Source organism: Anomalospiza imberbis, chromosome 38 (genome assembly GCF_031753505.1).
Source record: "Anomalospiza imberbis isolate Cuckoo-Finch-1a 21T00152 chromosome 38, ASM3175350v1, whole genome shotgun sequence".
In the NCBI taxonomy this organism is placed as follows: domain Eukaryota; kingdom Metazoa; phylum Chordata; class Aves; order Passeriformes; family Viduidae; genus Anomalospiza; species Anomalospiza imberbis.
Genome location: NC_089718.1, coordinates 202055 through 273475, shown reverse-complemented (window position 1 = coordinate 273475; position 71421 = coordinate 202055). Strand labels below are relative to the sequence as shown.

The window sequence follows — 71421 nt, the reverse complement described above, 5'->3', positions numbered from 1 at the left end:
CTTGGTCATCACAGGACTGATAAAGGCAGAAGCCAGAGGCTGTTTCTGCAAAGATGATCCCAATTATTTTTGCTCTGAAAAAGCAGCATTTCTGACCTGGCAATGGTTGAACACACACCTTTCTTACCTAAAACGGCCTGTCATACAAGGAGGTGCTGCAGCTAAATATGTTCGCTATTTCATTCCTACTTTCTCACCTGAGTATTCAGCGAGTCCTCCTCCAACTCTGTAGCTAAATGGTTTTGGGAGAAAGACATTCCCTTCAGCACCTCTATCAAAGGCTTCCCAAAAATGAGGAGCTCAGGTTGGCTTTATCTTGCTCCCTATTTCTGCTTAGACACACCAGGAACACACTCAACTCTTGCTGTCACACACCCACACGATTCACTAAAGCAGCCCCAAGAAGCCGCCGGTGCGGTGCTGATCACAGCGTGTCCAGTGCAGAGATGATAACAACAACAGAGAGAAGCCCCAGCCTGGCTGCAGGTCTCACTCCTGCTGCTCTCCAGAGGAAACCCTGGGTCACAGCCTCTTCCCTACCAAGCACACGCTGCTCCCACCCGTGCACATCAGCAGCTCAGAGCAGGACTGCCAGACACGGCTCTGTGCCAGCCTGCTGACAGAAATGCTGTGGGCATGGAGGTAGGACATAAGAGGATGCTGGGCACTGCAGCATTTCCTGCTCAGGCTGGGAAAAGAGCTAGGGAAAACCAGAGCTGTGTCCTCCCTCCTGTTTAAAGAGAATTCTTTTAAGGCATAGAAAATATACCTTTCATGCAGTGTTTTCCAAGATTCTTTCAAACCTTTTTCCTTGCCCTCTTGTACTGGCCATCTCTTGATTTTAAGCCTGACAAGTCCAGGGTACTCCCTGATGAATCAGAGTCCCCTCCTCACACGTGGGATAGCCTGAATCAAAATGGGAGCCTAAATGCTGCTTAGGACAGAAAAACAAGTTTCCTACAAATGCCTCAGTACTGGAATTTGTCCTTATGCTAGACTTCCCTAAGATTTCTCTTCAAACAGTAGCACTGGCATTACCGTGCATGATTTAGGTACTAGAGCTGCCATATCGTCAAGAACCCTGCACAGACACAGCTAGGTACCAAAAACATGTCCACACCTTGTCCTTAGCAGAGTTTCCTATGCACCATAAGAAACAAGTCATGTGTGCAAGCTTGTGGCAGGCTTTGACATTGTAAGCATCTTGAAAAGTATACAGGAATCCCATTAGAAGTACACACTTCGGGTTTATATGATATAAAGACAACACTACTGCTTCATATCACAGCTTGGACCCCAAGAGCAAGTGGGATAAAACATCATCTAGGGTAAAGAATGTTTAAAAATTCACAAAATACCTGAGCCGTTCTTGGTGGAGTATTTCTTTCAGAAGGTCCCAGAGACGGTGACTGGCTGGTGCTGGTGGCATTTGGAGATGGAGCTGTTTTTCTGTAAGGATGGTCCAACATTTCCGGTTACAAGGCAAAAATATCAGCAGTCATCGCTCTTTCCTCACAGCGAAAACAGACCTTCATTTCCCAGAGGGTTTTTTTGAAATGGCTGTTGTCCTGACTGAACTTACTGAAAAAGGGTCACCTCCAATGTCTTTCTATCTCTTTCACTGTAGCCAGGCCAATCAACCTGAATGTCTTTGAAAAAATGTTCCTTCAGACTGAAAGAATTCTCATTTGCATCCAGGCTGGCTACCTACGGGCAGACATTTAAAACGTCAATATTCACTACACCTAAAGGCAGACTACAGATGTAAAACTGGTAGTGCAAAGCTAAAGCAAAGCTGAAAAGAAAATCATGCACCAGTTTTCCAGGACTTTTGTTTGATGTGAAGAAGAAAGCAGCTGTCATGTAAGAGGCAACAAGATTAAACAGGTGTGGTCCATTTGGGCTGTAGAATTTTGGATGTAAGTAAATGCCAAAGTGCTGCAAGCATGGAGGAAATGGACGCTATGAGAACCTCTCCCTGCACCAGAGATCCAGGTTTTTTGGTCTTTAACGCAGCTTTGAGAATCAAGGTACACTATGCCAGAACTCTCAGTCTTCACCATTTGAAATACATGGAGAGGCCAGGTTTTTCCTTTTCTTTTGAGTAGGACCTGGAGAACATCATCTCCATGAGCAAGTCCATATTTTTCCACCTTCAGAAGGACTCCTGCTGCCCTCTTGTTTCACCCAGCTACATTGCCATGGCAGAGCACAGCCTGGACCTGTAACGGGGCATGTTTTCATCATCCCATGAAGCACCACAGGATGCTGGCATTTGTCTCTGCAAACAGAACTGCTTTTCTTTCTCAGGTGTCTGCTCAGAGGAAACTACAGCTTCCTATGGAACTCTTACAGGAGATAACCTACCTAGAGCTACACTTCAACAGCTTAAAAGTAACAAAGATACCCAAAATCAGGAATTCACTTCTTAAAAGCAGAACTAAGGCTGTGTGGAAAGAGAAGGAAGGCAGTGAGTATAAGAGCTCAGCAAGTTCTCCCTACTGGTTTTTCATGTATAGCAAAAAATAACACCACCTCCCCATGAAGTTAAGAAAAATGTGAATAACCATTTTCAGGATGTAGTGCTGTTCACAAAGCCCTTTCAGAATGCAAACCAGTATCTTGAGGCAGTTCACACTGCAAAAAAGAAACTACTCCTTCAAAATCTCCTTAAACATTAATAAGAAGAAACAGAAAGGAGAATTTTCTTTCATCTCTTACCCTCTAAGGAGCTGAGCTTTGAAATCTTACCATCGCTTTTTTCCTAGCTAAAAACGAAATATTGCTACTTGATACGTTAATGCTTGCATAATTCAGCAACAGCCTACACTGATGGGGACTATTGAACAAGGAAGGAAACAGCCACTGCATCCTTCAGTCAATGTGAATCGGATGAATGGCTGTAATAAAGAAATACCAGTGGCACTAAAAGGACAACTGGAAAATTATGAGAAATAATAGGTGCCAAGGGAGTTGAAGACTCAATCTACACAAGAGCAAAGAAACTCTGTGCTCAAAGTTGGGCCACCACCTTTCTCATGTAGGATTTGCCTGGAACACCCTTCCCTGGAAGGTAACCCCCACAGACCCCAGTAGAAGCAAATACCATTGAGAGGCCACCAAGTCCGTTCAAATGAAATACTGCCCTGTGCAGCTACCAAAATTCTCTCCTCTGAAACTTGTCCCAGGGTATTTTAAGGACCTCAGCTAAGTGTTTCACCCACTTGAGAGTTTCACCCTGTGAAGTTACTTCATCAAGCAGTTCAACAGTGCAAGGAAAAGAGGGAGGGTTCAAATAAGACATGAGAAGCAACAACATTACAAAGAATTTATCACTGCCAGCTATTCTAGAAAAACAACAACAAGTTTTGAGGATTTCTTTCTTTTTGTCACATGGACTTGCAGTTGGGTGGAAACTGGGTAAAACTGATGGGAAAATGTAAACAAGGAGCATTTCCTAAGCCTCTCATTAGATTCTAATTGAAACCCGAAGTAAGACTGCTAAGAGTTAGCATTACAGGCAGCAGCTCCAGGATCTCACCTCCTGAAGGATCTTTCCAAGGGATTCCTTGTCCTTTTCCACAACTCCCTCTCTCTCTCTAAGCAGGCAAGTAGCTCTGACTTCTTGTAATTCTTCAGAGCCAGTAAATGAATCACCCTGTGTCTGATGGGTCGTTGAGAAACAGTACTGAAAGGTCTCTGGAAGAATTTTGCAGGGTTCGTGGGCATCGTTCTCTTTCTCTCGGGCACAAGATCTGGAGAGCTGTGTGGGGCTCTCCTGAGCTCTGGTATTTTCACTTCAGTAAAGAAAAAACAGAAAACGAATTGTCAAATGGGGAGTGGGAGGAAGCAAGGTAGTTGACGCAAAAGGATGTACCAAGACTGTTGAAACTCTATTTGTTCAGAATTTATGATCAGTACGAATCCAGACAGTAAAACATTAGGAAGGAACAGTCATTAAAAATACCATGTAAAGGAGTGATACTGGAGGGGAGGTATTTATGAAAAACTCTTTATATGCATGGTGGTTTTCATATGACTTCATATGATGTCCATAAGAATGATATGGACAGTGGGATTAAATGCACCTTTGGCAAGTTTGACAACACCAGAGGCCTGGGATGCCATCCAGAGGGACATGGAGAACCTTGGCAAGTAGGGCCCTGGGAACCTCATCAGATTCAACAAGGCCAAGTGCAAAGTGCTGCATCTTTGGGGTTGGGACATGGCCTGTCCCTGCTGGGCAGGGATGCTGCGATGGGATGGGGCGGCTGGGATGAAGGTGGGGAGGACTTGGGGGTGCTGGTGGATGAGAGGCTGGGCATGAGCTGGCAACGTGTGCTGGCAGCCCAGAAAGGCAACCGTGTCCTGGGCTGCATCAGGTGAAGCGTGGCCAGCAGGTCAAGGGAGGGGATATGACGCAGCAGGCACTGTTTTGAAACCAGGAACTCCTGCTTAGTGGCTGATGGAGACTTCATGCGTATTGGTGAGAAATCCGGGAGCTTTGTCCCTGCCATCACACACACGGAGACTGACCTTTCTTTACACGCTCCTTCAGTCTTTCAATGTAGGTCAAATTTTTAATGCCTTTCTCCACTTCCTGTTCCTTGGACCATGCCTCTCTGCTATTTGTCTGCAAACCTAATTGCACAAACATCACACACTTCAATTATTGAGAACACTGTAAACATGCCAGTTGTCGAGTGAAGACACTACTAATGTTTGAGAAGTTCAATCCAATGTGGATAGAGAAACTTTCCACAGCATTCAAACAAAACACCTCCTAAAACCATACCCCTGAATGACTTCTAAAGAAAATTACCTGAAACCATAACCAAGCATTAAGATGAAAATTAGGTAAGAGTTCTTCACCCAGAGGGTGATCAGGCATTGGGACAGGCTCCCCACAAGGCTGCTCAGGGTACCAAGTCCACCAGAGCTCAGAAAACATTTGGACAAGTTCCACAGGCACCTGGTGGGATTCTTGGGGACAGAGCTGCACTTGCATATCCTTGTGGATCCCTTCCAACTCTGATTCTGATTCTCTGATTCTGTGACAAAGCCCAGTCCCTAACTGGTACTGCATGGAGCAGGTTGCAAAGGCACCCTGTACCCTACCAACAACCAGACCTGTCTCACCTGAGTTTCTCTGTGCCAGCCTAAAGCCAAAGCGGCACCAAGTTCCACAATTGTCTCACTACTGCCAGTCCTCACACCCCAGTTACTGAATGTTAAATATTCCCTTAGGATCTGTGTAGACCACCACCAAGAATCACACAAATCATCATCCACATGTGAAACAGAACGTCCCCAGTGAAAAATCTGTCTCTCCGGAAAGCCACCATGATGCTAGTTTAAAATGCTCTGCACTAGGCTAAGGCAGAGCAAGAGCTGCACTTGCAGTGGCAGGGAAGTCCCTGCAGGCAGGTGACTGCAGCCACAGCCAGGTGAGAGCCTGCTTTTCTCAGGGCAGCTGGCTGTACCTGGCTCAGCTCACTGCTGCAGGCAGCACCACTGAGTGCCTGTACGGGGAATGTGCACCTCGAGTCTGCCTGGAGCCAGGCTCCTTGGGGAAACAGCACTGAGAGCAGATTAATAACAAATGACATCGCCCAAGCTCATTGTGTTTTGTGGGAAATGATGGAATCCGTGGGGAAGATGACATCAGTATCTTCCTTTCCATTTCCTTGAAAAGAATGCAACACAGTGTTGTGGCAACACTCGCTTATCAACGACCAAGACAAAAAATTAAATCAAGCAAAGTTTCCCATGCTGACTTTGTGAAATTCTCTACGCAACTTCCTCAAGGTCATTTTCTTTCAATTTCCCAATTAAATTTAAAGGATAACGACAGTGCCTAGATACTCCAAAACCAAAAGCTTAGCTACCAAGGCAGTGAATTTAGGTGCATGGAGTGGTCCAAACCTTGACCTCAATGCTCCAAATTGCATCCCATCAAGCAGTATGGGAACAAGGAAGGACCGGCAGGCTTTCTCAGGGGAAAACAAACCAGTGGCTACATGCAGTGACAAGAGACTGCAAGATTGACCTGAGGGCATACCACCTCCAGCCAAGATCTCTGAACAAAAGAGATCCCCTGTCCCGAGAATATGCTGCAAAACTGAATTACCAAGTTGAAAGTCTTACAGATATTGAGCAAAATGTGAAAGGCAACCATACCTCCAAGTGGGTTATACAATTGGACATTCTGCGCACTTCCATTGTGCAATGCCTCGCTGGCATTTGCTAAAAGGAAAAAGATATTTTCTGTAAAAACTTCAGCCTACTCTCCATCACTGCTGATTAACTAGGCCCTTCTCTTTAAACAAGAGCTGTATTTGAGAAGGCTTGCTGTCACATCACTAAAAAGGGCTGCTTTGACACAGTTCTCCCTCTGCAAGCAGCCGGCTACAAAACTGCCCTGAGAGAGCAACCCTCCCTTAGCCTCTAATGCAGCCAAGTGTTCAAGTAGCAAGTCATCCTTTCCCAATTTCTAGAATTTATAGGCACAGGCTTCCCTTGAAATCAAGTGCCTGAGTAACACTGAACTGGCCAGTGTTCAGCTAACTATCCAGGTGAGAGTGGTTGACAAAAATGTAAGAATTTTGGACACGACCTGATGCTGGGATTTATTTGGTACTAAGGAAGCACATCCTGCAGTCAGCTCCAAGAAGAATTTCACCTGCATAAGGTGAATTTTGACTCTCAACAGGCATGAGAGCCCTTTCTCTTGTCCTCAGCTCTAGATGCAATTCTTTGCAGGTGCGAAATGGAAGCAGTTTATCCTAGGTTAATCAGATATTACAAAATTTGGGTTGCTTGGCTGATCTCATCATTTAGTACAGAATGTATTGCATTCCGCTGGAGGTTAAAATGTTCATCAGCCTAAGTACATTTTTTAATGAAAACAACTACTGCCATCCAACTGCTTCATTCCGTAGGAAAAACTGCCTTAGAAAAAATCTGAAAAGCTATGATAAATGGACTGAAAGATGTGCACTAATTACCATGTGAAGGGAGACATCAATACCGAAGATAGAATATTACTTAATTGAAGAAATGATGTAATTTAGAACCAATGAAGATTCATGGCTTTGGCTGCTAAAAATGCTAAAATTTCTTTGTTTAGAAAAGCTTTGAAAATGGTGTGCATGTAGCTGGAGCTCTCCACTATGCATCACAGCTGAGAATAAAGAAATGGCTACTCCTAATACTAAAAAATACTGTTAGAGTGTTTCCTTTCTCCTGACATGTTCGGTGAGTGCAGGGCAAACACAGAACAATGAGAAATCCATGCATTTTGACCAAGAGCCATGCCCAGAGCATGAATTTCCTGAGTGTCCCAGCATGGAGAACATCTGACTTTCTCTGGCACTTCCTCAATGGCATCCCTGGGAACCACTTCCATCAGAGAACTTCCCACTTCCACTGGCACCTCCTCCGTGTCATCCCTGTGAGTCGTTTCCACCGGGGCAGCTGCCTCAAAGGGGCCCTTGGAGCACCAGTGGGGCCCCAGCCCTGCCCGACAGGTCCCGCGGGGTCAGCAGCACCTGACACCAGCACCACGGCCAAGCCCCCACCCGCTGGCAACCTGCAGAGCCCGACAGCTGCCCCTCACCTGTTGGTCCTGGGACCCCTGGGTCACCCTGACGGGCATCGCAGCGCTGTTGGGGGCCCTGCGGGACGCAGTGCAGGCTGGGGCCCTGCCGAACGCTCTGGATCGTGCCCAGGCCCACAGCTCCGCCATCCCGCTCTGCCTCGGGTGCTCTGGCTCCCACACAGGCACTGATCCTGCTGAAAAATCTGCAAAATGCAAAATATTTGTTAGGAAAATGTGTTCTTTGATGTTTCTCCTTTGTGGCTTTCAAGGCTCATCAACAAGGAGGGAGATTATTCCCATGAAACAAGAAGTAGCCAACAAGCTCTAAGTGATGGCCAGGCCTTTGAAAGGCAGGTTGCTTCTTGGCTGAATTGCCTTGTGGAGGTGTAGGGCTTGACAGGCTTCAGTTTCCTCAGACACAGGGGAGGTTAGCAAGGCTTGGGAAGAAGGATGTACCACTGATGGTGGACACAAAGAATGGAGAATTTATGGGCACAAGGACATTTGGCAGAATCCCCAAGGAAAGGAACAAACTGATAAAGCCAATGCGGAAACTGTGCTGAATCACCTCCTGCGAGGTAAAAGGCCATTCCAGCAGGGGCAGACCACGGCTATCCACTCAAGAAGCCTATCACTAAGAAGAAGGGATAGTCTGAGCATGCAGACTATTGAGCATGAGAAGTGAGAGGATCATTGCCCAGCAGCAGACAGAATACTAATTATGAAGACAACTAGGGAACTTGCAGTCAGTGAACACTAATTCCTTTCTTTGCTAAAATGTAGAAATACAAAGACACTCTGGTTCTTGTGGTGCTGGCTTTGTGAATTTGTCCCTGAGCCCCCCCATTTCTGCACTGAACTGTAAATAATTACCTCCACTCAGTGTGTGGATCGGCCTCTTGAACAGCGTGTGCTAGAACCAACCAAGCTGGAACAACACTCGCTATCGCTCCGACACCTCTGCTCTCGACGCAGCCACCGAAGGGTCTGACTGGTCCTGCTGTGTGCTGGTGACAATGGCCACGTGTCCTTGGAAACGGGGAGTTCCATGTTCCAGGCTGGGCGGGATGTCACTGAGGAGCGGGACGCAACACAGTCGGGGCACAGTGAATTCACAATGGGCACACGTGGGGAATGCCCTGCCTTGCCCCATGACTGACTCAGCTCATTTCCAAGTGCAGAAAGGGGTGCTCTGGCCACACCAGTTGCTGCAGCAGCTTTGCAAACCAGGGCTAATGAAGTGTTTCTGCACACAAGTGCTGCACTTGGCCCTCTCTGAGGCAAAGGAGCAACTTAACACCCCTAACCAGGGCAGCAAGGTGCAGCCCCCCTGCCCCAGCACTGGGTGATCCTGTCGTGGGCCAGTCAGTCTGTGAGGCGTCCAGCACATGCACGGTCACTCAAATATTATCTATTTGACAAAACCCCCCAGCCTTTCCTCATCCCAGTCTCCTAAAAGGAAACAAGCCAACAGCAAGCCCAGGCCCCCATGTGCTGTGCAGGAGGAGCTGACGTGGAAAGGCCCACGCTGGCCCTGAGCACAATTACAGGCTGATAATTGTGCTGACTGCAGCTGGCCGTTGGAGTTACTGACACATGCAGATAAACATTTTATACTCAGTTTATGATGGTTTCATTGTCTTTTTCCCCCTACCCAAGATTATTCCTGATTTAAGCCAGCTGGCACCAAAAATAAGTGTTGTCCAGTCATTACAGGGAGAGGGAATAAGAGCATGCAGTTGAGAATGTGTTGAATATTACCATCCAAAGCACATTTTCAATGACATCTTGTATTTGTTTTCAAGACCATGTCTATACCTACCCATGTCTGATTTCCTGGCTGTCCCACTCACAAGGACAGTGCAGTTTGGGGAAAGAAAGGGAGGAAGCAATTTGTCAAACACCAGAGCCCACACCTGTGTCCCTTTTTAGGAATGACTGGATGGTGTTGATTATGGATCCCCCGTTAGGAACTATTGGAAAAGCCTGTGTAGGAATCATTAAAGGAATCCATGGAGGTGTTACACTGGACTCCAGAATGTCCAACAGTCTTTCTGTATCTTTTAAAGGTTATTGGTGACAACCCCTGCTCTGCAGTTACCAGATTTGACTGACCCCTTTGCACTGCTCATACGGGAGTGCCTTTGCCTTGCACAGGAACTCCATATTTAGCTCCAAGAATGAAGGAATGAAGGAAGTAACCCTGTGGCATTTTGAGCCTATTTCTCAAAAAACATCTAAACAATGTACTAGAGGGATGGCCAATGCACCTCAGAGCAGGAGCCACCATGGTCCTGATTGAGAGAATGTACTTGAAAATAAATGGGGAAAAAAAGTGACAGTTTATGTGCCACACATGTTTTTTTCTGGTGTAGAGCAAAAAGGAGGTCACTGGTTATCCCTGAGCAGAATCTGAAAGTAACAGGTGGTACTCCTGGAACAAAAGACCTTAAGACCCAGGCCCCTCAAAAACTTTCTTTGTCCTTGCTGCCTAGAGTGTGCCTAGAGTGACATGTGGGTCACCTTCCTGCCAGTTCAGTATGTGCAGGGCAGAGGGGGGAATGTCAATAAGTGATCGGTTGTCCCAAAGTCCCTTTTGCCGGGGCAGATGCCATGGGGGTCTCTCACCCAGAGAAAGAGCCAGGACCCGCAGGGCAGATCCTGTGTCCTGGATCCGGCCAGGACAGGGGTAATTTTTGCAGCAGCCAGGAGGAGCACGGCCAGGACCTTGGGGTAACTGACTATCACCTGCCACGTGGCAGGGGGAAATGGAAGGGATTTGTTCTTGTCTTTCTTTTCTTTCTTTTCCTTTTTTTTTTTTTTTTAAACAAAGTCTTTTCCCATTCTTTCTATTAGAAACCATTAACATTTTGTAATAGCCTTTCCTTGCAACCATAACCATTCCAGTATTCTGCATTTCCTTACTTTTTAAAAGTTACTTTCTCCAAACAGAATCTTTGCAAGCTCACTTTGAACCCAAAACTGGTGGTACACCTCCTGCTCCAGCTCCTGTTCCTGCTGCTGAGGGTAAGTCTGCTTTTCAAGCAATTGCAGTCACTGGGATGTGGGTCCCCAGCCAGCGTCTCCCTTCATGCTGCACGGCTTCTGTAGGCAAACAATACTTAAATATAAACATCAGGTGTAGGAATGTGCCCCCTGTTGACGGAGTAAACAAGTTACCCCTTGTCTCCTCAAAAAGGAAAAAAGCCCAGAAGGTTCTCTCCTCAGTTTGGTTAAAAGACACCTCATAGGACCTTGGGGACTTCACCTCAAACTTAAGGATAGCTAATTGGACAGGAGCCAAAAAGTCCCACCTAAGCAATTCCCTAGAAAAAGAAGAGAACAAAAGAGTTCATCGCTTTTGTGAAGTGTTTTAGCAGGAGCAAGAACCTCTTGCCCTGGCTCAGGTTTTCTCGGTAAAGAGCTTTTTTATTTTGCCTTTTATTAAAACTTTTTGTTTCCAACACTGTCACAGAAGCCATCCTGCTTCTTTATGCCACCTGAGGTAGCTGAGCTACCAAGGGTATAATGCTTATCTCTGAGAGCTTAGGAGACCTGGCTTGAAGAGAAAAAGCATTAATAAGGGAACATTAAAACTAGTGCTAAGAGAAACGTTTTCTGAGACTTTTTTCAGAAGAGAAAGGGGATGGTGAAAGCTAGCACAGGGCTTAAAATTACTACAGTAATTTTTTTTCTATTAGTCCCTATTTCCTTGGATATATTTGGTTTTAGTTTGGGTTTGGTAGCTTGGTTGGTTGAATTCTTTTTGTTTTGGGGAGTGATGGTGGTGGATGGGTGCATGTTTGGTTTATGGCTGTTTTTTGTTTTTTTTTAATTTTACTATTTCATATATCTTTCTTTGTTTTTTTGGTTTTTTTTTTTAACCAAAGATTTTTCCGTCCTTTATGTTAAAAACAAATATTTGTAACAGCCTTTCCTTGCAACTACAACCATTTCAGTGTTGAGCAGTTCCTTGTTTCTTAAAATGAAAACATTTTTAGACTGAAAATTACTTTCTCGGGATAGAATCTTTTTGGGGTCGAATTGGACACCAAGTAGCCAGAGCACCTCCTGCACATGCTCGTGACAGTGATGGTAAGTCTCTTTTTCAAGCAATTGTGGTCACTTGGATGTGGTTCCAAGACAGCATCTCCCTCCATGCTGCACGGCTTCTGTAGGCAAATACAGCAGTACTTACATGTCAACATAATGGAGCAATACAGAAGCAAACAGAAGCATTCTGAGCCATTTTTCAGAAGAGAAAGGGGATGGTGAAAGCTAACACAGGGATTAAAACACAGTGATTTCTATGCAACAGGGTTGATAAAGGACTGACCCAAATTTGTAGAGAGCGTGGGTCTCCAGGACGGTTTGGAGGGATGAGAGATCTCTGAAGTCAGGTCTTAGAAGATGTGGTTTATTAAAAGGGGGGAAAGGCCCTGCTTGGAGTTGCCAGGCGCAACTCGTGGCAGGCCCAGGGAGAGAGGGAGAGGGAGAGAGAGGGAGCGAGGGTTCCAGGTGAGGGTCCCAGGGGAAGGTCCAAGAGAGCGTCCTCGGGCACACCTTATCAGGGGGCTTCAAGGTGGGCTGGAACAGGACTTGGGCCAATGGGGTCACAGATCTCTGATACTTCAGGGGAGGGTCACAGGTGTGGGATGAACCAGAAATTGGGGGTGAGACAGAGCATTCCATTTGACCTTTGGACCCATCTGCAGGTACAGGGCATTGTTTAATCAGAAGGGGGGATTGCTTTCAACCTGGCTATACTATTGTTTTCTAGTTATTCAGTAGTCAAGGTTTGCTATTTCAAATCTGGTTCTCATCTCAATGTCTGGATTTTCCAAATCTTTTGCCAGGCAATCATATTTATAAGGTTTTCCTGTTTCATCTTCCCCAGCACAAATTAACAAGAGGGATATTTGTTAGAGCTACCATTACTGATCACACACTTTAAGCAACCCGTACCATCAAGCCCAAAGCTAATATGGCTCCGTGTTAAATATTCCTGATGGATTACACATCCTTGCGTGAAGATGGAATTAGGATTTAAAGCCAGTATTTATGCATATACAAGCATTGTGCAAGAACATTGCAGATTCCAAATGGAAACTAAATATCACCTGCACAGGGTAAACGCTTCAATAACATGAGTACACTTTTCCCATCCGGTTCACAGGCAGCTCAACCAATTCTCTACTTGCAAATAATCTCTTCTGGCATCTTTTGGGGCCCTAAACCAGGAATGTCACACCTAAAGACTGTGGGACCATGAAAATTCCTCCAGATACAAACCAGTCTCCAGGTGACACAAGTGACTACGGCAGCCTCCAATAATGTAGCGGGACCCAGGTTTGCTGTGTTCTCTTTGTCATCGTGGGTTTGTAATTCAGACTCACAGAGGGGCTTGAGTTGGAAGGGACCTTAAAGACCCTCGAGATCCAGCCCCCTCTGCCACGGACAGGGACGCCTTCCACTGGAGCAGGTGACTCAGAGCCCCTCCAAGCTGTGGCAAATACCCAAGGACCCCTTTTTCTCTGTTTTGAAGGTCAGCTTTCCATGCTCACATTCACAGATGGCTCCAGTCTCACACAGAGCATTGCTGGCTGGTCACTCTTATCTCCACAGCCCAGTAGAGATCCTATTTTGGATGGCTCTCACTGCTCCCAAGGCCCCAGGGAGCAGCCACTGCCTCGCCTCTGTCACCCGAGGACACAAGGAAAAACATTGCACTCAGCTTTGGTCACAATGAAGAGACTAATTTATTTCTTCTGACTCCAATCATTTCTAGTTTTCAAAAGGTGCCAGTGGATTGGAAGGTGAACGTGCCACCTCTCCAATGACACTGGACAAACTACCAGTCTATCAAATTTCTCTGCCTCTATGAAGGAATGCAAAACAATAGGTTGTTTACAGAAAGTTGCGTGAGAAAATTCTCTACAAGAATGTAAACTCAGAAGGCTTTAGAAAATCCTGAGAAATCAAGGCAACACTCCTCCTTCTGCTTTCCCTTCCAGGACCAGTGATTTCCCGCTTCCTCCATGTCTGACACAACTGAAGAGATAAGGGGCTGAGGATGCAGCTTCTGGCAGAGAGTTGATAACACTCAGCTGAGTATTTTATTCTCCTGCCACTGAGCTGTCAGGCTGCTTACACACAAAAAAAAATCCTCCTGGTGTGGAAAGGGGCTGGTGTGAGCAGCAGGAATTGTTGCTGGCTGGAACATTTCAAAGAGCTGGACAAAAGAAGCATTTTGTGGAAGGCCACCAGCTGCCCTCTGTCAGCAGCACAAGGTGTGAGGTCCCCCTTGAAGGCCATCCCTGCACAAGGACAGCCTGGCCTCCTCCAGTACCCAGAACACCTTTCAGGCTTTCGGGCAGGCCTCGTCCCTCACTCTGGAGAAGCAGGTTGCTGTTGGAACTCTCATAGCCACAGCTCCCGGCTGGATTGCCGTGTCTTACCACAGACAGCCCTGGAGACAACAGTACAGACAGGCTCCATCTGCAATAAAAGGAGACTTGGTTCCAGCTTTTCCCTTGGACCAGCGTGCAGCAAGCACACCTGGGCCTCATTCAGGTCTGTGTGGGCTGGTAGTCAGCTTCTGCTGGGAATTTAAAGCTTTTACCCTACTTTCCACAATAAAGAATGGAGCAAACCCAGCTGCACCAAACCCCAAATTTCACTCTAACAATCACAATTTTCATTTTCCTCTATTCAAGCCTTGAAGAAAACAAACTTTACTTGAGTGAGCTGGAGGCACAGTGTCCTCCCAGATCATTCTTGAGTAGGACAACATTCCAGGGGAAGCCTGGCAAAGCCAGAGTTTACTGATGCTCAGGAAGCTTTGCAAAAGCTTCCACCTGCAGTGCTCTTGCACCCTCCTGAGCTCCTGGAGCCCTCAGTCACCCCAGGCACAGTTTGGACAGCAAGGGGATGGTTCCGTTTGGGACATGTGGGGACAGGAGGAGGGAAGACTTTGCAAACACTGTCACGAGGGCAGGGCTCTTTTCCTTTATGGTGCCAAGTGGTAGTACATAATCTTGGAGTTAATGTCAGGTGCTGAGGGGCACAAATTCTCAGTGAGAAGGACAGAGTGTCTCCACTCGCACAGCAAGGTAAGTGAAGGGGAAAGCGCAATCTATCTTTCACGGGAGGTGTTCAGTTTTTAACAAAATATTTTTGCAGGAGACCTGCCTAGGCAGCGGTGATTGAGAGCATTTTATCAGACTCACAGAGCATCCCCACATCTGCTTTGCCACATTTGCTCTCTTTTTTTCATGGTGAATGATTTCTGCTGCCAGGGTGGCTCCTGCTCGGAGTTCTACTCCCAGTGGAGTCCCGGAGTCTCCTCAGCAGGCCTTTGCAGCGAGTTCTGAGCCAATGCGTGGCTCTGCTGCCATCCCAAATCTGCCCTTCCCTTGCCCAGCCTGAGTGCAAGTGGGGCCTGTGCTGGGCATGGCTAGAGATTTTCACGGCCAAAATCCTCCAGCATCATCATCTTTACATCTGCTCCTGGCTTTGGGTGGCACAAATCACAAAACACCCACTGCAGTTGACAAATGGCATTTCCTGCAGATGGCTACAGCCGCGCTGCTGATCGACAAACACACGAGAATCCATTTCATCCATTGGAAAATGTCATTTATTACAAATTGCTACAACCACACTGACAATACAGAACTATAAAAATCTCAGTTTAGGTTAAAACCAGGAATTTATTAGATTATTACAACCAGTCTAGGTAAAAATATACAAATACCAACTTCAGTTAATAAAACTTCATTTATTGCCAACCTCTACAGCAACTCACTATACACAAAGATCAATTACGTGTTTAACAACTTAATTTATTACATATTTCTAGAAGTGTAGAGCCCATATAGCAATACAAAAATATGCATTCCCTCCCCAAGTAACCTTGTACCAAGAACTCAACCAATAGAATTACAGAATTATAGATCTCCGTACATGTTTAAATAGAACTAAATACATAGATACAGAAAAATGTATATAAATACATATATAACTATAAGAATCTACAGATGGAAATATAAATTAAATATTACATATTTTATACAATACAAAGAGATATATAACACAAACCTATCTATAAATATACAAATACCACCTCCAAGCTAAATATCCATACAAATGCACCAGTACAAATATACAGCTATACATCTGGATACATAGGTAAAAATAATTACACACACAAATGGATCAATATACATATAAAAATATAAAAATAGACGCATCTACTGAGACAAATAACAAAATACCTATTTAAAGAGCCATATATCTCTGGCTGCATCAACAGACATAGATAGCAACACAACTGTAGACATAGGAAACAGAACTAAACACAGATATAACAACTGACATATACACTAAGATACAAATATACACATAGAACATATATGTATATATACATAGCATACATCCATAAATACAACAGACATACAGAAATATTCCTATACAAATAGCAGCCTACATATGTACATATCTATATAATAATCCCTGTCTAGGTGCAAGTCCAAACATCTTTAAACAGAACTGCAAGCAGAGGGATCCCAGCTGCCCATCTTCAAAGCCTCTCCCTCGGGCTCTTCCTCCCGTGCAGAGCAGCTCTCCTGGACAGGGACGGCAGATGGCACAGCTGGGAAGCAAAGGGAGCACTGAGTCAGTATGGGGACGTTTTCCTTGGCAGCAGCTGCACTTCCATCAGGGAAGGGAAGAACTCAGAGCCTCCCCAGGAGGGTCAGAAAGAAAAAGCAGCCGAGCGGGCCAGGCTGTGGTGAGCGCAGCCGCGGCGGGACTGTCCCGCAGCCCCGGCAGCCCGGCACAGCCGGCACAGCTCCCGGGCCCTGCCGGCACAGCTGCCTTGCCCAAGGACAGCCCCTGTGCCGGCCGGGGCAGCTGCGCTGAGCAGCCCCAGCACGGGCAGGGCCCGCTGCTGCCCCGCCGGGCAGTGCCCACGGCCACAGCCCACGCCACCCTCAGCCCCACCCTGCCTCCCCGGCCCTGTGGCCTCACCCGGGCTCTCTCCAGCGGGGCAGCAGCAGGTCCCCGTTCCCTGCTCTTGCTGCTGGCCTTCAGCTTCTCCCTGCTGGTTCCCGTCAGTCTCCGGCTGTCCTCAAGGTCTCCACTGCAGCTGTGGCAAAAGCGGAGGCTCTGCAACTGGTTCCAAGGCCTGGCAGAGCTGCAGTCCCGGAGCCCTCTGTGCCCCCTGCCGGCCCCCTCCATCCCCTCAGCCCCGCCATGCTCTCGGCAAACCCCCAGCCCCCTTCAGTTTCTTCAGCCCCTCACAGTCCTCTCAGCCCCTCAGTCCCTTCTGACCCATCCCGTCCCCCTAGACCCGCCACCCCTCGGCCTGTGCCACTTCCCTGTCACCTCAGTGCCACCATCGCCCTCGCCTGCCCCACAGCCCTCAGCCCCAGCAGCACCTCAGGGTCACCATCCCTTCAGCGTCACCGTCCCCTCAGCCCCCTCAGTCTCACCGTCCTTCAGCAGCTCCTCAGGGGACAGTGCCTGGGGCCACCGGCAGCTCCCACCGCTCCAGGGACGCCCGGGGCTGGAACTGCTGCTCCGCCCGGCCCGGCCGCCAGCTCGGACCCAGCACAGGGAGAGGGGACACAGGGGGCACGGGGGAAAAGCAAGAGGTGAAAAAGGCAGCCAAGGGGGGAAAAAGGTAAAAATGCAGCCTAGACCTACACAGCTCCATCTATGCATCTAAACCTCCATGTAACTGTAACTAAATAGCAAAACATATTTACACATATATATAAATATTACTCTATAAATATATAAATGTAAATCTCAAAATGTATAAACATAACTACATATATAAAAATATAAATCTATCACATCTATAATGATATATATAGATTTAACTATATAAACACACCTCTATAAATCTATAAATGTATCTATTAGGTATAGAAATAGAACTGCAGAAATCTATAAATCTATGTATAAACAGAGGGATTCCACCTGCCCGATAGTCATAGGCTCTCCCTCTGATCCTCCTTCTTACGCAGGGCAGCCCTCCTGGCGAGGTAGATCAGGTGGATATCTGGGAAGCAAAGGGAATGCTGGGTCAGTATTGGCCTCTGTGCATCTTTCCCTTTGGAAGTAACTGTCCTTCCTCCAGGGACTGTCAGACATGGCCTGAAAGGCAGACTCTCACTTGGCAATTTGAAGCCTGCTCTTTAAAGAGCAGGCATTCTTCCAAGTTTTCAAAACTTATGAAGTATCCCAAAACTTTTACGTATCCCAATAAACTCACAGCACTCACAGTGCAAATAGCACCCACGAAAGCTTGAAACACAGTCCCAGCTGCCACAGAGAAGCCCGGGATTGTTCTTTCTCTGAGGACAGACAGACCTCAGTCCTCATTGAAATGGCTGAAGCTGAGGGGTGCTGGGGGCTGAGTTATGAACTGGCACCGTTCCCTGCCACCTATAAACTGCCCTCTGCAGTGAGCAACAGCTCCTCCAAAACAACCACCAGCTCTGGGATGAACAGCTGGGAGGGAAAGAGCTCCCTACCAGGCCTGCAGGCTGCACCAGCTTTGCACAAGAATGCCGATCCAAAGGGCTCTCTCTGTCCTTTAGTTCTCCCTAATTTGGGGTAATTTCAGTTTTTCCTTGAGCTACTGGATTTATGATTAATGATTTGTTTAGTCTCAGAGCTTCTGCTGCTTGCATTTTTAATGTATCTCACAACAGCTACCAGCAGACTGGTACTACATTGATTTAATGCTTGGAGACAAAAAGCTCAGACTTCTACACTGACTTTTTGCTGGGGTTTTCTTCTCTTGCTTCAAGAGTCACTCAGTGTTGCCTCCAGAGCACTGACACCCAGCAGCAAACTTATCCATGGACATCAGCACAAACCTGGGACACTGGAGCTGGTGACACAACTCCCACAGGGTCAGGTTTATTCCCTGCTCTCTTGCCACAGCAGAGGACTCGGTGTCAGAACCTCTGGCGAAGCGTGGAGGGCAGGGCTCGAGCAGGCTGTGCATGTGCCTTTGAACTAAAGGCACCAGGAAGCACCAACCCTGCAGACAAGAACTCAACTCTTCTCGTCTCCCTTCCTGCCAGAGGCAGGCTCAGAGCAGCCGTCTCACACCTCTCTAAACCAATGGGGCTCTGTCCTTACCAGGCTCCTCGGGCTCCTGGGAATTGTTCCCACAGCTCTTGGTGCCAGGCAAAGCTCCCTCCGCTGCAGCTCTGTCCACAGGCTCCCCTCCTGAAGACTCAGGCACAACATTAATATTGCCCTTGAAAGAGAAACAGAAAGAAAGAAACCCTTCTCACCAGTTACACAAAACATCTGGTCCAACAACTCTGTGGCTCACATTCTTAATCCCTTGCTCCTAACAAGAAGTCTGGGCCCCAAAGCCCTTCAAAAGTCAAAAAGATTTGACTTCTCAAACACCATCCAAAGGCTGTCAAAGGTGACAGTGTTGAGCGTGGGGGTGACACTGAACACATGGAATGGCTGCTAAGGAAGGACTCCTGCCAGCTCCTGGCACAGGGATGTGCTCCTCCCTGCACAGCCCTGAGCACAGCACTCTCATCCAGGCTGCAGCTTGGCAGGGACTGCGTGGGAACACACATCCCTTCCCGCAGAGACGCCCGAGAGCAAGGTGACTGAGCTCTGCAATGTGGACAGCAAGAGTGGCCAGTTTGCCCAGCTGAGGATTTCCCAGATGGAAACTGGACTGCAGGCCCCAGGTTACTGAGAGGACAAGAAAGCTGCAGCTGCAGCCCGGCCCAACCCAAGGCTCTGGGAGCGCCTACACGCACGGCAGGGCTCTCACAGCAGCTGCAGCTGCAGCCCAGCCCTGCTTTGCCTTGGCCTTGCCACCCAAAAGAGGCACAGCCCACATCTGCTGCTGGAACAGAGGCACCTCTCGCACACCCCTCCCTGCACGGGACACTCTGCCTTCAGTGGCAATTCTCCAAACACTCTTCTCTTCTCTCCCATCTAACAAAGCCTCTCGGAACCTACAAAGCTTCCACTTCCACACCACAAATGCCCCAGCACGAGGAATTCTTCCCAGGAAAATGAGCACCCAAACTTGGCCAACACAGGCTCACACCTTCTCATCCTTACTCAGGGGGGAGACTTTTTCATTCCCTCTTCTTTAGGAAATCTTGCTTTACCAAGAAAATCCTTCCCTGTCTGTTCACAGCTGAACTCAAGAAGCCTTTGCTTCTCAGCCCTGCAACAGCATTCAAAAGCTGTCAGTCCAGCCCCTTTCATCCCTGTCCAATGCAGTTACCTGAGCAGAGGGAGAAATCATCTCCTCCAGTGTCTCCAGCACCATGTCCAGATCCACTGGTGGCAATTCCTCTTCCCCAGGAGTATTCCACAGCCGGCCGGGCGCTGTCCATGCTGCATAACCAGCACTGCCAGCTGGACCACTGGGAGCTGAAGTGTCTGGGGTGGCTGCAAGAATCCAAACATATTGGTCAGGCTCCACAATGCGGCTTTGGGACGCAGAGCTCTAGTGCTGCCTTGGACCAAATATCACAGGAAGCACACAGCAACCTCAGTTCCAGAAATGTATTCAGACTTCCCAGGGGATTGCAAGAGCGAGTTCTTCCTCTACAGGAAGATGGTCTACAGGAACCAGCGGAAGGATGAGCTCAGGGAGGCATTTAAGCTCCAGGGGAACCAGCGGAATGATTAGCTCACAGTTGAGATTAAATCTGCCCTTCCTGGTTGCTCTGATGAAACCCCAAGAAGTCCAGATGAGACAAAGACTTTCTTGGGGAGATGCTAGGAAAACCTCAGACTCCTGAGCACCTGCACTTTGCCTGGAAGCGCCTGGAGGCAGCTCTAAACCCTGAGGTGAGGAGCGGCGAGGTCCTGGTAGGAGAGCACTGTGCAGGAGTGGGAAGAAGAAATGAAGCAAAGGGAAAGCTGGTCTTTGGGCGTGTTTCCCCTGGCAGCAACGGTACATCTGTCAGGGAAAACAAAAGCCCCCATCCTCCCAAGCAGGGTGAGAAAAAAGAAAAAAGAAACAACCAACACGTTCAAGGGCTATTCAACTAGCAGCTGCTGGTCTACTGAGCTCTCCCCTATTCGCTCAAGTGTCTGGGAAAACTCTCCCGCGTTGCCCTTCCCTGGTAGGAGGCAACTGCCAGAAAGCCAACTGCCAGCTCTCTTCCCCACTGCCCCGGAGGGACAGGAGACTCCCTCCAGCTGGGCCGGAGCAGGACCGAGCCCTCGGCTCACCCGCACTCACGGAGAGCTCCCCAAGCACCCCGGGGCCGCGCAAGGAGCAGCGGCAGCCAGGGCGCATGGCAGGGCCAGCTGCAGCCGAGCGGGCCAGGCTGTGGTGAGCGCAGCCGCGGCGGGACTGTCCCGCAGCCCCGGCAGCCCGGCACAGCCGGCACAGCTCCCGGGCCCTGCCGGCACAGCTGCCTTGCCCAAGGACAGCCCCTGTGCCGGCCGGGGCAGCTGCGCTGAGCAGCCCCGGCACGGGCAGGGCCCGCTGCTGCCCCGCCGGGCAGTGCCCACGGCCACAGCCCACGCCACCCTCCGCGCCCGGAGCTCCCACCCCGACTCACCGGCTCTGGGCGGCTGCCCGGCGGGGAAGAGGGCACCTCCCGCTCCGTGCGCAGCTGCTGGAAGCGGCTGGGCCGGTGGCTGCGCACCTCCCGCCCCGCCGCCAGCCGCTGCCTGTTGGCCCTGGTCAGGCGCTTGATGCGGAGCAGGAGGTCGGGGCGGTCGCGGCGAAAGTTGGGGTTCCTGAAGTGGAGCCAGCTGCCGGCATCGCCCGGCTCAGCTGAGCCAACCCCGCCCGGCACCTTGTGGAAGCCGTAGAGGTTGAGCTGCCGCACGAAGCTGCCGAACTGCGTGGCTTGGAAGGAGTCCGGGGCCGGCCCCGCCCCCTCACTGCCCGCCCCGTGGGCGTCGCCCGGGCTGAGCAGCTCCCGCTCGAAGAGGGAGCGGTGGATGAGCAGCCCCCGGGCCCGGCTGTCCCAGCGCACGGAGCGGACGCGGGGGCTGTTCGCCAGGCGCCACAGCTTGGCGGGGAAGGCGCTGGCTCTGAGCCCGGCGGGCAGCGGCAGCTCCGCCATGGCGCCGCTCGCCGGCTGTCGCCACAACGGCCCCGGCGCAACGGCCGCGGCTGCGCCGGCGGCGCGCGGCCTGAGGGGGGCGCTGCGCTCGGGCCCGCGCGCGCCCAGCCGCACTGGGCGGGGCCGAGCGCGGCAGAGCCGGGGCTGCGGGCACAGCGCGGGCGGGGCGGCTCCCGGGGCTGGCCGGGCTCCGCACGGCGGGGCCAGGTGCGAACCCTCTTTTTCCCTGGCTGCAGTCATCCTTCTGCCTTTGCTTTGCAGTACGGCCCCAAAGTGCCAAGGCAAGTGCAGGAGCTTTCAGAAAGGTCCAAACGGAGAAATCCCATCGGAAACTCTTGCTCTTTGTCCAGTGAAAACAAAACCACTCTCATTTCTGCACAGCTGAATTCAGGAAAAAGGTCTTAGTCTAAATAGCTTCCCTCTTTGGTACGGGTTGCAAACAGAGGTCCTCACTTCCAAGCAGACAGGTCAAATGGGAGAAGGGGAAATGATGAAGAGACTTGAAGACATTCTTTTGGACACACTCCAGCCCCTCAGTGTCCTTCCTGAATTGAGGGGCCCAGAACTGAACACAGCGCTCAAGGTGTGGTCTCTCCAGTGCCGAATGCAGGGGGGCAATCACTGCCCTGGCCCTGCTCCCACAGCCTGTCTGGCACGGGATGTTTTGCCCACATTCAGCATCTCCGACGCCCTTCCTGCCCCGTCCGGCCAAGACACGGCTCCAGCGGCGGACAGGGAGGCGGCTGCTGTGCTGGGGCCGCGTGTGGGTGAGGGCAGCTCTGCCCGCGCTGCCATCTTTGGTGGGAGTGCCGGTGCCGGCTTTGCCCCCGCTGACGGCTGAGGGTGGAAGGGCAGCCGGACGGGGTGGTGGTGGGTCTTGGGGCTGGGGTGGTGGGGCAGCCTGGGGCCGGGGAGAGCCGGGAGGTGGCCGTGTGGAGGACGGAGGGGTCGCTGGGGGCTGGAGGCAGCGCACACCTGCGGAGGGACGGGCCCGCGGCGTGTCCGGCTGGCGCTGTGGGAAGATGCCGGGGACAGGGGCAGGACCCCTGTGGGATGTGGGAGAGCGGAGGAGGTGTGGGAGCAGCCGGTGTGTGTGGGAAGCTGAATCACAAAATCGGTCGGGGTGAGATTGTAATAAATGGGCCAGGAGACCAGCTCCTTTTTAATGCCTTTATTCAGTGATCAGCTCTGGGTGGGGGCCTGAGGGGTCGCGCACACCGCTGCTGCTCCCTTTGGTGACGCAGAGGAGGAGGTGATCAGTTTTGCTTCACAGCAGAGCTGGGGCTTCCGTCCTCATGAGTGTGCCTAGGAAAATGCTTTCTGGCTCATTGGCTAGGGTCCTCATTCTAGTCCAGTCCTACTTAGGTGATGGTGACCTTTAAAACCTTGTTGGTGGAGTAGAGGGACTTCCCACCAGTAGGTCCAGTCACTTAGTTCTTCAAATTTTTGGTTGGCTCGTCGTTTCTAGGGTCTTTTGTTGGATTTTCTTGAGCTTTTCTTAATTTGCATATTCCCGGGAATGTTTCCGGCCGCCATTTCGAGAAGCAGAAGAGGCGATACCCAAAGGACTCAATGAGGGTACAGGTAAGGGGGGGTACAATCAGGGTGTATGTAAGGGAGTTAACAGTGGGGGTACAACAAGGGTTTAACAGTTATCAACATAATTAGCTTATTACAACTTGAAGTGCCCATTAATGTCTCTACCATTCAATTATTTGTAATCAATATCAACCATTCAGTTATTTGTAAGGATGTTAGCACACATCTTTCCTCTCAATCCCTCCTCTTCTTACTTCTCAATTGGTCTTCACAAACCCTAGCTATTATTAACCCTTTTTCACAACATGGACCATTTGAAACACCCCCTGTCGACTTTTCCATGTCTGGTCCCTGCACCAGATACGGCAAGTAGATACAGAGAATAAAGTAGATAATTACAGTTCATACTAACCCATTAATCACTGGAAGTCCTTGTCGATTGCTACTGATAGCCAAGGTCTCCCATGCTTTTGTTCCAGCTGAGATGTCCAAGTCTTTGGGGCTTTCGAGACCTTGACTCGAGTGTGATGGGTCCATCCGTGTCCAGGTCTCCTGGCTGCTCTCTCTGAAATCCTGGTTGGATGTTATGAACAGCAAAGTCCAAAGGCAGCGTCTGTGCTAACTGGGCTTCCTGTCAAAGAGATTTCACAAGACACGGCATACTGGCCACATACTGGTTTAAATATAGATCTTCTCCTCCCTGTCACCTTGAAAATGAACAAGGTAAGAATCTCAAACAATTCAAAGGGGAATAACTGGATATTCCCATGGCTTTGGCTCTCATTCTTGCCAAAGCTAATGGCAAAAGCTGTACCCATGGCATCTTAGTTTCTGTCACCAGCTTCAAAGGGTGTTTATTCCTCCAATCACCCTTTTTACTTGACCTGAATTCTCAGGGTGCCAGGGGGTATGGAGGTCCCACTGAAATCTCAAAGCAGCCATAATCCCTTGAAGAATCCCCCTGTAAAACAAGTTCCCCCATCCAAGTCCACTGCCTTCACAATCCCATATTCAGAAACCATTTGGTAACTGATTGTTATGAATTATTTATGTAATTATTGGCTTTCGCTATTATTGGCTTTAGTAAATTATTTTGATATAGTACAGTTTGTAATCTCTTTTTAACTGCTTTTGATACAGTATAATTTGTCAGCCTTTTATGGTTAATACCCTAATCCCTGTGTAGAGTGTATATCTTAGTGTGATATGTATATTATAGTTTAGGCTTTCACAAAATATTAAAATAGAGGCTATGGAATGTGTATTATAACATTAACTTTTGCAGAAGTAATTGTAGCTGTGAAATAAGAACTAATGCCTTTATTGTTGTAACTACCTGACAAGTAGTGAAATAGCTAATGTGGATTGGAAGTATTTCTAAAAATGGCTAGAACATCTGTATGATAAGATAATTTTGAAAAGAACCAAGCAAGTAACACCAAAAGAGCAAGGAGGAATCTACCCCTGACCCTTCGGCTATCAGTAATTCTAACCACAGACCAGGGGGCCTCGTGAGGAAATAAAAGACAAGACTCTCAAAATCACATCTGCATTGTGGCATGTAGTATAAGAAGGTGAGGTCAGGGGTTGAACTAAGATAAAGAATTCCCTGGAACATGTATACTCAAAGGAATGTTTAAATATGCATAATTTTCATGAATATGTATTTGACTAATGCAATGAAAAAGTATATAAGAGTTGTTATTGTTACCCGTGTGCATGTGTGTGGATATTCTCAGTTCAGTCAGAGAGAAAAGAGAGAGAATTCTCCCAGGCCTAGCCTGGGAAAGTTAGGAGAAGGAATGGAAACAATTATTACCTCTCTTTCTGTTCATGTTGTTTATAGATATGTTCTACCACAGTGGGCTAGTCAGAGTGCACCAATGGTGTGAAAGGTTTTCACTTTGAGACCAATCATATTTCACCTTAGCGATGCTGGTTATCAAAGAGGAATGCTACTTGTTAATAAAGATTATTCTTTGCCTTCTGAAGATGGAGTCCCTTCATTTCCATCCCTGCCTCGGCGGCGACACATGTGGCTATGCACCCAGTGCTGTTACTTTTGCTTTATCCCTTGTTACACCTTTAAAAAATTTTAAAGGGTGAGCCTCGTTTCTCACACTGACCAAATAGTTGCTGAGGCTGCTAGAAACTCCTCTGGCCACCCTGCCAGCCAGCGTACCTCTACCAGAGGATATCTAAGCCCTCTTGCCCAGGGCATTTCAGTGAAATACACCCAACATCCCGGGCAAGGACAGAGAGCCCAAGGTAATTTCCCTGCTTTGCAATCTCATTTGTAGTCAGGCTATTAATTTCAGCCAGGCACCCCTCATTAGCTCGTTTTTCTAAAACAAAAAGACCCATGGCAGTACATCTTGAAGAATGTCTCTGCCAATCCTCAAAAGTCCCAATGACCCACCCCATGGAGCTGTCCCAACACCCTTTGCCAGGGTCAAAGCTCTTGGCATCCACTGTTTACTGCCCTTTGTTAATCAGTTCTCCTTCTCTCTTGTGCCTCACTACCTTTAATAATCTCCCGCCCCTCTGGTGGAAAAGACAGCACCAGCACCACCACCTCCCCCTCCCCACCCCCGGCGACAGCTGAGTCACCTGGAGCAAAGGGAGGATCCCAGAGACCTCTGGCAGAAGCCTGCCTTCTGAACATCTCCATTGAGCAGTTGATTACCTGTTGTCTCTTCTGAAAACCCTGCCTGATGTCCCTTAACTGCTCTTATTTCTACCTCCTCAGGCAAATTCACCACCTCCAACAAGTGAGTAATTGAGCTTTGAGGAGGGAAGGTTTTTTCCTGCAAGTTAACTTAAACCCCACTCCCTCTCAGCTTTCCTCCCAGCTTTCCAAAAGCCTGTAAAACCCACGCGCATACTTGGAATCTGTAAACATTCTACCACCAAGCTAACTTGAGTTTGGAATTCCAGCTAAAGTCAGTGCTGCTGCTAAGAGAAGGAAAATGGTTCCATGACAGTTGTCTTTTTAAATTTGAGCTGTCATTTAATGTTTCTCTTAAAAGATACCTCACAGGATCCCCGTATGTGCTGTTCCAATAACTCACTTAGAAATAATCTTTATACTGTTTTGCATAGGATGAAGGGTACTGCCAAGCTGAGATGCCTGTGAAATGCCGAGATTTGGCAAAGCAGTGTACCAGCTTCATCTACAAAAGGCAATGGCCTTGTTGCTTTCAGTAGAACTGCTCCATTCAAGCAGGTAGGAACTGGAAGGTTCAGTGCATAACCCCTTAGTTTGACTGTCAATGCCATTATAGGCTGAAATGGAACGAGTCAGGTTTTACTGAGAGGGTCTGCACTTCATTCACTTCTGGTTTCATTCAGTCTAGAGGCTGGCACAGCACCAGTGGCTGTGGGAGGAGAATGCAGCTCACGTCTAGTGAAGATCTGATTGGTTCCATGTTTCATCTCCAGCCGCTCCATTTGCGTTGGAAACCTTTTGAGGATACGCTTGTAATTTTGCTCAAAATTACAACCGGAGATGCGCCGGTGCCAGGAAGAGGCACGCAGGGCCGGGCTGCTGCCTCCTGCAGCTACAAGGGCCTCCTGGCCGCCTGCCCGTGCCGAGGCTCAGGCTGCTCCGGGCTCTGCCGGGGCTCTGCTGCGGCTCCACCCCGGGCAAGGCCGGGCCCGCTCTCACCTCACAGTCTGCACCTGACAGCTCTGCACCGGAGGAGACCTTTCAGAGCACCCTCTCTGATCTTTCTGCTTTCTCAGCTGAGCACGGCTCTCCTCCAGCCCAAGACATTGCACTTAGGGATACAAGTCCAAGTGGCAGGCGCCCCAATGCTCTCGAGTCACAGCTGAAGGGCTGCATCAGCACAGAGTGTTTGGACTGCCCCACTCCCCCTCTGGTTTTTCCTGCAAATGTCATTGCCCTTTCTGCCTCAAACAGAAGTACCACAGCAGGGCAAAAACCGACCAGTGGGCCGTATTCCAAAGGCAGTGTGGTCTGAAGAGGATGAATGAAGAAGAGCCTTCCCCACTTTCACACCGTGCCAAAGACTCCCTAAGTGTCACTTTGAACCCTTAAGGAACAACAGGCAATTCAGAAGGAAATCTTGAGGTTATTCACGGAGTGAGAAAGAAGGGAATCTTCAAGGTGAGTTGTGGTTTCAAACTTTATTCATTTCCAGTCCTACTGTTCCCTGTCCTATTAGACAATCCTACCTTAACACTAACCCTAACCCTAACCTACAATCCTAGTCGAAGTACATGGTAATGGTCCTGATGTGATTATCACATTCTTGTCTCCTTCCTCTTCTTCACTGAAACAATCAGTGGCACCAGGCTGGACGCAGGCTCAGCAAATGTTACAAATGGATGCTGCCCAAAGGAAAAAAAAAATCAACAAAAACAAATGAACCATGAGTTTCCAAGCTCAGTATTTCACAGGATTCCTCTGGCTCCTAGAAAGATGCGGAAAGAGGAGCAATGGGACCATCTGTACCCCATCTTTATGTGCAGGACCTTGCCATCACAGGCAAACCTGGCCCAGAATCCCACTCATCCCTTTATTCTGGTTTCTCCATCTTGCTGGGATTTTTGCCCCGCCAGTGCTCTAGAAGTGGTGCTTTCTGTCCCTGGGGTTTCTTCCTTTCAGGAAACTCCAGAGACTCCCATAGGTCCCTGCCTTTGAAAGACAGGCACCGTGCTAATTTCCACAGGGAGACAGAGCAGTGTCTACCTTTCCATGCCCTGCCCCTCCTGTGCTGGATGGCACCTTCCTTCCCAGCAGGGCCAGCCCAGTGGCGCTGGCTCCTGCAGTTCCCTCTCTGCCACACAACCTGGCAGTAAGCCTGGGCCAGTTCCCCTCTGCCCGAGCGTGCCAGGCAGCAGATGGGGCTGGGACAAGTCCCTCTCAGCTGTCCCTGTTTGCGTGCCAGAAACCTCTAAGGGTGGGGTGGGGGGCACAAACCAGAGGCTCACAGTGAGCCCCTCACAGCCCCTCCTGCCCACAGCCAAATCTCTCCAGACTGCTCTGCCAGGACTGGCATCCTTGGGTTCCTCCACCACCATTTCATGGCTCTGTACCCTGCATTGCTCTACTTCAATTCTTTTGCCATTAGATAAAACTGAACACCCCACCAAATTACAAAACAGGGCGACAGAAACAGAGGACAGAGCGCCTCTCCTCTGAGGACAGGCTGAGAGACCTGGAGTTATTCAGCCTGGAGGAGAAGAGGCCCCAGGGAGACTTCATTGCTGAGTTCCAGTACTTCAAAGGGGATTCTCAGGAAGTAGGAAAGACCTTTTTTCACAGGCTCAGTTGCAATAGGACATGGGATAATATTTAGAATATATAATGGGGATTGAGTCAGATTAGGTCTAAGGAAGAACTTGTTCACTTGGAGCATGGTGCCACACTGGCAACTGGCACAGGTTGTCCCAAGAGCTGAGTTGCATTTAAAAAAGTGATTTTAATTGTTGCTGATCTCTTGCTCTTTGAGTCATGTTGCTTGCTCTGAGTATGGCTCTGGTAGTTAAGTACTGAAAACCAATAATGAGCTTGTGGTTTTCTTGCAGTGCATGCAGGTTTTAATGATTATTATCTCCTACATTTATTAAATACATAAAATATGTTAAGAAGACAGCACCTTGTGGAACAATTTCTGATCACGTATAGATGTTCTGATCTGACAGATGAAGTCTGTCTTCTTTTTAAATGGGAATACACTTAGTATTTATTCAATTATAAAATATTTATGGTCTGCAGCTAAAACCCTGAAACTTCATTCTTTAATAGTAGTAATGTCTTTAAAGACAAGATTTAATCTAAGTTACCGATCCCCTTGTTGATGGCATTTGTGTCTCTTTGGCCAGTCAAAAAAAAAAAAAAAAAAGCGTGAAAACATATGTCATCGGGCAATTTTTGGTCATGAAAAACGTGAACTGTGCCTAGACACAAATCCATAGGTAAAGTGGTCACTTTTTATTTAGAAAGAGCTATTAATTAAATGCCAGTACAGTGTTATTTCTGTACAAAATACTTCATGTAGACAAAGGTAAAGTATTTTAGTATTTCTATTTCTGTATTATAGGATACCAGTTTAGTGCTTCATTTAAACGTTTCTTTTATCAGTGTATTTCACATTTATTGCCCATAAACTCTTGCACTTTTGTCTGGTGAAAATAATTATTGCAGTCTTGCATGCTTAAAATAATGTGAAAACGACCATATCAAATAATGTAAACACTGATTTTCAAGAACTGAAATAAAAGTTTTCCAGTTTGATGTTATAATATATAATTTCACTTAAAATTACTCAACTGATTAATAAATACGTTTTCTTATATACCTATTTATATGTATACGTATACATACATATTTATGTGTGAGTGTATATATATAAATTTATATTTTTTTTTATACATTTTTCACTTTACGTATAGAAACTTGGTTTTGACTCTTATTGTTATTGTTTGCGGTGCTTGAGGGCTGATTCTGCTAATTGCCAAGTAGATTTTAACTGCAATGGTAGTGGAAAGTATGATAGAAGAGGGCAGTTTGGAGGACTAAACCTTCAATTTGTGTTGTGTTTGTGATCAGTTGCATGTCTGTAGTTTGAATGTATGTATCTCTGAAGACAAAGCATGTAAAAGAGAGGTTTTTTCCCACATCTGTGCATTTGATTCATGACAGAGATTGTGAAAAAATGCAGATTATATGGCTCTATGCAGATATTTACTATATGTATTATGCTAGGTTGGAAAGTTATGCTGTAGTAACATTTTAATAATATAGTAAATGTAGTTTTGTAATTGAAATTAAGCTTTAGTAGTTAAAATAGAAAATATGTGTGTGTGGTATTCTTTTTGCTCAAGAGAAGGAGAAGATAATCAAGAAATTCTTCACACAGAGATAACAATTACAAAAACCACTAAATCTTCCAGAGGAGAGGAATTTATGGCTTTCTTTATCAACAAAAAACCGAACTTCTCCAAACTCGACTTAGACTTCAAGGTGCCTGGGATTAACAGGAATTCCTCAACAAGTACCAGACGAATTTCTTGTTTTAAATAAAAATATGCATATTCATGAAGCGATTTCTGTATGCAACAGGTTACCCCTCTTAAGGAGGGAATTCTCTTTTATCGGGGTCCTTCTCCTGGCTCACTTTTGTCCAGAGAGAGGTACCCAGCCCGGGCTGTAACTTTTTGCTGTTATTGTCTCTTTAATTGTCCTAACTCTAATTGTTTAATCTTTATTACTATACTTGTATTATTTTTTTTTCCATTTTATTTTTAGTAAACTTTTATAAATTTTTAAAACAAGTGATTGGCGTTTATAACAAATGGTAGCAGAGGATGGTTCTTAATACCTCGCTGTGGGTGCTGTAGGAGAATTAGAGTGAGAAGACGCGTCCTGCCCTGATTAGGCAGCCTCGCTCTGTTCCCCTGGTGTGACCACAGACCGCAGGTTACGATCCGATGGACAAAAAGAGACAATAAAGCAAAGAAAAGGGAAAGAATTCCTAAACCACGGTAATTAGCCCCTAAGACCAAAGTGTACACGAAGAACAAAGACCCAAGGACAAGGGAAAGATAAGTATTTGTTGGGATGGGTTGGATAAGGGGGGAAGAATGTGTGTGAATGGGGTGGATAAGGGGGGATGAATGTGTGTGAATGAGAGGCGGGCTGGTTACCCCAGACCTGCTAAGTGAGTGCAGTAGTCTCCCATGCTGCGTTTCCGTCTTTTTCGCGAGAAAAGCGGCCAGTACAGAGACGAAGCAAATGATAAAAGAGTGAGAGAATCCCCCCGGGGAGATTGAATTGAATGGGCTGGGTTGAGGGATTAATATTCAAGAGCACCCAGGGTTGCTGCTGGGTTGAGATATTATTCCTCAAGAGCACCCAGGGTTGAATAAGTGAAACAAAAGGTACCTTTACTTGTTGTGTACGCGACGGTGTGTCCCGCACCAACAAGTCCCCTGAGGGTGGGGGCTTAGGCAAAACCCTGCAAAAACTTGAGTGAAAAAGTCTGCTGGGTTGAGATATTAACCTTCGAGAGCACCCAGGATTGAGTAACTCAGGGCCCTTCCCAGAGGCCCAGCGGTACTGAAACCCAGAGAGGCTGCCCCCAAAGCAAGGATGGCTCAGTATCGTAGGACCTTTTAGCACCACGGCTGCGTAAAGTAGTCGTCTAACCCATTCCCCCTGGGGGAGGGGGTGTGGGGAGTCCAGATCGGGCAAGGTACGGAGGTCCGAACCCCTGACTCTGAGGCTATCTCTAGGGAAGAGGGATAGCCAAACCTCGGGGAGGTGGAAGGGGTCAGGGTGGGGGCTTACACGATTCACGATTCTCTGGCAACAGAAATCCCTTTGTGTAAGTCTAAGAGGTTTGCTAACGTTTCCTTCCTCTGTGCAATAAAATAAAGGGAAATGTAGAAGTATGAATCGACAGGCCTGAGGGTGTAGATGTGTGTGCGAAAGTAAGTGGAAAATAAAGGTGAGTAAATAGAAATTAGTGGAAGATATGCAATGCAGATTGTTTGTTTTGAGCTAAATAAAAGTGAGTAAGTGTGCACGAATGAAAGTATATGTAACAGTATTGTGAAGTCCAGAAGTATGAATGAACAGGCTTGAGGGTGTGAATGTGAGTGAGAGTGAGCGAGAGATAAAGGTGAGTAAATGGAAATGAGTGGAAGATATGTAATGTAGATTGTTTATTTTGAGCTTTATTTTTTTAGAGGGAGGTATATTATGTCGAATGGTTTGTGAGAGAAAGGATTTTTTGCATGGGTAGTTGAAAGAAGGTAGTATTTAGGTTGTTAGAAAATGTGAGGAAAAAAAAAGAGCATGGAATGAATAGATAAGATTTTGGGGGAAAAAAAAAAAAAAAAAGGGACAGAAAACCAGTAAAAAGGAAGAAAAAGGGGAAAAGGGAGTGGAACAAGAGAGAACCACACCACTCTCAGCCGAGCCGCTTGTCCCGGGCCCTGGCTCGCCGCTTGTTTCAGCTCCGTCTGTCCCAGTCCCGGCATTTGTCCCAGGTCCCAGCGAGCCGCTCGCTTCGGCTCCGCCTGCCCCGGTGCCGGTGCCTGTCCCGGTGCCTGCGCCCACCCCGGGCTCTGGCTCGCCGCGTGTTCCTGCCCCGGTTCCCGTGCCCGCGGCGGCGGCTCTGCGGGTTCCCGTCCCGCTGCCTGCGGCGGCCCTCCCGGTCCCTGTTTCGCCGCCTGCCGCTTCGGTACCGGCCCCCGCCTCGCTGCTCGCGGCTGCCCGACCGACCCCCTCCCCATCCTGCCCGGTTTGTCCGCGGCTGGTCCGCTGGCCGCGCCCGGCGGGCTCCCGTTAGTCCCGGCTGTCCCGTCTCTGGCCGCTTCTCCCGCAGCGGTTTTCTCGGCCCCATCCCCCGCGGCTTTGCCCGTTCCGGCTACACTGGGCGCTGCCGCCGCTGCCCTGCCTCTGCCGGGAGCGGCCGGCTCAGCCGCCGTGAGCCACGTGGAGGCTGACCGCACTCCCATCCGCTATCCCCCGGACATGCTGCCCCCTTCAGCAGCTCCGGCAGCAAACCCCGCCCGTGCTCCGCCTCTGGAGGACCTGGCCTCTATGGTATGTCCTCCTCACACCGCCCTTCCTGCCCGGAGCTCCGTTCCCTTGGAAACCGCAGCTCCGGTTCCAAGGAACTCCCTGTCCCGAGAAGATGCTCCTTATAAAAATACTAGAGGTGCAGTTAAGAGGCAACTTTCTCCTGATTTTTCCTCACCACACGAAAATAAGGCTACAGAAAAATACGGGGAGAAAGAAATTGGTCTATTTCCACTGAGAGAGGTCCCGATGGGAGGGGGTGGGATTGGATTTGTGAATGCTCCCCTGACTTCTTCCAAAGTCAGAAATTTTAAAAAGGAAATCAAAGGGATTTTAGAAGGTCCCATTGGCACAGCTGAACAACTTGACCAATTTTTAGGTCCAAACGTTTATACCTGGGAAGAGATGCAGTCTATAATGAAGATACTATTTTCTCGGGAAGAAAGGGAAATTATAAGAGTTGCAGGCATAAAAGCCTGGAATAAGGAACATCCACAGGGGCCCTCTGGAGAAGACATAATGCCAACTGAACCTCCGGGGTGGAGTCAGAATAGTGAGCAGGGGAGAAAACTTATGAATGACTATCGCAATACAATAATCAAGGGAATAAAACGGGCGGCACCTCGAGAGCAAAATGCTAAAAAGGCTTTTGAGGCACAGCAGGGGAAAGAAGAGACTCCAACTGAATGGTTGGACAGACTTGGGAGAAATATAAGGCAACATTCCAGAATGGATCCTGAGATTGATGTGAGAAAAGCTTTGTTAAAGATTAACTTTGTGCTTGGCCAGATAATGGAAAAAATTGAAGATCAGCATGACAAATCATTAGATGATTTATTAAAGGAGGCTCAGAAAGTCTATGGCCAAAGCCAAACTAAAAGCAAGGATTGTGGCAGTCACCATGTGAGAAAACAATTAAAAGAAAAAAATCAAAAACACACAAACACTACTCCTAGATATGACAGTAGTAGAGACAGGGGAACAGAAAAAAATAAAACCCCAATACAAACCAAATCTCAGGAGCATTCCAGGAATGTCTGCTTTTACTGTAAGAACAAAGGACATTATAAGAGAGATTGTCCTAAGAGAGCAACAGATCTGAAAATCTTCTGAGAGATGAGCAAAGAGGAAGAATAGGGGTGTCAAAGGCTCTATTTTCTAGGGGACAGATACCATCTAGAGCCTGTGATAACTTTAAAAGTAGGTCCCCAAGAAGAAGAATTGGAATTTGTGGTAGATACCGGAGCAGAAAGAACCTGTTTGTTAAATATTCCAAAAGGTTATAGTGTACCAACAGATAATCTAATACATGATTGTCCAGAAATTATCCAGTACCAAACAAAAGTTCGAGAAGACCTTGAAGAACAAGTCCTTTCAGAAGGGGAGATAATTTTTGTGGATGGTTCCTCCAGGTGTCTACAAGGAAAAAGAATGTCAGGGTATGCAGTAGTTGATGGGAAAAACATGCAAACTATTGAAAAAGGGAAATTACCTTCAAACTGGTCAGCTCAAACCTGTGAATTATATGCTCTAAAAAGGGCACTGGAATATTTAGTACACAAAAAGGGAACTATATACTGATTCAAGGTATGCCTTTGGAGTAGTACATACCTTTGGAAAAATTTGGGAAGAAAGAGGATTGCTTAATTCAAGAGGAAAAGGATTAGTACATGAGGGGCTCATTTTAGAGGTTTTAGAAGCATTAAGATTACCAGAAGAGATAGCTGTAGTACACATTAAGGGTCACCAAAAGGGAGTGACTCCAGAAGTAAGAGGAAATAACTTGGCGGACCAGGAAGCTAAGGATGCAGCAGAAAATGGAACTGAAAGAGTTATGCTAATATTAACTCCAAATGAGGAGAAACTGGAAATTCCAAAATTTAGTGAAGCAGAAGAAAAAGAATTAAAGGAGATAGGAGGTGAACAAGATGAATCAGGGAAATGGAAACTTCCTGATGGAAGACAATTACTTAATAAAATGCTTACTAGAAGAATATTAGAAGACATGCATCAGAAAACTCACTGGGGTACTCAGGCTCTGTGTGATCACTTTCTAAGGAACTATGGGTGTATTGGGATTTTTGGGATAGCAAAGAAAGTAATTGAAAAATGTATAACTTGCCAAAGGATAAATAAAAAGGTAATGAGGAAAACCACATTGGGAGGTCGGAAATTAGCTCTTAGACCATCTCAAAGTATCCAAGTAGATTTTACTGAACTTCCTCAAGTTCAAAGATGGAAGTATTTATTAGTAATAACAGACCATCTAACTCATTGGGTGGAAGCGGTTCCCACTGCCAAGGCCACAGCCAACGTGGTAAGTAAAACCCTTTTGGAACAGATTATTCCAAGATATGGAATGGTTAATAGGATGGACTCGGACAGAGGAAAACGTCAAAAGTGTTACAACAATTAATTCAGACCTTGGGGACAAAATGGGAATTACACACCCCATGGCATCCACAAAGTTACAGCCGAGTGGAGAGGATGAACCAGACTCTAAAAAGAACTTTAACTAAATTAATAGTTGAAACCCGAATGTCATGGGTACAATGCCTACCTTTAGCCTTACTGAGGATCCGAACCAAACCCAGGTCAGACCTGGGAGTGTCACCTTATGAAATGATGTTTGGATTACCTTTTTTGACCACCCAACATGAAAATGCTACCTATGAGGTAGGGGAAAAGAGTGTTAAAGGATATATTAACACCATTGCAAAAACTCTTGAAAATTGGAGGTTAAAAGGAATAATCCCCCAAACCACACCTTTAGACTTTAAAATCCATAATATTCACCCAGGAGAATGGGTGTTGGTAAAAACATGGAAAGAACAATCTTTAACTCCACAATGGGAAGGTCCTTTTCAGGTATTGCTGACGACCGAGGCTGCGATGCGGACCAGGGAACGAGGGTGGATCCACGCCAGCAGAATCAAAGGACCTGTGGAAAAACCTAAGGAGTGAACAATAACATCTGAACCGGGTGATATAAAATTGACTCTTAAACGGGGAAAGGGTGGTAATGAACTGGGAAGACCCGAATGATCCAAGAAATATACACAGGATCACACCTGACTGGGAAGTAAGACCGAGTTTACATCAGTGGTTTCAAATACTGCCTGGACAAACTTTGAGGTGTCTCCGGTACCCTCCTTGGGAAGGAATACTGCCACCACAGACAGGAGGATCAGGACTGTTTCGGACAGAAAACTCCTGTATTTTGGCCTTAGCCTGTGATTTATACAAAGAGGAGGGCGAATTACAACCTCAGTCTGTGCCACGTAATATACCCTGTCTGATTCACCCAAATACTGGGCATGTTAGTTGGGTTAAATGTAAATGTTTGAATTGTGGGAATAATTGGTATTGTAGTTCACACAACCGACGCCCCCATTGCAAGAAGTGTCGAGTGCCAACTAGATCCCCTATCCAAGCAGAGCTCGAAACAACTGAAATAATAACTTTGTTTTGTGGATGGGAATTATTAGTGCCTGTTGAATGGGAAATAGCTGAGGAACATGGGGAGACCACCGTTAAGGAGTGTCAAAAATGATTTGCCTGGAAATTAGCTAAGAGAAAGTGACAAGAGAAGAGAGGGCAAGACCAGATTGGCCTCTATAATTGCCACCAAGAAGATCACATACACCTGCTGTGGGTTGCAACCCCATAGGCATGGGAGGTGGGAGTATAAGCCATACTGGACCTCTCCTTTTTCTGTCACTCATTTTCTGTCTTTTCCCTTTTGGGATATTGACAAAGCCATGCTACAGGTGTTACCAGAAGCTGTATATGGAAAGACACCGAGGCTCCTTTTTTATCTCGCACACTCATGTCAACAGTCACTGTTATAACCCATCCAGATTAGGAAACTGCATGCACAATGGACAAAAGTACTGGATTACTGAGAATTTAGGAATAAGTGGTAACAGGGCGGGAAGTGAATGCCCAAAAGGGGAAAAATGGATTTGTTTCACATACGCTATTGGGAATAAAGCACAGGATTTGGTAAAAGAGCAATTGATAAACAAAAAGGCTAAGCCGGCACCACCACCTAAACCTGTACCAATTTCACTTGACAATTTGTATACAAAACTGGAACAACAATTAGAAAAAGAGATAGATATTTCGAGGATGGGTAAAAATCAGTTTGTAGAATTGGGAGAAAGAATAAGTAAGGAACTTAACATAACCAATTGCTGGGTCTGTGGAGGGGCTCTGATGTCAGAAGAATGGCCATGGAAAGGCAGCAGCTTAGGCCCAATTGAGCTCATTAAGTGGAAACAGACAAGTATAAGGGGAGAAAACCGACCAGAGGGGTGGGTTTTGAGTTCAGTAGTCATAGGGGAAGAATGTCTTTGGCGCAATGGAAAAAAGTTCCTTCATGAAGTAGGAAAAACTCCCTGTAAAAGATATAAGGTCAGTAATGGAACTTCTGTATGGTGGCTCCCAGAAGAACCTACCATGTATTGGACCCAGGAAAAAGTAAAAAAAGGAAATTGTGAGTATAATAATGAAATCAGGCTTTTTCAGTGTAATGATACAGGAAAAAATCCTTACGTTGGCATCCCAGAGATTTCTAAATTTTGGGAGAATATAGATGAGCAAACATTTGACTATTGGAAAGCTCCAGATGGCTTATTCTGGATATGTGGAAAAAAGGCATACCCAAAACTTCCCTCTCAGTGGAAAGGGAGTTGTACTCTGGGAGTCATACAGCCAGGATTTTTTCTTTTGCCAGGGCCTGAAGCGGATCACTTAGGGATACCAGTTTATGAGGATCTAAAAAGAAACAAGAGAGACTTAATTGGAGGGTTCCAAACATGGGGAGACGAGGAATGGCCCCCTGAACGTATATTGGAAACATATGGGCCAGCCACCTGGGCACAAGATGGGAGTTGGGGATATCGAACCCCAATTTACATGTTAAATCGCATTATAAGACTCCAAGCCGCTGTAGAAATAATAACAAACAAAACTGGTCGAGCAATGGCATTAATGTCAAGACAACAGACCCAAATCAGAGCAGCCGTGTATCAGAATAGGTTGGCTTTAGATTATCTATTAGCGGAAGAAGGGGGTGTTTGTGGAAAATTCAATACATCAGATTGCTGTTTGAAAATAGATGATAACGGGGATGCTATCCTAGATATAGTCAATGATATCAGAAAAATAGCCCATGTACCAGTTCAAAGGTGGGAACCAATGCTAAATACTAGCTGGTGGGATAACGTGTTGGGAATAGAATGGTGGAAAAAGCTAGGTTTCTTCCTGTTATGCGCTACAGCTGGTCTAATATTCCTTCCTTGTTTGATCCCCTGTTTCATTCGACTCATCACCAGTGTAGTTCAAAGCATGCAAATAGTGACCATGGATCAAAAATTGGATACAACAAAAACGGTGCAAAAGATTATGGTATTAAAGAAACAAAATAATATAGAAGACCCCTTTCAAGAGGCTAGATTGATTTATGAAGAAAATGAACGAAAAGTGAAGACTAGAAAGCAGTAAATATTGCTCGAGCCAAAATAATTATAAAAAGAAAGAGGAAGGATTGTGAAAAATGCAGAATGTATGGCTCTACGCAGATATTTACGATATGTATTATGCTAGGTTGGAAAGTTATGCTGTAGTAACATTTTAATAATATAGTAAATGTAGTTTTGTAATTGAAATTAAGCTTCAGTAGTTAAAATAGAAAATATGTGTGTGTGGTATTCTTTTTGCTCAAGAGAAGAAGAAGATAATCAAGAAATTCTTCACACAGAGATAACAATTACAAAAACCCCTAAATCTTCCAGAGGAGAGGAATTTATGGCTTTCCTTATCAACAAAAAACCGAACTTCTCCAAACTCGACTTAGACTTCAAGGCGCCTGGGATTAACAGGAATTCCTCAACAAGTACCAGACGAACTTCTTGTTGTAAATAAATATATGCATATTCATGAAGTGATTTGTGTATGCAACAGGTTACCCCTCTTAAGGAGGGAATTCTTTTTTATCGGGGACCTTCTCCTGGCTCACTTTTGTCCAGAGAGAGGTACCCAGCCCGGGCTGTAACTTTTTGCTGTTATTGTCTCTTTAATTGTCCTAACTCTAATTGTTTAATCTTTATTACTATACTTGTATTATTTTTTTCCATTTTATTTTTAGTAAACTTTTATAAATTTTTAAAACAAGTGATTGGCGTTTATAACAATCATCAAACATTTCCTCCTTATCTGTTCTTATCTGAACCTCCCTTCCTTTAGTTTAAAACCACACCCCTTTGTCCCGTTGTGCCAGGCCCTACTAAAACCTCTGTCCACCCTTGTATTCCCAATGAGCTGGGTTTCCATGGCAACTGCCAGGACAGGTGACCCAGGTGTCACCCCCAGTGAGGGCTGCCATGGAAACAGTGCCCAGCACTGCCCCTTTCTGTCGGGCTGACCTGGCCTTTGGCCCTGGCCCTGGCGTTTGCTGCTGGTTCTGCGGCGCCTGACCGGCCAGCGCGGCACAGGGCAGGTGGCCGTGGCACAAGCCCCCAGCAAGGGATCCCCTCTGGCTCTGGGCAGTGACACCAGCCCTGAGCAAGGGGCCAGGGCAGGTTTCCATGGCGACCAACCATCACAACGGCTCCAGGAGCAGAGTGGCTCTTGCCAAGGAACTTTGTGGTACTGTCGCTTAATATTAAATCTGGTTTTTGCTGATCCCTTGCTGGGGCTTTTTTCAGCGCTCTCAAGCCCTCGTTGGTAAAAGGGTGAAGGAGCCCCGGCCCAGGCTCTGGCCCTGGGGGACACGGGGACGCTGCCGGGGGGTCCCTGTCCCCCTATCCCACCCCCCACAGCCCCAGCCCCCGTCCCCGTGTCAGGCTCTGGGGTCGATCTCGTGGAACATCCTCTGGGGGAGGCTGCGGCACCGGGGGCGGGGAGACCCGAAGGGACAGGGGACCCCTCTGTGCACGAGCAGCATTGGACTTCTCTGGGGGAACTGGGAGGGGGGGCCGGGGTGAAGTGACCTCCCCAGTGACCTCACACAGCCCCTGTGATGTCACACAGCCCCTGTGATGTCACAAAGCTGCCCTATAATGTCACACAGCCCACTCTGAGAGGTAACAGGCCACCTGTGATTTCATACAGGTGTCCTGTGAGGTCACAGCCTGCTCTTTGAGGTCCCAGTCTGCTCTGTGATGTCACAAAATCTGCCCTGTGATGTCACAGCCCAGCCTGTGATGTCACAGACACCCTGTGATGTCACAGCCAGCCCTATGATGTCACAGCTACCTTTGTGATGTTATGCAGCCTCGCTGTGATGTCACAGCCTGCTCTGTGATTTCACAGTCAGCTCTGTGATGTCACAACCCACTCTGTATTGTCTCAGCCTTCTCTGTGACATCACACAGCTGCTCTGTGATGTCACAGATCCCTTTTCTATGATGGCAGAATCTTCTCTGTGACCTCACAGCCCGTTCTGTGATGTCACCCTGCCAGCCTGTAATGTCACAGCCAACTTTGTGACATCACAACCTCCTCTGTGATGTCACAGCCTGCTCTGTGATGGCAGAACTCACTTAGCATGTCACACAGCACCTCTGTGGGCTCACAGACCCACCCTGTGATGTCACAACACCTTCAGTGATGGAACACAGCCACCCTATAATGTCACAGCACACTCTTTGACCTCACAGCTTGCTCTGCTCTGTGATGTCATACAGGCATGCTCTGATGTCACAGCCTGCTCTGTGATGTCACATAATAAACCAGGGATGTCACAGCCAACTATATGATGTCACAACCTGGTCTGTGATGTCACACAATCACAGAATTGCTGGGTTGGAAGAGACCTTTAAGGTCATCAAGTCCAACCCATGTGCTAACACCACCTCAGCTAAACCATGGCACTGAGTGCCACAGCCAGTCTTTTTTTAAACACATCCCAGGAGGGTGACTCCACCACCTCCCTGGACAGACAGTTCCAGGAATTTATCACCCTTTCCATAAAAAAAATTTTCCTAATATAAAACCTAAATTTCCCTTGGTGCAGCTTAAGACACTGTCCTCTGGTCCTGTCAGTTGCTGTGAGGAGAGAGACCGACCCCCACCTGACTGCAACCACCTTTCAGGGAGTGTGGAGAGTGATAAGGTCACCTCTGAGTCTTCTCCAAGATAAACAACTCCAGCTCCCTCAGTCATTCCTCACAGGACTTGTGTTCCAGACCCCTTGTAACAGATAAGAGAAGTCTCTTTGTTCATCATTAAACAGGAACTCAGGCAAAGGAAGAGGTTTTTTGTGAATAACAGGAAACCCGAGGATATGCTGACTCCTTAAGTGGATGGTACAACTAGGGTCGGGAGGTGTGTAACCATCTATGGAAAGATTGTTACAGGGTCATAAACCCCCAGCGAGGAAGAGGAGGAGAGCCTTCATCCAGACGACCACCAGAGAGCAGGCGGCGACCCCCTAGCAACTGGAGGCGCACGCACAGAGTACTCCCGGAAAAGCCACAAACGCGGAAGAAGGGGGAGAATAAAAGACCGTGGGAAAAGGGAAGCGGTGTGAGCCTTGGCGGAGCACTGACTCCCCGGCTGCACCCAGCACTGTTTGCTTGTCACTGCTTGCTGTAATCAATAAAATTCTTTTTATCAATCCCTAAAGGATCACACAAATTATTTACTTTAACTTATAACACCCGTTCCCTGCTCTTGCTGCTGCCCCATCTTCAAAGCCTCTCCCTCGGTCTCTTCCTCCCGTGCAGAGCAGCTCTCCTGGACAGGGACGGCAGATGGCACAGCTGGGAAGTAAAGGGAGCACTGAGTCAGTATGGAGACGTTTTCCTTGGCAGCAGCTGCACTTCCATCAGGGAAGGGAAGAACTCAGAGCCTCCCCAGGAGGGTCAGAAAGAAAAAGCAGCCGAGCGGGCCAGGCTGTGGTGAGCGCAGCCGCGGCGGGACTGTCCCACAGCCCCGGCAGCCCGGCACAGCCGGCACAGCTCCCGGGCCCTGCCGGCACAGCTGCCTTGCCCAAGGACAGCCCCTGTGCCGGCCGGGGCAGCTGCGCTGAGCAGCCCCGGCACGGGCAGGGCCCGCTGCTGCCCCGCCGGGCAGTGCCCACAGCCACAGCCCACGCCACCCTCAGCCCCACCCTGCCTCCCCGGCCCTGTGGCCTCACCCGGGCTCTCTCCAGTGTGCCAGCAGCAGGTCCCCGTTCCCTGCTCTTGCTGCTGGCCTTCAGCTTCTCCCTGCTGGCTCCCGTCAGTCTCCGGCTGTCCTCAAGGTCTCCACTGCAGCTGTGGCAAAAGCGGAGGCTCTGCAACTGGTTCCAAGGCCTGGCAGAGCTGCAGTCCCGGAGCCCTCTGTGCTCCCTGCCGGCCCCCTCCATCCCCTCAGCCCCGCCATGCTCTCGGCAAAGCCCCAGCCCCCTTCAGTTTCTTCAGCCCCTCACAGTCCTCTCAGCCCCTCAGTCCCTTCTGACCCATCCCGTCCCCCTAGACCCGCCACCCCTCGGCCTGTGCCACTTCCCTGTCACCTCAGTGCCACCATCGCCCTCGGCTGCCCCACAGCCCTCAGCCCCAGCAGCACCTCAGGGTCACCGTCCCTTCAGCGTCACCGCCCCCTCAGCCCCCTCAGTCTCACCGTCCTTCAGCAGCTCCTCAGGGGACAGTGCCTGGGGCCACCGGCAGCTCCCACCGCTCCAGGGACACCCGGGGCTGGAACTGCTGCTCCGCCCGGCCCGGCCGCCAGCTCGGACCCAGCACAGGGAGAGGGGACAGAGGGAGCACGGGGGAAAAGCAAGAGGTGAGGGAGGAAGCAGAGCAGGGGAAGAGGTTAAAAAGAGGCCTACACCTATACAGATATCAATCTATGTAACTAAACCCCCATATATCAATATAAATATGCCTATCTACATATATAACTATATATATGTTTAATGTAACTATACACATGTATAAAGGCAACTATGGACATCTACAACTATAACTGCACATCTAAAAATATAAATATATACACCTAAAACTAAAAATAAATTAACTAGACAAATCTCTGTCGATATAGATAGATAAATATAACTACATAAATCTATAAATACAACTACATATAGCAATAAACATAACCATACACATCTATAAATATACCTAGAGACAGAGGAATTCTACCTGCCCAATGGTCACAGGCTCTCCCTCTGTCTCTTCCTGGCACACAGGGCAGCCCTACTGTACACGTTGATCACACGGGATCTGGGAAGCAAAGGGAACACTGAGACAATCCTGGCCCTTGTGCAAGCGCCCCTTGAGCACCAATTGTCCTTCTATCAGGGACATTAAAAGATGGCCTGAAAGGCAGACTCTCACTTGGCAATTTGAAGCCTGCTCTATAAAGAACAGGGATCCTTCCAAGTTTTCAAGACGGAACTGTGTAAAGTATTTAAGTATTCTAATAAAGTCTCAGCACCCACAGTGCAAATGGCACCCACGAGAGCTTGAAACACAGACAGTCCCAGTGACAGAGAGACCACAGTCCTCACTGAAATGGCTGAAGGCTGCTGGGGGCTGAGGTATGAACCAGACTGGGACACCCAGCTTGGTGGCACAACTCCCACAAGGTCAGGTTTATTCCCTGCTCTCTTGCCACAGCAGAGGACTCAGTGTCCAAGCCTCTGGCGAAGCGTGGAGGGCAGAGCTCAGGCAGGTTGTGCATGTGCCTTTGAACTAAAGGCACCAGGAAGCACCAACCCTGCAGACAAGAGCTCAACTCTTCTCGTCTCCCTTCCTGCCAGAAGCAGGCTCAGAGCAGCCATCTCACACCTCTCTAAACCAACGGGGGCTCTGTCCTTACCAGGCTCCTCGGGCTCTGGGGAACTGTTCTCGCAGCTCTCAGTGCCAGATGAAGTTTCCTCTGCTGCAGCCCGGTTCACAGGCTCCCCTCCTGAAGACTCAGGGGTAACATTCATATTGCCCTTGAAAGAACAATAGAAAAAAAGAAAACTAAAGATCATTCAGTATTTTGCTGGAATCGCATCAAGGATACAGTTGCTCTCCTTCTCCATGTAACAGCGTTCCAAAGCTTTCAGCCCAGCCTCTTCCATTCCCCTCCAATGGGTTACCTGAGCAGAGGGAGACCTTTCAGGCAGGGATCTCCTGATCTCCCGGATCATTTGCTCGACGGCAAAGCCAAGATCCACTGGTGGCAACTGCTCTTCACCAGGTGCATTCCAGGCTGAGCCGGAGGCCGTCGATGCTGCACAACCTGCACTGCCAGGTGGAGCGCTGGGGGCTGAAGTGCCCGAGGTGGCTGCAAGAATCCAGAGACATTGGTCACACTCCACAATGTGGCTCTGGGACACAGATCTCTGTTGCTGCCTTGGATCAAACATCACAGGAAGCAGGCAAGAAAACCAGGCAGAGAATCTTTTGCCTTTCTAGGTGCCCCTTCTAAATAAGCTTGAGAATTTCGGGCTGAGAATGACAGAGCCTTGTGGAAAAATACTTCAAACAGTCACTTTTCATGACCTTTTGGGGAAAAGCAAGGCTACAACTCTTTTCCTACCTCGCGGGTCGTGGGCTGGGGGCTGCTGCTCCCTGTGGAGCTGCTGGAAGCTGCAGGGCTGGATCCTGAGCACCTCCCGGTCGATCGGAGGCAGCTGCCCCCCGTAGAGCTGCTGGAAGCGGCTGCGAGGCCCCTCCCGCCCGAGCGGCAGCAGCGGCTCCCCGTAGAAACCGAAGAAGCCGCAGGGCGGGATGCGCAGCAGCTCCTGCTCGGCGGGCGGCGGCCGCTCCCCATAGAGCTCCTGGAAGCGGCTCGGCCCCTCCCGCCGGGCCGGCACCGGCCGGTCCCTGTGCAGCAGGTGGAAGCCGCAGGGCGGGCGCCGGGCGAGCAGCGGCCGCTGCCCGGGGGGCGGCTGGAAGCGGCCAGGCCGGGGGCTGCGCAGCTCCCGCCCGTCCGGCAGCGTCCGCTCCCTGTGCAGCAGCAGGAAGCCGCTGGGCGGGCGCCCGGGCGGCAGCGGCGGCCGCTCCCCGGAGAGCGGCTTGAAGCGGCTGCGCCCGTCCCGCCCGTGCGGCAGCGGCCGCGCCCCGGGGAGCTGCTGGGAGCCGCGGGGCGGGCGCCTGCGGCCCTCCCGCCCCGCCGCCGGCCGCTGCCTGTTGGCCGCGCTCCGGCGCCTGATGCGGAGCAGGAGGTCGGGGCGGTCGCGGCGAAAGCAGGGGTTGCTGTAGTGGAGCCAAGCCCCGGCATCGCCCGGCGCAGCTGAGCCAACCCGGCCCGGCACCCTGCGGAAGCCGTAGCGGTAGAGCTGGCGCACGAAGCTGCGGAACTGCGTGGCCCTGAAGGTGTGCGGGGCCGGGCCCTGGGCGTCGCCCGGGCTGAGCAGCTCCCGCTCGAAGAGGGAGCGGTGGATGAGCAGCCCCCGGGCCCGGCTGTCCCAGCGCACGGAGCGGACGCGGGGGCTGTTCGCCAGGCGCCACAGCTTGGCGGGGAAGGCGCTGGCTCTGAGCCCGGCGGGCAGCGGCAGCTCCGCCATGGCGCCGCTCGCCGGCTGTCGCCACAACGGCCCCGGCGCAACGGCCGCGGCTGCGCCGGCGGCGCGCGGCCTGAGGGGGGCGCTGCGCTCGGGCCCGCGCGCGCCCAGCCGCACTGGGCGGGGCCGAGCGCGGCAGAGCCGGGGCTGCGGGCACAGCGCGGGCGGGGCGGCTCCCGGGGCTGGCCGGGCTCCGCACGGCGGGGCCAGGTGCGAACCCTCTTTTTCCCTGGCTGCAGTCATCCTTCTGCCTTTGCTTTGCAGTACGGCCCCAAAGTGCCAAGGCAAGTGCAGGAGCTTTCAGAAAGGTCCAAACGGAGAAATCCCATCGGAAACTCTTGCTCTTTGTCCAGTGAAAACAAAACCACTCTCATTTCTGCACAGCTGAATTCAGGAAAAAGGTCTTAGTCTAAATAGCTTCCCTCTTTGGTACGGGTTGCAAACAGAGGTCCTCACTTCCAAGCAGACAGGTCAAATGGGAGAAGGGGAAATGATGAAGAGACTTGAAGACATTCTTTTGGACACACTCCAGCCCCTCAGTGTCCTTCCTGAATTGAGGGGCCCAGAACTGAACACAGCGCTCAAGGTGTGGTCTCTCCAGTGCCGAATGCAGGGGGGCAATCACTGCCCTGGCCCTGCTCCCACAGCCTGTCTGGCACAGGATGTTTTGCCCACATTCAGCATCTCTGACGCCCTTCCTGCCCCGTCCGGCCAAGACACGGCTCCAGCGGCGGACAGGGAGGCGGCTGCTGTGCTGGGGCCGCGTGTGGGTGAGGGCAGCTCTGCCCGCGCTGCCATCTTTGGTGGGAGTGCCGGTGCCGGCTTTGCCCCCGCTGACGGCTGAGGGTGGAAGGGCAGCCGGACGGGGTGGTGGTGGGTCTTGGGGCTGGGGTGGTGGGGCAGCCTGGGGCCGGGGAGAGCCGGGAGGTGGCCGTGTGGAGGACAGAGGGGTCGCTGGGGGCTGGAGGCAGCGCACACCTGCGGAGGGAGGGAGGGACGGGCCCGCGGCGTGTCCGGCTGGCGCTGTGGGAAGATGCCGGGGACAGGGGCAGGACCCCTGTGGGATGTGGGAGAGCGGAGGAGGTGTGGGAGCAGCCGGTGTGTGTGGGAAGCTGAATCACAAAATCGGTCGGGGTGAGATTGTAATAAATGGGCCAGGAGACCAGCTCCTTTTTAATGCCTTTATTCAGTGATCAGCTCTGGGTGGGGGCCTGAGGGGTCGCGCACACCGCCGCTGCTCCCTTTGGTGACGCAGAGGAGGAGGTGATCAGTTTTGCTTCACAGCAGAGCTGGGGCTTCCGTCCTCATGAGTGTGCCTAGGAAAATGCTTTCTGGCTCATTGGCTAGGGTCCTCATTCTAGTCCAGTCCTACTTAGGTGATGGTGACCTTTAAAACCTTGTTGGTGGAGTAGAGGGACTTCCCACCAGTAGGTCCAGTCACTTAGTTCTTCAAATTTTGAGTTGGCTCGTCGTTTCTAGGGTCTTTTGTTGGATTTTCTTGAGCTTTTCTTAATTTGCATATTCCCGGGAATGTTTCCGGCCGCCATTTCGGGAAGCAGAAGAGGCGATACCCAAAGGACTCAATGAGGGTACAGGTAAGGGGAGGTACAATCAGGGTGTATGTAAGGGAGTTAACAGTGGGGGTACAACAAGGGTTTAACAGTTATCAACATAATTAGCTTATTACAACTTGAAGTGCCCATTAATGTCTCTACCATTCAATTATTTGTAATCAATATCAACCATTCAGTTATTTGTAAGGATGTTAGCACACATCTTTCCTCTCAATCCCTCCTCTTCTTACTTCTCAATTGGTCTTCACAAACCCTAGCTATTATTAACCCTTTTTCACAACATGGACCATTTGAAACACCCCCTGTCGACTTTTCCATGTCTGGTCCCTGCACCAGATATGGCAAGTAGATACAGAGAATAAAGTAGATAATTACAGTTCATACTAACCCATTAATCACTGGAAGTCCTTGTCGATTGCTACTGATAGCCAAGGTCTCCCATGCTTTTGTTCCAGCTGAGATGTCCAAGTCTTTGGGGCTTTCGAGACCTTGACTCGAGTGTGATGGGTCCATCCGTGTCCAGGTCTCCTGGCTGCTCTCTCTGAAATCCTGGTTGGATGTTATGAACAGCAAAGTCCAAAGGCAGCGTCTGTGCTAACTGGGCTTCCTGACAAAGAGATTTCACAAGACACGGCATACTGGCCACATACTGGTTTAAATATAGATCTTCTCCTCCCTGTCACCTTGAAAATGAACAAGGTAAGAATCTCAAACAATTCAAAGGGGAATAACTGGATATTCCCATGGCTTTGGCTCTCATTCTTGCCAAAGCTAATGGCAAAAGCTGTACCCATGGCATCTTAGTTTCTGTCACCAGCTTCAAAGGGTGTTTATTCCTCCATTCACCCTTTTTACTTGACCTGAATTCTCAGGGTGCCAGAGGGTATGGAGGTCCCACTGAAATCTCAAAGCAGCCATAATCCCTTGAAGAATCCCCCTGTAAAACAAGTTCCCCCATCCAAGTCCACTGCCTTCACAATCCCATATTCAGAAACCATTTGGTAACTGATTGTTATGAATTATTTATGTAATTATTGGCTTTCGCTATTATTGGCTTTAGTAAATTATTTTGATATAGTACAGTTTGTAATCTCTTTTTAACTGCTTTTGATACAGTGTAATTTGTCAGCCTTTTATGGTTAATACCCTAATCCCTGTGTAGAGTGTATATCTTAGTGTGATATGTATATTATAGTTTAGGCTTTCACAAAATATTAAAATAGAGGCTATGGAATGTGTATTATAACATTAACTTTTGCAGAAGTAATTGTAGCTGTGAAATAAGAACTAAGGCCTTTATTGTTGTAACTACCTGACAAGTAGTGAAATAGCTAATGTGGGTTGGAAGTACTTCTAAAAATGGCTAGAACATCTGTATGATAAGATAATTTTGAAAAGAACCAAGCAAGTAACACCAAAAGAGCAAGGAGGAATCTACCCCTGACCCTTCGGCTATCAGTAATTCTAACCACAGACCAGGGGGCCTCGTGAGGAAATAAAAGACAAGACTCAAAATCACATCTGCATTGTGGCATGTAGTATAAGAAGGTGAGGTCAGGGGTTGAACTAAGATAAAGAATTCCCTGGAACATGTATACTCAAAGGAATGTTTAAATATGCATAATTTTCATGAATATGTATTTGACTAATGCAATGAAAAAGTATATAAGAGTTGTTATTGTTACCCGTGTGCATGTGTGTGGATATTCTCAGTTCAGTCAGAGAGAAAAGAGAGAGAATTCTCCCAGGCCTAGCCTGGGAAAGTTAGGAGAAGGAATGGAAACAATTATTACCTCTCTTTCTGTTCATGTTGTTTATAGATATGTTCTACCACAGTGGGCTAGTCAGAGTGCACCAATGGTGTGAAAGGTTTTCACTTTGAGACCAATCATATTTCACCTTAGCGATGCTGGTTATCAAAGAGGAATGCTACTTGTTAATAAAGATTATTCTTTGCCTTCTGAAGATGGAGTCTCTTCATTTCCATCCCTGCCTCGGCAGCGACACATGTGGCTATGCACCCAGTGCTGTTACTTTTGCTTTATCCCTTGTTACACCTTTAAAAAATTTTAAAGGGTGAGCCTCGTTTCTCACACTGACCAAATAGTTGCTGAGGCTGCTAGAAACTCCTCTGGCCACCCTGCCAGCCAGCGTACCTCTACCAGAGGATATCTAAGCCCTCTTGTCCAGGGCATTTCAGTGAAATACACCCAACATCCCGGGCAAGGACAGAGAGCCCAAGGTAATTTCCCTGCTTTGCAATCTCATTTGTAGTCAGGCTATTAATTTCAGCCAGGCACCCCTCATTAGCTCGTTTTTCTAAAACAAAAAGACCCATGGCAGTACATCTTGAAGAATGTCTCTGCCAATCCTCAAAAGTCCCAATGACCCACCCCATGGAGCTGTCCCAACACCCTTTGCCAGGGTCAAAGCTCTTGGCATCCACTGTTTACTGCCCTTTGTTAATCAGTTCTCCTTCTCTCTTGTGCCTCACTACCTTTAATAATCTCCCGCCCCTCTGGTGGAAAAGCCAGCACCAGCACCACCACCTCCCCCTCCCCACCCCCGGCAACAGCTGAGTCACCTGGAGCAAAGGGAGGATCCCAGAGACCTCTGGCAGAAGCCTGCCTTCTGAACATCTCCATTGAGCAGTTGATTACCTGTTGCGTCTTCTAAAAACCCTGCCTGATGTCCCTTAACTGCTCTTATTTCTACCTCCTCAGGCAAATTCACCACCTCCAACAAGTGAGTAATTGAGCTTTGAGGAGGGAAGGTTTTTTCCTGCAAGTTAACCTAAACCCCACTCCCTCTTAGCTTTCCTCCCAGCTTTCTAAAAGCCTGTAAAACCCACGCGCATACTTGGAATCTGTAAACATTCTACCACCAAGCTAACTTGAGTTTGGAATTCCAGCTAAAGTCAGTGCTGCTGCTAAGAGAAGGAAAATGGTTCCATGACAGTTGTCTTTTTAAATTTGAGCTGTCATTTAATGTTTCTCTTAAAAGATACCTCACAGGATCCCCGTATGTGCTGTTCCAATAACTCACTTAGAAATAATCTTTATACTGTTTTGCATAGGATGAAGGGCACTGCCAAGCTGAGATGCCTGTGAAATGCTGAGATTTGGCAAAGCAGTGTACCAGCTTCATCTACAAAAGGCAATGGCCTTGTTGCTTTCAGTAGAACTGCTCCATTCAAGCAGGTAGGAACTGGAAGGTTCAGTTCATAACCACTAGATTGACTGTCAATGCCATTATAGGCTGAAATGGAACGAGTCGGGTTTTACTGAGAGGGTCTGCGCTTCATTCACTTCTGGTTTCATTCAGTCTAGAGGCTGGCACAGCACCAGTGGCTGTGGGAGGAGAATGCAGCTCACGTCTAGTGAAGATCTGATTGGTTCCATGTTTCATCTCCAGCCGCTCCATTTGCGTTGGAAACCTTTTGAGGATACACTTGTAATTTTGCTCAATAATATTTTAGGGAACTACAGGAAATACTGTTCAGACATGAGAAAAGCCTTTTTTAATGTTGAGGATGATCAAGCACTAGAGGGGCTGCCCAGAGCCATGGCTGAGTTTCTGTGCCTGGAGATGCTCAGGCTGCCTGGTCAGGGCCCTTGGCAGGCCCTGGACTGGACCTGCTTTGGCTGCGCCTGCTTCGTGCAGGAGCACAAGGCAGGTGACCTCCTGCCCTGCCTTGCAGCTCCAGCTGTTCTGTGATTCTCTACTAGTCCAGAGCTTTTCCGACTGGATTGAGTTAGGAATAGGTTCTCTTGAAAAATGTTTGCATCTCTCCTGGTACACAGCACAACTCTTGGAATGGGTCTTTGCAAGCCTTGGCCCCAAGTTGCTTTTCAGTTCTGTAGCTTTTGTGAGCTCTCTAAGTACAGAGCTCCTTTATTTCCAGGGAGTTGCTGCCCTCAGCTTTGACTGGCTTTGTGTGTAGATTTAATAGGAACAGTTTGGTTGTTGTGCAGTGAACCGGTGCCGCATCCACACTGTCTCAGTTTTTTCCAAAGTCTAACCTGGTTCATTTTTGTTAATGCAGAGAAACAGAGAGTGAACCTGGATGAAGATTTTTTTGCAAAGAGGGTGATAAGGTACAGTGCTTCCATTCTAACATTACGGAGCAGTGGATATTTTCCCCATGAACTTTCTGCTTGCAGTGCAGGTCCTGCTGGTGTCTTTTACTGCTAGTGTTGGACCACAACGTGTGAGTCAGCACAGGCTGGCACAAGCTCCCAGTTAGAACACAAGGAATAGATTTATTTCCATTACCTTGCTACTTGTGGGATCCCCAAAGCAACACCTGGGCAGAAGTGCAGTATTAGAGATGTAGGCACCCTTAAACTCGGCCTGTGCCAGAGGATCACTGGCTTGTCAAGGGTTATTCCCAGCTGCAAGGTCACGTGAATGATTTACAGTCCTCCTTACCAGTCTTCCACTTTTAATCCATTCCTCCCAACAAATATTTTTCAAAATCTTTCTGGTTCCATGATCTTCTCTGTTTTGGGCATTTTGTTACTGTGATGGGTCAGCACGTTAAAATCCGCAAATCAAATTGACCGCGTGGATGTGTATTTGTGTTTTTTTAATAGTGTTCTTTAATGTTCAGGGAGAGCTTGGAGAAGGTGGGAATCTGTACACTTCAGCCACCATGTCTGGAATTGGCAATAAACGGACGTCTGGAGAGCCGGGCCCTTCTGCACCTCCAGAGAAGAAGGCAGGGGTTGAAGATTCGGGCACCACTGTGGAGACCATTGAACTTGGTGGCGTTTCTTCAACGGTATGTCTTCCTTGCATACCCCCACTCCACCTTTTGGTTTTTTTCATCTGGAGGCAGAAATGTCTCTGGGGTCAGGTTGAGTCTTTCTGTGACCTGGCCTGTGTGCCATGTTCCTGTGCCCAGGAGGAGCTGGACATCCGGACCCTGCAGACCGAGAACCGGAAGCTCGCGGAGACGCTCGACCAGTGCCAGGCTGTCGAAGATGAGCTGCGGGAGCACATTGAGAAGCTGGAGCGTTGGCAGGCCACCAACGATGCCTCTCTGCTGATCATCAACTGCTACTGGAATCAGGTTGGTAACAGCTTTTGTTACTTCATATACAGTTTTCTTGTCTCCCCTGTACCACTGCAGTCCTTTTGTTCACATCCATTCTTCACCTTGTCTTGCCTTGCCTGTCCCATCATTCAGTTTGATGAAAATATCTGCATCATCCTGAAACGCTTCGACCTGGACCGAGGTCTTGGAGACCTTTTGTCTGAAAGAAAAGCACTGGTGGTGCCAGAACCTGAACCAGACTCTGACAGTAACCAGGAGCGCAAAGATGAGAGGGAACGAGGTGAGGCACCTGTCTGGGGACAGTGGCAAAGGTGGATTTCAGCTATGGACAATGCTGATACCCATTTCTAAAGGCTGACTGAGACTTTTTTTTTTTTTTTTTTTTGTGATTGTAAAGGGCAGTGATATGCTACCTTCTAGAACACACTTACTTCTTCTCACCTCTTTATGTTCCCAGGGCAAGGACTGAAGCTGGCATTCTCCTTCCTGGCCACTCTAGCCAGCAGTACCAGTGAGGAGATGGAATCTCAGCTGCAGGAGCGTGTGGAGCCCTCCCGCCGTGCTGTTGCCCAGATGGTGACAATGTACGACAAGCTGCAGGAGAAGGTGGATGTGCTGTCTCACAAGCTGAATAGTGGAGGTATGACCAAAGTGGCAGGTATTCAAGAATGCTTATCTGCCCCCACCTTAGACCTGATCCTGCATTGTGGACATTAAGGTCTAGTCCTTCTCACATGCATGTGTTTTCCAAAATGAATTTGTTTGACTTTCCAAACTCTTGTTATCAAAAGCTCTTCTAAAGGACCATGTGCCAGAAGTGCATTGCAGCTAGCTCTGTATTTGAATGCTGAGGGCTGTGCCCAGAGTGTTGGGCAGCTTGTTTCTGCCAGTACTGTGTTCATGTGCCTGAGAAGTCAGAGAGCAGTTGAACCTTCCTAGCCAGCGGTCCTCAGCCTCCACATGAAATGCTTCATGCTTACAAGTAAAGAAGTGAAATCAGCATTGCAAACTGATGGTGGACTCCTTCTTTGCAGTTTCGTAGAAGGGGTAGGAATAACAAGCTGCTCAGTTTCCACTGAGTCCTGAGCAAAACTGTACCCATCTCACGGTGTGGTGTGCTTAGTGTAGCTGTCAGTTTTGAATGTAGCAGAGTTCTGCAGAAAAAGCCAAATGACCAACTTCTAAAAATTAATGTAGCAGATTCACTTCAGACTCAGATGACTGCTGAAAAAACATCATTAGCTTAAGGTTAGGTTTTGAATCTTTTGAAGGAAGCCTTGTGTGGAATATCAGCTCATGCTTGATGTGCCTTCTGTGTGCTCTGACCAAGTCTGGCATTGGTGTAGGGAAGTGTTGCTGTCCTTGGCTGGCAGTCATGAACTGTAGTAGCTTTGACACTGGTGCCATGTGAGCCTGTCCTCAGGTGCTTTAGTTTCACCTGTCACCCTGGTGCTGTTGTTGTCACATGGTGTCATGGTGTGCTGGCCTGGTGTGTCACCCTGGGCCACCTGTTACAGCAGGTTTCTGCATGAATTTGGGCAGCACTGGGGCGTCCCTGGGTTCCAAGGGCATGCTCTGGGTTGCTGGCACAGACACAGCTGAAGCTATCTCTGGTGAGAGGGGATGGCCCCCAGGTCAGAAATGGGCAGCACTGTTAAACTGCAGAGCCTTTTGCTTACGGAGTGCAGGTCAAAGCTCTCTGTGGAGGGAGATCAGGCCCTCAGGAAGCACGCGTGGGAGAGGTAAAGTAAACTGAAGTTAGTTTACTTGAACAGAAATCTCCTTCTCTGTTTTCTTATTTCTCTATTTGCTGTTCAGGAATTAAAATCAGTGTTCATTGATTTCCTTTCCTTTGTGCACCTTTCAGATATTTCACTGATGGAAGAAGGAGTAGTGGAGCTGAATACCTGCCTGTCACATGAGAATGGTCGGCTGCAGGAACTGGCTGATGTTCGTCAGGGGAAGCACAGAGTCATGTCTCAGGAGGTATAAAAAGGAGAGAGAAAGAAATCTGCTTTGGTGCCCTGCTTAGCATCATTTATGGTTCCCATAGATTGGAAAGCAGCTCATTTCCTTGGAGAGGCACAGGAGGAACATGGTTTGAACGTTGTGAAAAAGGTTGTTGTTGTGGAGAGCTGTACATAGATTTTCTATATAAACGAGATTGATTTGCTTGTTACATCACTAAAGGAAAGGATAGAAGCAAGTCAGTGAACTGAATGGATTTAACTTTTAAAGGAAAGGGGAGAGCAGAGGAACTAGGGGCAGATGATGCTGAGGTGGCTGTGTAGATACCTGGAACAGTGGAGATGACATCCCTGCCATTCTCAGTTACTTGGTTTCTCTGTGGTGTTTGGCAGTGTAATGATACCAGTTACAGGATGATCCCAGTTGTTAAAGGATTCACATTATTAGCAGCATTTGTTTGAGAGATTTCAGTTCATTTTAAAATTGTGTTAAAGCTGGTCTTGCCCAGCGTTAGACCTCTGAGCACTTAGGTGCTCGGTAGAGTAGATGGACATAGGGATTGAAAAGATTAAAACCAAAAAAGCCTTTGAAGTAGCTGAGGTGGCTGCCTCTCTATTCTGCCAGATAATGCCAGCTTCCTGCTCTTTCTCTATTTTCTGTTTTGTTTTATTTTTGTTGGTGTCTTGGGATTTGGCCAGTGTAACATTCAGGACAGTTCATGGAATAGTCTGTCACCACAGAAACAGGTGAAAAGCACATGATGAATAAGAGAAATGACTCCTGAGCAGCACCAGGACAAGTTGGCACTATGCAATGTGCTGGCTGAAGCACTCCTCTGATGGCAGTTCTCCAAGCTGCAAGAGAGGGTGGAGACAGCAGAATCCCGAGTGTCTGTCCTGGAGACCATGACTGACGGCCTTCAGTGGGACATTGACAGGATCCACAAGAGGGAGAAGAGGCTCAGCCGCCACCTGGCCGATGTCCTGGAACGAGTAAGCGCTGGCCAGGAAAGCTGGGAAGGGGGATGGTGTTGGATGGGCATGTGACATCCTCTCTGGGACTTTGCTGGGGGAGCTGAGACCCTGCTGTGTACCTTCTTTGGTCTTGGATCTGCTGCATCACTCTTGTTGGTATTTCACTGGGTCTTGAGGAAATCTCTTGCATTTTTTGCAGGTAAATTCCATAGGCTACAAGGTGTATGGAGCTGGGAGCAGCCTCTATGGGGGAATAATCACCATCAATGCCTGCAAGGTGAGGTCAGGAGCTTGGCTGTGGGCAAGGACAAGAATACAGTCAAGGAGAACAAGGGCCACAATTTGAACAGAATTTAGGTACTTATTTTAGATCATTTTTAGATCCTGTGCCACAAAGCTGGGTGACTCTGGGCAAGCCATTTTGTCTGTGTATGAGTTTTCTACTTAAAAAACACCTGGTGGAATTAGACTGGCTTGGTCAAGTGACCTGACTGCTCAGTCTGTAATTGCTGTTACTGCATGAACAGATAGTTCAGTAGCATTCTCAGGAGACACATTAACAGTAGGATTTACAAGCAGTTTATCCCAACAGTTTGAGGAGATGAATGCAGAGCTGGAAGAGAATAAAGAGGTTGCTGGGAATCACCTTAATAAACTGGAGGAACTACGTCAGGATCTTGAGGAAGTAACAACACAGAATGAAAAGCTCAAGGTGAGACATCTGTAGCCGTGTGAGGGTGAAGGTGTTCTGTGGGATGGGCTGCCCTCAGCTTTGCAGTGATGTGTCTGCAGAAAACCTCATCAGCAGTTCTGAGCCTGCTCTTTCGCAGTGTTACACTTTGCTCCAGGTACAACTCAGCGAGTCTGTGCCTCCACTTGCAGCTCAGCGCGTTGGTGACAGCGTGTGGCCGCCGTGGGAAACTGTACTGGTTTCCTGCCCGTTCCCGTTCTGCTCTTTTAGTCCATTTTAACCATGTCTGGTTCAAACTGTTTTCACCTCTTTACAAGTAGTGATCCCTCCTCCACCTTCCCCACGTCCTGTGCAAGTGGAACCAGAGAACAGAAACAATCAGGGAACTTGTGTGGGGAGAGAGGCTCTTGAAAGAGTCATTGAATTTCTGTCTTTCCCACTGTGGGGGATGGCTAGATAGGAAACACCTATGAGTTTGTGATGTTTTAAAGGTGGTAACACAAGAAGCTGTGGCTCTGTGGTAGATAAGTATATCATGGAGAGAATAATCCAAATTTCATCTTAGTGGTCAGTGCCAGTTATACGAAATGTCTGTCTTGATATCCTAAATCCAGAGATCTGATGCTGGGAACTGTCCTGAGGCACCTCTGAATTCTGTTTATCCACATGAGTTTGTTTTGAGAGAAGTGGTCTTTAACTTACAGCTTTTTTTTTCCCCTCCCTAATTAGTTTTAAGCTGAATGCATGTATATATGTGTCTGTTTCACTGCTGCTAGTCACAATCATTTGCAAACTTTTTTTTCTAGTTCAGTTCTCTGGGTTTTTATTCATTTCTCTCTCTGTCAGTCATTATGGTTTACTGGCAGAATGCTAACAAAATGCCTACTTGCATGTGCATTTTATCTGTTCTCTCATACTTTTCTATGTGTCCATCTTTATTGATCTGGGTGATTATGCTTTATTATGTTTTCCAAGGTCACATCTTTGAGAGAAACGATTTCAGGACCCAAGAGTCAAAAACTTCTGTCATGTGGTTGTGCAAGAGAAGCAGCCTAATGCATGCAGAGAGCACAGAGATTTTTTAAAATTGGTACTGAATCCTATCACTTGGACCTACTTCACAGCAATCCTATTCAAGTTCTATTTTTGTCTTTGCTTGTGGCAGCTTGATTCACTGTTCTCCTATCTTGAGAGACAGAAACCAATGGCAAGGGGATAATTTCTCTTTTTGTGGCATTTTCTTGTGTCCCAACCAGGTTGAGCTGCGACGGGCAGCGGAAGAGGCTGCGAAGGAGACCCCGGAATATCGCTGCATGCAGTCCCAGTTTTCTGTTTTGCATAACGAGAGTCTCCAGCTGAAGGCACACCTTGACGAGGCCCGCGCGCTGCTCCGTGGCACCCGCAGCACGCACCAGCACCAGGTGGAGCTGATGGAGGTAACAGCTCTGCTCCCTCAGCCTGGGAGCTCTGTCATGCCAGCACCATCACTGCTGGGTCTGCATGCCTCTGCAAACGCTCAGGGAATTGACGTTTCTGGCAATAATCCAGGCTCTTGTGGTACCTGACATTGATGAGGTAAGAGATGCTCCAGGTTCAAAGCACCGAGTTCTGTTTCCTTTTTGTTCCTCAGAGGGATGAGGTCAGCCTTCACAAGAAGCTACGCACTGAGCTGATTCAGCTGGAGGACACCCTGGCACAAGTCCGCAAAGAATATGAGATGCTGAGGACAGAGTTTGAACAGACACTTGCTGCCAATGAGCAAGCAGGTATGGTGTTGTTCTGCTGTGCCTGAAAACAACCACCTATCCACCAATGCTCATTAGGGGCTACAGTGCACAAGAACACTTGGGTTGATTCTTTGTTGCTGTTAAATACTTGTTCAGGTCTCTTCACCTGTTTTATTGGGAGGCCAGCTCCACTTCTTTCTAGATGCTGCATAATAGATCCAATTTGGTAACAATTTGGTTTATGGTAGGATATTTTGAATTATTAAAAATTTCTTGGGGCGGAAGGATTCATTTCCAAGTCTGTAAGGACAATCTAGATAGCAAAGCAGTAATTCTTAAATTTCATCAGAGGAAATAAATTAGTTCTGAAGTGGCATTTAAATCCGATTTCTTTTGTAACATGACGTGTTTCCCTTAGGATCATGGGCATAAAAAGAATGCTAAGTGGGAGCTTAGGACTGTGAATTTGCAAGGATTTGTGGTTGTATATGAAACTGGTATGACATTTTTTCTGCAAGTGTTTTGTGTTGCTCTGTTCCATAGCAGAATGGTGATAATCTTGTTTTATTTGTCATTGTCACTTAGCTTGTTCTCCATCTCCATGCAAGAAGGTTGACAGAAGTGTGGTTTGTTACTGAGGTGTTTCTGTTTTTGCAGGCCCCATTAATCGGGAGATGCGTCACCTCATCAGCAGCCTCCAGAATCACAACCACCAGCTGAAGGGAGAGGTGCTGAGATACAAGCGCAAACTGACAGAGGCCCAGTCTGACCTGAGCAAGGGAACACAGCAGGAAATGCCAGAAAAGAGGGGAAAGTGCTTAGGAGAGGGGGGAATGCTGTCACTCTTGCCAGTAGTATCAACCTTTCTGATCGGCTGTGCAGGATGCAGTGAAATTTTCTGTGGAGCTCTGCACTCTGCTGCTTCCTTTGACTAAATGAATGCTTTTTCTTTGTGGCTGTGTAGTTGCTCAATGGAAAGGGGGCATGGAAGCATGGATCTGGGAAGACAAGGGAGAAGAGAGTAAGGAAGACTCCTGGCTCATGGCAGCTGAGAAGAAAGCAAAAGCTGAGGTATTCCTAATTTCTCTTCCTCTTTTCTTTTTAATGTGTTACTTAAACTTCTTTTCAGCTACTCTGCAGCAGAACTGTGTTGTTTCTCTCCTCAGAACTGAGGATTGTTTGTCTTCTCAGCTTTGTCACTTGGAGATTGGAATGGTCTGGAGATAAACGGGGACTAGTTGCTGGTGCAGGCACACACACACAACAATCTCTAGGTTCATAAGCACAGACCCATTTGCAGATCCCTTGAGTTCCAGCATGTCCCTCTGTTTGGGACCCCTGTGGTTCCAAGCCCCTTTTGCCTTCTTCACAAGCAGGTCTCACCTATAGGCAGCACTTCCTCTGTGCAGCACACATACGTAGGGTAAAGAGTTAGATTGCACGGCGATACTTCAGAAAATGTGTAATGAAAAGATACAAGAAAATAGGACAGGACAGGCTGTGATGATCATGGGCAAGGCCGAGCCAGACAAATGTGTACTGACTGTCCATATTTTCCATAGGACTGGTTCCTTTTATGCCCTTCTCTGTCTAACCCCAATTTGTTCATCCTTGGTCTCCATTTCCCTGCACATTGCTCCTGGATTTGAGCAGCTCTTGATTCCCACAGCTGTCCCACTTCAGAAGCCATTCCTGCTTTACAGTGTCATCAATTACAAAGTCTAAGCTGGTCTTCCTGGAGGTTGTTCCTGTAGTTTCCTGGAAGCTGTTGTGACTGGAGAGGTTTGCTTCCTCTCTGTGTCTCTGTGCTTGTTTTGTCAGGTTTGTGTCTCTGTATATTTTGGTTTGGGTTTTCTCCTTCTCGCACACTCAGATAACCTTGATGGAATAAACATTTTCACACTCCCATGTGCTCTCATCAGTTAGTGGGACTGTGTCATGGTTTGACACTGGCGCGATGCCAGCGCTTCCATGAAAATATACTTTTTAAAATAATTGCTGTGAGATGTGATCAGGAACAGAGCAGAGCAGGCCCAAACTTAGTAACTAAGGAAAGAACTTTATTAAACTACTACTACTATAAAAACTACAAACACTAAATCCTGGATGAAGACTTTCTAAAACACCCCTCCTCCTCCCACCTAATTCTTAAACAAACTCAACAGTGAGACACCACCCAGGATCCTGATTAAGTTGCCACCCTTCAGATATTCGAATACTCAGTCTTTCAAGGGAGACAGGAGTCTCTCCTGTGCCACAGACCCCCCAGGAAACACAATTGCCACCCTTGTGTTTCCATGCCACACATGGCAACCACTCAGAGAAAATCTGCCATGGTGACACTCTCCTTTCCATGTCACAGTGCTCTCACCACCGTGCATGGACAGACTGCTCACAGGGCTCCTTTAAGGATGCTTTGCCATGGACCAAAAGAGACAACAGTTCAGTTTCTCATTTTGGGACTACAGTCCCCCCCATTTTCCCCTGGGGCTGAGGGTCCAAAAACAGAGGTCTTCTGCTCCTCTTCTTCTTCCTTGAAGATAGAGGGCTTCTCCACACCTTCCCTCTACTCCTCTGCTGGTAATCACTGAAACAGGTCTCCTGGCACACCAACGCACCACCCTAAGTGCAGCTTCTGTTAGGAAAATTTGGTTCAGTCTATGGCTAACAAGAGAAGTCCAGCCACAAGCCACTCCATCATCTCCTTCCGACTCGAAAATTTCTTCTTCCATCATCTCGGATCCCAGACTGTCTCTCTTCTACTTCAAATCAAGAAGGAGCAATATTTTACAAAGCCTTCATTTCTCAGGAAGGGGTTAAAAGCTCAGACTCCCTGGACGGCTGATATCTCTGCCCAGCAGCCGACTCCCAAGGCCAAGGCTGGGCGCCTTCCCCCCCCTCCTTCTCCTCCGCGCCGGCAAAGTTACAGGTGCCGTCCGGACTCTCTATCTCTTCCCTCTGGGGGGGGGGAATGACAAAGACATCTCCGCTTCTTTCCACCCTTCCGTCCACAGGAGCTGGCTCGGTTCCAGTCCTTCTACCCCTCGGCTCACCTCGACCAGGCCTCATGGCTTCCCCTCCCCCACCCAGCCCCATGGCTGGGCAGGGGAGGTCTGCACAGCACCTTGACCGGAACCAAAGAGAGCGAGCTCTTGGGAGTTCTTGCTTTTAACCCCCTGTGTTCTCAGAGGCGTATCCCTATCTTCAGTGGTCACTTCAGGTGCCAATATCCAAACTTGACCACTGATTGGTTTGACCTAACTTCCTGAAAAAAAAAATCACTTCCATGTCAAACCACGACAGACTGACCAAGTTTCGTTCTCATCACTGCCTCCCTTACCATTTGTCTGCCAAGTTTGTATCTCTGTATGTTTTATTTTACTTCCTCCTTTTCCTATTATTTCCTTCTTGTATGGAAGAAGGTCTTTGACCAGATGCCCTTAAAGGAGCAGATGCTCTCTGAGCACATACCCATACATGTACAATTGCAAGAGACTGATGTTCCTACTCTGATAAAAGATGATGTGATATTTTCAAAGGTGTGGAAGTCAAGATCTTGGGCTTACAGCCCACCTCAATGGTACATCTGCCTGTAATACTCTTGTCAAAACAACCTGGGGTTTTTTGCCGTGCTTTGAAGGCAGTCCTGAGTGTTTCAGAGAATTTTGGAGAAAGCAGGCTCTTAACAATGCTCAGGGCATATCCTTGTGTTTAGTGTCATTTTTGGCTGGTTCTTGTAGCTTGAAGAACTGAGGCAGAGGGTGAAAGAATTGGAAGACAAGGAAAAAAAGGAGAGTAAGTAGGTGGCTGATGAGGATGCCCTCCGCAAGATCCGAGCAGTGGAGGAACAGATTGAATATTTACAGAAGAAACTTGCCATGGCTAAGCAGGTGAGAAATTCCTGATGAGTTCTCTTTTGGCTGGGTCAACTGAATGAGCTGCCTTCAGGTTACGTCCAGGAAGAGAGAAGGAATTTATATCTGTATGGGCCAGAGATGGGAGTTTAGTGCTTGTTTACCAAAGGGGAAGAAAACTGAGCAAGCAAAAGAACCACCAGTAAAATAACCCCCTCCACCCTCAGCTCCAGGATATCGCAGGCAGGCCATGGTGGGAAATTTTAAATAACAATTAAACATTAAATAAACAATTAAACATGTGGCCTCGGTGAAGTGCACAGAGGAGAATTGCCTTTATCAGCCATTAGGGGAAGAGATTACAATTTCTTTTTAAGAATTATGACCTCCTCAGTTCATCTAGTGAATATGTTTGCATGGAAGTGGTACATACCATCTGCTAAAAAAGGCTCAATCCAATGAGAGAGCAGGACCACCTCAGCAGGGTAGAGGCAAGCCAATGAATTGACATGTATGTTTTTGGAATTCAGATTCTTGTTATTGTAGAACAGAACTGCTCTACCTTGTCAATGTTGAAGTGATCAAAGTGAGTTTAAGGAGCTTGGCAGCCTGTTAGTTGGAAGCTGTCCACATGTAGAATTTTTGGACCTGCCACAGGAGCTGGCTCGGTTCCAGTTCTTTAGCTCTTCTGGTTTACTTCGACCAGGCCGCATGGCTTCCCTTCCCCCACCCAGCGCATGGCTGGGCAGGGGAGGTCTGCACTGCACTCTGACTGGAACCAAAGAGAGTGAGCTCTTGGGAGTTGTTGCTTTTAACCCTCTGTGTTCTCAGAGGCGTGCCTGTGCCTTTCAGTGGTCACTCCAGGTGCTAATATCTAAACCTGACCACTGATTGGTTTGACCCAACTTCCTGAAAAAAAAATTCACTTTCATGTCAAACCACGACAGGGGTCCAGGGCACAGTTTGGCCAAAGCCTGTGAGTGTTTTGCAGGAGGAAGAGGCCCTGCTGTCAGAAATGGATGTCACAGGCCAAGCCTCTGAAGACATGCAAGAGCAGGACATCCGCCTGATGCAGCAGCTGCGGGAGAAGGATGATGCCAACTTCAAACTGATGTCAGAACGTATCAAGTCCAACCAGATCCATAAGCTGCTGAAAGAGGGAAAGGAGGAGCTGGCAGACCAAGTTTTGACACTGAAAACACAGGTAATAGGGTAAAGTGAAAGAGGACAAGAGAGCTGGTGGGGAGGTGGAGGTGTGAGTTACCTGTTTTAGGCAGCTGCACACAGCTGAACTGTTTGCTCGCTCCCCCACTGAGGGAAAGGGGAAAGAACCAGAAGGGACAAAGTGCAAAAACAGATGAGATGAAATAAAGGGAGTTTAACAGCTAAAGCAAAGATGTCCATACAAGCCAAACAAGAAATGAATTAATTGGTTACTTCCTGGGGCAGGTAGGAGTTGAGCCATCTCCAGGAAGGCAGGGCTTCATCACGCCTTATTGTTATTTAATAAAGGCTGCAGCTCTGAACATCCTCCCAGTCCTCCTTTCCAGCAGCTGTTATTGCTGAGCACAGCACTGTAGGGTATGTAACACCCCTTGGGCCAGCGGGATCAGTTGTCCTGGCTGTGTGGCATCCCAGCTTCCTGGGCATCCTCAGCCTACCTGCTGGTGGGCAGCATGAGTCACAGAAGGTCTTGGTGCTGTGTAAGTACTGCTCAGCAGCAGCTAAAACAGTGCTGTGTCACTGACAAGGCTTTTGCTTCAAAATGCAAAACATAGCAACATGTGAGCTGCTCTGAAGAGAATTACCTGTCCTCACCAGAATCAGTCCAGGATGGAGTGTTCCTCTCACCAGCCTAGGAATGCATCAGGCTTCAAAGGAGACTGTCTTTGTAAAAAACTGAGACTGCTTTATGAGCCTTAAAATGTCCTGTGGGTGAGGAAAAGTGGTAAATCCTTTTTCTGTTGGAATGGTACTTCTGCCTGTATATTCTACCTGTAGCTATATGTATTGGTAACAAGCAGGCGGAGTTGGAAACCATGGTTCAGCCTGAACTACCTCCTACAAGGGCACAGGCTGGGAGAGGAAATCACTGAGAACACTGGAACAGAGAAGGACTTGTGGATTCTGGTGGATGAGAGGCTGGGCCTGAGCCAGCAGTGCATGCTGGGAGCCCAGAAAGCCAACTGCATCCTGGGCTGCATCCAAAGCAGCGTGGGCAGCAGGCTGAGAGAGGGGATTCTGCCCCTCTGCTCTGCGCTTGCGAGACCCCAGCTGCAGTGCTGCATCCAGCTGCGGGGTCCTCAGCACAAGAAAGACACACGGACCTGTTGGAGGGAGTCCAGAGGAGCCTATAAAGATGATGAGAAGAAATGAGCACCTCTGCTACAAGAACAGGCTGAGAGAGCTGTGCCTGTTCAGCATGGAGAAGAGAAGACTCAGGGGAGCCTTCATTGCAGCCTTCCAGTAGCTGAAGGGGACTTAGAAAAATGAGGGAGAGGAACTTTTTATATGAGCATACATTGACAGGACAAGAGGCAATGGCTTTAAACTGAAAGAGGGCAGGCTTATATTAGATGTTGGGAAGAAATTCTTCACTCAGAGGGTGGTGAGGCACTGCTGGAAGTTGCCCAAAGAAGTTGTGGATGCCCCATCCCTGGAATGTTCAAGGCCAGGCTTGGATGGGGCTTTGAGAAACATGCGCTAGAGGAAGTTATCCCAGGGAGGCTGGGACTAGATGATCTTTAAGGTCCCTTCCAATCCAGGCCATTCTATGACTCTGTATCCTGTCGTCCTTGGAACCACTGTGGAACTGTTCGCTGCCTTGCAGCAAGTCTTTAAGCCGCTGTCCAAAAATTAAGAAATCTTTGTTGCAAATATTTGACTGCTAAGCTTTAAAGTGTTGACCATAGAGATCTGGGTACAGCTCTTTGGATACAGGCACAGCTGTTCAGGGAGAAAAAGGCAAGCTGAATGTGTGCTCCCTGGTGATGGGGAAGCAGGGGTAGTTTTAGCCTGCAGCTTGAATGGCAGCTCTGAAGACCCACAGAGCATACATTAATTCCTTCTGTTCCCTCTGTCTCCCTTCCCAAGGTGGATGCCCAGCTGCAGGTTGTACGTAAGCTGGAGGAGAAGGAACACTCACTGCAGAGCAGCATTGGAACGGGAGAGAAGGAGCTGGGTCTGCGAACACAGGCCCTGGAGATGAGCAAACACAAGGTGAGCGATGCCTTCGTTTCCTCTTGGGTTGTGAGGTGGAGCTGCTGCCTTGTGGGAGGCATGGAAGGCTCTGAGCTCTCACTGGGATTAGAGAACCTGGTATTCCCTGCTTTTGGATGAGTATATCAGAAGGCTGAGGAGTCCTGGAGAGAATTATGATTAAAGTACTGGAGACTGATGCTTTCCTTTGATAAGGAGAAGCAGGTCATATGTTTTTCTGAGTAACCTGTGGTGAAGAGAGAGACAGCAGCCAGATGGACTGGGGTCAAAGCTTTTGTAGCAAAGATGGGATAAGCAAAAGGAAATACAGCTGGGGAATGTGAACACTTTCAACAAATGCCTAAGACAAGTAAAGTAGGTGTGTTACCAGTAAAATAAGTCTAAGTTTAGAGCTGATGCTGCCTTTGTTGTTAAGTTTTAGTAGAAATGCAGAAATTACATTAAAACAGGCAGAAAGGAAAGCAGGAATATCCCTGTGAAGAGGAGCTGGGGAGAATTCAGCAGTGACCTGTGTTTAATAGGACAATTTGTGGTATTAAGGGCACTTGGTTATAAAGTCAGAAGAGAACTGGTGAAGAGAGATTGTTAGAAATAGGTATCGTGCAGTTCTGTCCAGTACAGCGATAGAACTGCCTCTGAACACTTTAATAGAGAAGACATGGAAGCTGGAAGGCTGAAAATAGGTTAAGAAGAGAATTGGATGATCATTGGTGTTTTTGTAAGAGATGTGCCTTGCAGTGTGCCAAGGTTTGGCTCTGCCCAAAGGAATCTTGAAGCTAAATGATTAGAACTTGTTGATAATAAGGTAAGAACAAGGGACTAGAGACCACCAGAGCTGTTCTTCTGTGTTTGGTCCTTATATACTGGTTTTCTTTCTCAGGCCATGGATGCAGCCCAGCTTGCAGATGATCTGAAGGCCCAGCTAGAGCTGGCTCAGAAGAAGTTACATGATTTTCAGGAGGAGATTGTGGAAAACAGAGCAACTAGAGAGAAGGAGATGTTCAACTTCAAAAGGGCTGAGGTATATACCCTATGCACAATCCTTCAAGATCTGTCTGCTTTCGTGTCCTTCTCCTTGTACACTGAGCTTGCAGAGGGTTTCAGCTGAACTGCTCTTGGTATCCAGTTTCACTTTGACTTTGGCTTCATCGGGTCTTGGCTCTTTCAGATTTTGTCCCCTGATAACTGGCAATACTTGTGGCATCAGATGATCATGTTGTCTCTTGGATTATAGGGGATGAAACTATGGCTGGCATGACTTAGCCAGGTGCACGTTCTCTTTGGTCCCTGAAGAAGCTGACAGAGAATGTACTGCTCCTTCACTTGCTCTCCTGTTTTTCCACAGGAAGATATTTCTAGGTTGCGCAGGAAGCTGGAGACCACAAAGAAGCCTGACATGGTTCCCAACTGTGATGAGATCCTGATGGAGGAAATCAAGGATTACAAGGGGAGTGTCTGTGTCCGTCAGCTTCCCTTTTTGCTTTAGTCAGAAGGTGTATAGGCACACTTTCAGTGTCTGACATCTCTCGTCTGTACTCTGGCACTGGAGAAACCACCTTGTCCTTCTGAGGAATGGAAGTACCGACATGTTGAGACATCTCTGAGCACAGCAGCTGGGCTGCAGGGCCCCTCACAGCTCTGTGTGTGTGTCTGTGTGTCTGTGTGTCTGTGTGTGTGTGTGTCTGTGTGTGTGTGTCTGTGTGTGTGTGTGTGTGTGTCTGTGTGTGTATGTCTGTGTCTGTGTGTGTATGTCTGTGTGTGTGTCTGTGTGTGTGTGTGTGTGTCTGTGTGTGTGTGTCTGTGTGTGTGTGTCTGTGTGTGTGTGTGTGTGTGTGTGTGTCTGTGTGTGTATGTCTGTGTCTGTGTGTGTATGTCTGTGTGTGTGTCTGTGTGTGTGTGTGTGTGTGTGTCTGTGTGTCTGTGTGTGTCTGTGTGTGTATGTCTCTGTGTGTGTGTGTGTCTGTGTGTGTATGTCTGTGTCTGTGTGTGTATGTCTGTGTGTGTGTCTGTGTGTGTGTGTGTCTGTGTGTGTATGTCTGTGTCTGTGTGTGTATGTCTGTGTGTGTGTCTGTGTGTGTGTGTGTCTGTGTGTGTGTCTGTGTGTGTATGTCTGTGTGTCTGTGTGTGTCTGTGTGTGTGTGTGTCTGTGTCTGTGTGTGTCTGTGTGTGTCTGTGTGTGTCTGTGTCTGTGTGTCTGTGTCTATGTGTGTCTGTGTGTATGTGTGTCTGTGTCTGTGTCTGTGTCTGTGTCTGTGTGTCTGTGTGTCTCTGTGTGTGTCTGTGTCTGTGTCTGTGTGTGTGTGTGTGTCTGTGTTGCAGGCCTGCCTGACGTGCCCGTGCTGCAACATGCTCAAGAAAGACGCGGTGCTCACCAGGTGCTTCCACGTCTTCTGCTTCGAGTGTGTGAAGACGCGCTACGACACGCGGCAGCGCGAGTGCCCCAAGTGCAACGCGGCCTTCGGGGCCAACGACTCCCACAGGATCTACATCGGCTGAGGCCCTCTCAGAGCCCCTGCTGGTGCTGAGCCAGCCTCCTTCCCTCCCTCTCAGCTTCTGCTGCCTGAGCTGCAGTGTCTTCTGGGAGGAGCCTTCAGGGTCTCCAAAGAAATACACTCTGGATCTTGCTTCCTTTCTTGGCCCTGTCCCTTTGGTCATGGCTCAGTTTTTGTGTGCTCTTTGTGCCTGAGAGGAAGTTTCCCATCCCTTGCTTTCACACTGCCAAGGCGGGAATGTGCAGCTGAAGTGCTGCCTTGGTGGGATGGAAGCTGAGCTGCAGCAGAGATTAGTGAGAGCTTTATTTGAGGGCCCTGCTTTGGATGCTAATTGAGTCCCATCATGGAATGGCACTGCTCCTGGGAGGGAAGTGTTTCCCAATTAACAGGCCCAATAGAGACCAAGGAAATTAATCTGTAGACTCAGTGGAGCAATTCCTTAGGTACCTGTGCACCTTCCTGAGTCAGGGCAAGAACCCTCGAGGGCTGGTGCACTAGGAAACCCTACCCCAAACAAACACGTCTGAATATCCACCAGAGGAGAAAGGAGAGATCTTGGAGACCCTTAGAAAACAGCATTCCACTGACAAGCCCTGGTTGATGTGCTCACCTTCCCCTAGGCTGAAGCATTGCTGCCATTGTCCTTCTCAGAAAAGGGCTTTTAGTGGTTCCTTTGCTGCAGCTTTACCACAAAGATTGACCTGGTTATGTACAAATTCTTCTTAAAGCTGTTCTTTGGTTTATTTTTCTGGTTCTCCTGCCTCTGGTACTGTCTGCTCTCCCATCCTTTGTCCAGTTCTTGGAAACATTTCTCACAAGCTTTAAACTTCTACAGTAGAGACACTTGATCTCTTCCTTCCTCTCCTTTCAAAATATGCTCAGCTAGAACAACTTTTGTCCCTTTGGCTCTATCCCCAGTAGCTTATTCCTGACACAACAGGAGGGCCAGGATGCTGCATTATTTCTGCAGCCATTTTGTCATGGCTGCTGGGAATTTTGGCAGGGATGTGGTGTGGCTTAGAGTCTCGGTGCTCCCTGTGCTTGGAGCATTTGAAGCCTGTTCCTAAAATCCAAACGGGAACTTGTTGATTTGTGACATTTCTTCCTGGGATGTAGTGTTTAAGTAAACTTAATTTGCCTGGAAGGTGCACCTCTCAGAGGTTTGTCTCATGGGTGTCCCTTCCCTGAAGCATGGAATCTCCTGCCTTCCTCCATCCCCTCCCTGCAGGAAATACCAGATACAAAGTAAAAGGAGTTCATCACAGGCTCTTACACTATTCATTATCTTGGGGAAAACATTCAGAATATATGAGTAAAGCCGTGGAAATGATGAGGAATCCTGAGAAGTGAGAAGGAGCACTGCATCCTGCCTTTCCAAGGGGAACCTGGGCTGCTGAGAGTTCCTGCCATCGTGTAAGAGCTGTTAGAAGGAATGAGAGTAGAACCCGCTCCCCTTTCCCTGGAAATTGCTCCCGGGGTTACAGGTTCTGGCAGCAAGTTGGCTAAGGAATGATGTGGTGATGCTGCTGGTAGATTTTGGGGTACAGATGCTTCTTCATGGCACCAGGACCTGGCTCATGAATAAACTGTCTGCATCTTCAAACCCCTTGGCTAGAGCAGCAGGAGTTCCTTTTACAGCTGTGAACAGCAGCCTGAACTTTGCAGCCCCAGCAGAGCTGCAAAGCCCCTCTGTCCGTCCCCAGTCACTCTTGTATCACCTTTCTACTGAAATGAGCTTTGTGTGAACTCTGCCCAGGTTGGCATCCCTCTGCTCCTGGCAGCAAATGGATACTTCAAACAATTTGTATTAGTTCCACGGAGGAGTTTGGGAAACTCCTGTTCTCCCTTAGCAAGAAAAAAGTCTTGGTTTTGTTTTAAAACAAAAGCTTATTTCAAGCTCACTTTGGAAGTGACTGAGTTTCTGTCGGTGGACATAATTTTAACACTTAGAAACAATGAACATTTTGGGTTTGTTCTAAAGTAACAGCTTATTTCAAGCTCATTTCTGAAAGAACTGAGTTTCTCTGTGCTTTTAATTAAACCACCGAGAAAGAGAATGTATGGAAATAATTAACATTTATCAGGACTAGTAAGTATTGGGGTAAAAAAAGTAAAGCAGTGACAGTATTCTTTATGAAAACATTCTCTAAATTCAGTGTCTTAGACAAGAAAGAAAAAACCTCATCTCCAGTCTCCCGTGCACCTGCTGTCACAGCAGATCCTCCCCTCTGCCACAGTCTGCAGGCACTGATGTGCCTGTGCCACTCCCCTTCCCACAGAAACCCACAGCAATCTCTTGTCCCCAGGGGATCAGGCTGGAGCAGTGGCTGAAGGAGAAAATAGTATGTCTTTGTTGGGCAGCAGTAAGTTGAGTCTTTTGGGAAAAGGCACAGTTGGTGATGCACTAATTCAGAGCAATCCGTATTTTGCATTTGACATGGGAGAAACTCCTCAGACAGCCACGAGAAATAATACTTGCTTAATAGTAGTTATTAGGTGGTTGACAGTTTCCCATTTATATTTGTGCTTTTAAATGAAGACTGATTTGTTGAAGGATTTGGTGTTTGGAGCTTTGAAGCAAAACATTTTTGTTTAAGATATGATAGACATTTTACATTTTTTTTTATAATATGTTTCTGGGCTCGTGTGTAGAGATAAGAACATAAAAGCCTTGATAAAAACACTTACAAAATTGGCCTGAAATACTTATTTCCTAGTGTTTTGATGAAAAGAGCAATATTCATGTGTTCCAAACAAGTCACGTTGGAGGTTGTGAGGTACCAGATGCTACACAAAGAAAAAGCTCTGTCTAGAAAACTGATTATCTGAAGGGGGGAGGCAGGGGAAGGGAAGGCAACGAAAGTAACCTCAGTGTCTTGCCCATCAAGTTTGTCAGGAATGTGGGGCCATCCCAGATCTATTATACCTACCAAGGTGCAGGCCTGTGGATCCCACTTCTTGGTTTTACATCCTAATTTCTCTTCCCCATGTTCCTGCACTGGAAGGAGCAGACACACAAAATCAGAGAACAAAGAGAAGCTATTGAGGCTAATTCGTCTGGGTCTCACTGTGACCAGCTTTTGGTGCTGATGCAGAGCTTTTCATACACAAGGGCTTTTCAAAGGTTAGAGATGCAAATAGGTAGAATGTCTTCCTCAATGCGCCTGCAGCCTTTGAACCGCACCTGACAAGAACAGCCCAGGCACGGCCCCGCCCAGTGCGGCTGGGCGCGCGCGGGCCCGAGCGCAGCGCCCCCCTCAGGCCGCGCGCCGCCGGCGCAGCCGCGGCCGTTGCGCCGGGGCCGTTGTGGCGACAGCCGGCGAGCGGCGCCATGGCGGAGCTGCCGCTGCCCGCCGGGCTCAGAGCCAGCGCCTTCCCCGCCAAGCTGTGGCGCCTGGCGAACAGCCCCCGCGTCCGCTCCGTGCGCTGGGACAGCCGGGCCCGGGGGCTGCTCATCCACCGCTCCCTCTTCGAGCGGGAGCTGCTCAGCCCGGGCGACGCCCAGGGCCCGGCCCCGCACACCTTCAGGGCCACGCAGTTCCGCAGCTTCGTGCGCCAGCTCTACCGCTACGGCTTCCGCAGGGTGCCGGGCCGGGTTGGCTCAGCTGCGCCGGGCGATGCCGGGGCTTGGCTCCACTACAGCAACCCCTGCTTTCGCCGCGACCGCCCCGACCTCCTGCTCCGCATCAGGCGCCGGAGCGCGGCCAACAGGCAGCGGCCGGCGGCGGGGCGGGAGGGCCGCAGGCGCCCGCCCCGCGGCTCCCAGCAGCTCCCCGGGGCGCGGCCGCTGCCGCACGGGCGGGACGGGCGCAGCCGCTTCAAGCCGCTCTCCGGGGAGCGGCCGCCGCTGCCGCCCGGGCGCCCGCCCAGCGGCTTCCTGCTGCTGCACAGGGAGCGGACGCTGCCGGACGGGCGGGAGCTACGCAGCCCCCGGCCTGGCCGCTTCCAGCCGCCCCCCGGGCAGCGGCCGCTGCTCGCCCGGCGCCCGCCCTGCGGCTTCCACCTGCTGCACAGGGACCGGCCGGTGCCGGCCCGGCGGGAGGGGCCGAGCCGCTTCCAGGAGCTCTATGGGGAGCGGCCGCCGCCCGCCGAGCAGGAGCTGCTGCGCATCCCGCCCTGCGGCTTCTTCGGTTTCTACGGGGAGCCGCTGCTGCCGCTCGGGCGGGAGGGGCCTCGCAGCCGCTTCCAGCAGCTCTACGGGGGGCAGCTGCCTCCGATCGACCGGGAGGTGCTCAGGATCCAGCCCTGCAGCTTCCAGCAGCTCCACAGGGAGCAGCAGCCCCCAGCCCACGACCCGCGAGGTAGGAAAAGAGTTGTAGCCTTGCTTTTCCCCAAAAGGTCATGAAAAGTGACTGTTTGAAGTATTTTTCCACAAGGCTCTGTCATTCTCAGCCCGAAATTCTCAAGCTTATTTAGAAGGGGCACCTAGAAAGGCAAAAGATTCTCTGCCTGGTTTTCTTGCCTGCTTCCTGTGATGTTTGATCCAAGGCAGCAACAGAGATCTGTGTCCCAGAGCCACATTGTGGAGTGTGACCAATGTCTTTGGATTCTTGCAGCCACCTCGGGCACTTCAGCCCCCAGCGCT

The 71421-nt window shown here is 48.5% G+C and overlaps 1 protein-coding gene across 1 annotated transcript; it reads left to right on the top strand.

Annotated features, from left to right (window-relative positions):
• The first annotated feature begins 50899 nt into the window (after positions 1 to 50899).
• On the top strand, positions 50900 to 66840 carry LOC137464199 (E3 ubiquitin-protein ligase BRE1A-like). The gene is given in 15 exon segments (XM_068175511.1): positions 50900 to 51635; positions 51759 to 51926; positions 52044 to 52191; positions 52369 to 52551; positions 53779 to 53897; positions 54725 to 54871; positions 55053 to 55130; positions 55446 to 55565; positions 56801 to 56980; positions 61012 to 61161; positions 62117 to 62329; positions 64219 to 64344; positions 65225 to 65365; positions 65690 to 65803; positions 66664 to 66840. Coding segments are annotated over 15 exon segments (2277 nt in total). The 5' UTR covers positions 50900 to 51422.
• The last annotated feature ends 4581 nt before the right edge of the window (positions 66841 to 71421 follow it).